This window comes from Pseudorasbora parva, chromosome 25 (assembly GCF_024679245.1).
Source record: "Pseudorasbora parva isolate DD20220531a chromosome 25, ASM2467924v1, whole genome shotgun sequence".
NCBI lineage: Eukaryota > Metazoa > Chordata > Actinopteri > Cypriniformes > Gobionidae > Pseudorasbora > Pseudorasbora parva.
In genome coordinates this window covers 20,189,543-20,250,490 of record NC_090196.1, presented here as the reverse complement: position 1 = coordinate 20,250,490, position 60,948 = coordinate 20,189,543, and the positions used below count along the sequence as shown (strand labels likewise).

Sequence of the window (60,948 nt, the reverse complement as noted above, 5' to 3'; positions counted from 1 at the left end):
GCGAGCAACATCAAATGTCCTTCAAACCAGAACCAACCGCAACAATTCAAACAAAAACATCAGAGAAGCGGTGGAAAACAGCGAACAATGTCCTCTCAGTGGCTGCCAGCAATCAGCAACAGTCCCAATTGTAGCTCTGACTGTTAGACTAGTCAGAAACATAATAAAATAAAATAAAATCTAAATCTAATAAAACAGCTAACATGATTTGTGGGTGGTGAAGCGGCGAACAGACAATGCCAGCGTCCTCTCCCCCACGTTGCCTATATACAGTATATATATATATATATATGTGTGTGTGTGTGTGTGTGTGTGTGTGTGTGTGTGTGTGTGTGTGTATGTGTGTGCACAAAAATGCCTTGTTGATGCTAGAGGTCAGAGGAGAATGGGCCAACTGATTCAAGCTGATAGAAGAGCAACTTTGACTGAAATAACCACTCGTTACAACCGAGGTATGCAGCAAACCATTTGTGAATCCACAACACGCACAACCTTGAGGCAGATGGGCTACAACAGCAGAAGACCCCACCAGGGACCACTCATCTCCACTACAAATAAGAAAAAAAGGCTACAATTTGCACGAGCTCACCAAAATTGGACAGTTGAAGACTGGAAAAATGTTTCCTGGTCTGATGAGTCTCGATTTCTGTTGAGACATTCAGATGGTAGAGTCAGAATTTGGTGTAAACAGAATGAGAACATGGATCCATCATGCCTTGTTACAGTTTTGGGAAAGTAGCAGTTTTGGACATATGGTTTCTGCCTGACATCGACAATATGTTATAATGAAAATTGGTTGGAACTTTTGAGGAAATTTCAGGCACTTTAAAAATCCAGAACGAGCTGAAAATGTACATGGTTGTATGATTCCCATGAAAAATGGGAGCAATTCTGTGGTTAGTGTGGACTCTTATTCTAATGAGCTTAACCGTGGAGCCTGGTCTGAATGTTGCTCACCTCTTGCCTGGAATGTGCCATTCAAACTATATATAAAACCACAATATCAACTTTGACAACATAGTCTATAATTCTATAAAACATAGCTACGGCGCTACAGATGCGTTCCCAGTTCCTGTGACTCAAGTATTGATGGGAGAAATGGGAGGTAGTGGAGCAATTTGAACCTCTGAATGAAGTTTGTGCAGAAAGGTAGATTGTAACAGGACTGATCAGTGATCTGTATTTGAGATTCTTTATCAACCTTCCTCCAGCTCTTTATTCCTCTTTCTTCTTCTGTTCCTAGGGGAAAAAAAACATGATTATAGTTTGAGACAATTAGAAGAAAAAACAGATACTTCATTTTTTTTCCAGCTGATGAATGATAAAAAAACATTACGAGCCAATAAGATTCTTAAATAGCTTGAGTATTTACACCAATTAGGCATAACATTATGGCCACTGACAGGTTAAGTGTTTGGGATATTTTAGGCAGCAAAAACATATTGTCCGCAAAGTTGTGTTAGAAAGCAGGAAAAACGGGCAAGCTTAAGGATTTGAGCGAGTATGACAAGGACCAAATTTTGATGGCAAGATGATTGGGTCAGAAAGAGCATCTCCAAAACTCCAGCTTTTGTGGTTTTGTGATCTTGTTGCTCTGCAGTGGTCAGTATCTATCAAAAGTGCTCCAAGAAAGGAAAAGTGGTGAACCAGCGACAGGGTCATGGTCGGCCAAGGCTCATTGATGAACGTGGGGAACAAATGCTGGCCTGTGTAGTCTGATCAAACAGTTGAGCTACTGTAGCTCAAATTACTCAAGAAGTTAATGCTTGTTCTGATGGAAAGGTATCAGAATATACAGTGGATCGTAGTCTGCTGTGTATGGGGTTGCAAAGACCAGTCAGGGTGTCCATGCTGACCCCTGTACATCATCGAAAGGGCCAACAATGTGCACGTAAGCATCAGAACTGGACCATGGAGCAATGGAAAAAGGTCTTACGAATCATATTTTCTTTTACATCACGTGGAGGACCGGGTACAGGTGCGGGTGCGTTACTTTCCCTGGGGAACACATGGCACCAGGAGGCATTATGGGAAGAATGCAAGCTGGCAGAGGCAGTGTGATGCTTTGGGCAATGTTCTGCTGGGGAACCTTGGGTCCTGCCATCCATGTGGATGTTACTTTGACATGTACCACCTACCTAAGCATTGTTGCAGACCATGTACACCCTTTCATGGAAACGGTATTGGACTTTTCGAAATGTGGACTTTTTCAGCAGGATAATCCTCCTGCCACAAAGCAAAAATGGTTCAGGAATGGTTTGAGGAGCACAATGAGTTTGAGGTGTTGACTTGGCCTCCAAATTCACTAGATCTCAATCCAATCGAGCAACTGTGGGATGTGCTGAACAAACAAGTCCGATCCATGGAGGTCCCACTTCCCAACTTACAGGACTTAAAGGATCTGCTGCTAATATCTTTGTGCCAGATATGACAGCACACCTTCAGGGGTCTAGTGGAGTCCATGCCTCAATGGGTCAGGGCTCATTCTGCAGCAAAAGTGGGACTAACACAATATTAGGATATTATTGTTATGCCTGATCGGTGTAAAGTGCGCATAAGAATGTTATTGTTATGGATTATATGTTATGTTATATAGTTGTAGTTGGTGTGAACGGGCCTTAATATCCATCGAATCTTTCCATTGCACAAAAGCTTTATCACAGGTGAAAAAGATTCTGAAGATTACTAAAATTACCTTTACACTAAACAAGATGGTTCTTTTAAAAAACATTAATTGAAAGGTTCTCTGGGTAACCAAAAATGTTTCTTCTATGACATCACAGCAAAAACCTTTTAGAACCTTTAAAAGTTTTCATTAGCATTTCCTGCTATGTTCACAAATGTATTTTTTGAATAGAATAATAACTTTCATATGGCCTCAGAAGAGTTGAAATGAGCCCGTACAAAGGCGTAACAGGCACGCTTGCTAAACCTTTTGACCATAGCTGCCCCAGCAGATTAACACACCCTACAGTCATGCTTTTTTACAACTTACCTGGTATTGTGTTGTCCAAAACAAATCCAAAGAATCCACCAATGAACATGTGGGTGGTGAACAGAATCATAATGAGCTGATCCAACTCTTTTAAGCCTGTTGATAGATACAAACCATTCAGGTCACAAAGAGCCGGGCAGATAGTGACAGATGCCCAATGCATGTATATATACGCAAGTCAACGTGTGGGCGTAAAAACTCGGTGTAAGTTATTTTGTAAGATCATTACGTCTTAATAAGGTGGATGTTCTAGAACCAATTAGCTTCCATCTGACGAGACCACACCAAGCGTTGGTCAGGAGTTCAGCTTAGTAATAATTCCTGAAAGCCTGTCAATAAACTGATAAAACACTATGGATTTGTGTTGATGCACCTTCTTGTTTTAAGCAGTGTTAACTGAACAGTCAGGACGAGGATTAGGGCAAAGTTCATCGAAAGGGTGCACTGACCCGGACGTCAAAGGGGGTCCGTTGGTTTTTATGTGAAGGGTTCGCGCTGAAGCGAAGGGAGATTACAGCAGAGTCAAACAGAGACTTGTAAAGAGGATTGTCAGATAAGTCGCCCTAACCTCAGGAGTCCAGACAATGCTTCTCACCATGCGGATAAGCTTGGGATGTGCCACTTGCACCGGGTGACCTCACACATAGCTGTAGTTATGACTCTCAAATGAGATCTCAAAAGAACTACTGTGTTTGGTCCTGCTGGTTGCTGAAGCAACATTTGTGCCTAATGTGCAGCAAAGGATTTCAGACAGGAATTGTTCTTTTATTACTTATTTTTAATTAGTTTTATCAGATTTTAGTTTAATAATACAATTATTTTAGATTGAATGCTTTTATTTATTTAAATCTTAATAACAAAACAAAATTTATGTATTTGATAAATTAATGCAATTAATTAATTTCCATATAAATAAATACATTTTATTTACAGCTTAATTGTTCAAATATATTAGTTATTTATTGCATTTATTAAAAATGATAAGTCCTATTTGCTGTTATATATATATTTTTTATAAATATTATATAATATACACACACCACACATATATACGTGTGTGTGTGTGTGTGGGGGCTGGTAATCCCTACGTTAAGGGAACAAAATGTCCCCACACAGATGGCAATATCCGAAATCCTTGTCCTTGTGGGGACATTTTTTGGTCCCCATGAGAAAAACATCTTATAAATCATACAGGTTGAGTTTTTTTGAGAAAGTAAAAATGCAGAATGTTTTCTGTGATGGGTAGGTTTAGGGGCAGGGGCAGTGTAAGGGGATAGAAAATACGGTTTGTACAGTATAAAAACCATTACGCCTATGGAAAGTCCCAATAAAACATGGAAACACTATGTGTTTGTGTGTTTGTGTGTTTGTGTGTGTGTGTGTGTGTTGTGTGTGTGTGTGTGTGTGTGTGTGTGTGTGTGTGTGTGTGTGTGTGTGTGTGTGTGTGTGCGTGTGTGTGTGTGTGTGTGTGTGTGTGTGTGTGTGTGTGTGTGTGTGTGTGTGTGTGTGTGTGTGTGAATAGAATTCTTTGGGTTTCAGGACATAATCAAAAATTGTCCAGTCCTTGGCAGGTCTTAAAACTAGGTAAATACAATCTCAGATGACACAACAACACATGACTTATTATGCCACGTCACGGTTTATTTAACAAAAACTAGCCCAAAATGGAGAAGCCAAGTTTGTGTGAAAAACTAAGTACAACCATTGGATCCAATTGATCATCAGCAAGCATGACTAACTCTATAAAAGCAGAATTTTTGGCAATTTGCTGGTCTTAAATATTTAGGTGTGTGTCTGTTAGTGCAATGCCAAGTAAGAAAAGACACCAACAATTCTTAGAAAAGCATTTGTTGCTGCCCATCAGTCTAGGAAGGGTAGTTTCCAAACAATTTAAAGTCCGTCATTCCACAGTGAGGGAGGTTATTCACAAGCGGAAAACATTCAAGACAACTGCCAATCTTCCCAGGAGAGGACGCCCCAGCAAAGTCACCGCAAGTTCAGGCTGCCCAGAGAACCTGCAAAGAACCCAAGAGCTACATCTCAGACTCTAGGCCTCAATTAACACGTTAAATGTCAAAGTTTATGACTGAACAAGTGTGGCTTGCTTGGAAGGGTTGGAGAAAGCCTTTTGTCACTGAAAAAAACATGGCAGCACAGTTTAGGTTTGTAAATTTCATCTGAACAAACCTCAAGACTTCTGGAACAACGTCCTTTAGGCAGATGAGGCCAAAGTGGAAATGTCTGGCCATAATGCACAGCGCCACATTTGGCAAAAAACAAGCAGAGCATATCTGCACAAACACCTCATACCAACGGTTAAAGTACGGTGGTGGAGGGGTCATGATTTGGGCTTGCACCTTGCAGTCATTAAGTTGACCATGGGCTCCTCTGTATGCCAAAGTATTCTAGAGTCAAATGTGAGGTCATCAGTCTGACAGCTAAAGCTTGGGTCATGCAGCAGGACAATAATCCCAAGCACACCAGCAAATCTACAACATGATGGCTGAAAAAGAAAAGAATGGAGGTGTTGCAATCAACCCGATTGAAATGCTGGGATAGGACCATAAACCCCAATGAACTGAAGCAAAGAAAAGCGGTCAAATGGTTGGAGAGACTGATAAAATCATAAAAAATGTATTGCTTTAAGTTGTTGCTGCAAAATGGCACACATGGCTTCTGCATTTTGGCTGTATTTTTGCATCATGCTATTACCATGCCAATGAATAAAATGTACAATTAATTAAAAGTTTATATTTTGGCAAAATGCAGTAGGTATGGCTCAACTGTTCCGTTTCAGAGAAAACTCCATCAAGATTAAACAAAACAAAATGAAAGTTGTTTTTGTGCAAATACTTCTTGAAACCACAACAGAAGTCATCTGGTTATGTGCTTGAAGTCTTGTCTGTTGTCCAGGTTTCTTTCTTTTGATCTGTCTGGCTAATCTACAAGCTAGTCATGTGTTCAAGGATTATAGTACTAGCAGTCTTTCTAAATAAGAGCAGTCGGATATCATCAGCACCGATAATAAATACTCATATACTGGGTGCCCTATAGTGTGCGCCCTTCCATGTTAGTGATGCCCCTATCAAAAGGGAAAGTGGTTTTGTGTGTAGTTTTGTGCTGTAGTTCAAATTCAGATTGTGGTGTGGAAATGACATGAAAGTCAAAACATGAAGTCTAAATCAGGCTATCAAAAATAACAAAGCAGAGAGAGAGGGAAAGAAAGCTGCAGGAGGGCACATAACCTCTAGTTATTTTTTTATTTTGGAAGAATGGTGAGCCTTGCGAGAAGCATAACGGTTCTTATCCCTTTTCCTGGAGTTTTAATGAAGAGTTTCATTCTAACCTACAAAGTGTAGACATGATGCAAATTATAAAGATTATAATGGGAGTTTTTTGTAAGAGTGCAGAACCGGAAATAAAGTTATTGACAGCTTAAAGGGGGGGTGAAACACTCAGTTTCAGTCAATCTCATGTCAATCTTGTGTAACTATAGAGTAGTATTGCATCCTTCATATCTCCGAAAAGTCTTTAGTTTTATTATATTTATAAAATAAATATAGGCTGTACCGAGTCTTTCCGGAAAAAACCGAGCACCTGGAGGCGTATCGTGTGGGCGGAGCTAAAGAATGACGAGCGCGCAAAGCGGTGACGTCCTCAAGCGTGGAGAAACCCATGGCTATCGATCTCAGCTAATAGATATATGATCCAGAATCATTCCGAGGCGGAAATAAATTGCACAGGAGAAACAGCAACAGCAGGACGTCCGTCTCTGTGGTATGTGCTGTATTTTTGGACTATTGTATGCGACTAAACCTTAGCAGTAGCAAGCAAAGCGGTTTTGCACGTCAGACTAGTGTAACGTTATACATAGAACAACAATGGAGTAACTGTTTGCGCATTTGAATGACGAAGCACGCGATCGTGTCGTTTACTGATGTTTACTCACGCGACGATAGCCGACAGCAGAGACATTTGAAGCAGTTTTACTCACCGGCTGCTTCCAAAGCAGGACCGAACCTTTATCGCTGGGACTGCTCTGTCAAAAACACACTTCTTTGGTATGATTTGGTGAAGTCCTGTGACAGCAGTGACCGTGGAGATCCACTTTGCGACGCGACTGAAGCGATGCCTTGAAGCTTCCCGTCATTTCTGCGTTCAAATCGGTTCAAATGCAGCGCTGCCTTCCCGGAATGCTGTGCTGAAGCGTTGAAGTCGCTTGACGTCACCCATAGGAATAAAGTGGAGTGCGGCGCGCGACATAAGTGTTCACGGACGAGTGGATCTGCACCTGAGAGAGTGTTTATGGGCGTACATTTCCTCTCTCACTCTAGTTACGCGCGCGCACCCTACTGGGAGAAGAGCCCGTACGGCCCATACAAGGACCTTCCGCTCTATTAACGTCAAGCCGACACATACTCGGAAAAAACTTTTCGAAACTTGTGAGAAACCGGAGGATTTTTGACACAGAAATACTCCATCAAACGTCCAACATTAGTTTTTGAAACTTTGTCTATGTTTAGTATGGGAATCCAAGTCTTTAACAGTGTAAAAAGCTCAGTATGCACAAAACAGCATTTCACCCCCCCCTTAAGTGATTAAAGGGATTACATTTTGCGAGGTTTCTGAATAGGCTATTTCCTTTTTGCCATTTCAATAAAAGTTTCAGGAGTAACAAACCGAGATTGAATCTTCTAAATTATTGTTCTTTTACGTCATTGACAGTGATAATTATAACTATGTAGGGAAGAAAAAAATGTCATGTGTTTTTGTCTTGATGTTTGAATTATTGCTTAACTGAAAACTATAGAAAAAAACTACAAAGTAGCCAAAAAGATACTTAAGTACAGTAACTAATTATATTTACTCAAATAATTTACACAATTGACAATTTGTAATTAAAGTTGAGAATTGTAGTAAAAAAAAAGCAGTCTGTGTTTGTTTTTTTGTTGTTGTTTTTTTGGTGTGGTGAGAGGCCTGACGGTGGCCAACATTTAGTGATACAACCCTGGGTAGAAGTTTTAAAGTCTATTAAAATATATTTGCTGATGGGTTAAATGCTGCATATGCTATATGTTTCAGTGTTATATTCACCTGTATTGATCATGCCTGGGTTAGAATGAAACCAGGTTGGGAGCACAAGACCACTGAAGGTCGAGAAGCCAAGAATCAGGAGATTCCTGGAGGAGTTCAAGTCCACATACTGAAATAAAAGAAATTTAATACAAATTAAACTTTGTAAAAAAAAAAAAAAATTTTATTACATGACGTTGCCCTGACAAGCAATGTCATACAATGAAATGAAAATGTACGACAACTCTCAATCATACCTGCAGACTGGAAATACCCACTGCTGCTACCATCCCAAACATGATGAGGAACATTCCACCAATGACCGGGTCTGGAATAGTTATAAATACTGCACTGAATTTACCAAAGAGTCCCAAGATGATCATGAGAAGCCCAGCAGTCTGAAGTACCAATCTGCTGCCAACCTGGCACACAATGTAATGATAAATCATTCGAAATACCGTCATGAAACCCAAACCAAAAAACATTTCTGAACACGCAGGGAATTGTGATAATTGTCATTTCCATCAAATGGAGACATATTAAGAAAAATGGCCTGATAACATTGAAGCCACTTTTTAAAAAAAAATTGAGATATAATCTTTAAAATAAGACCTTTTGTATAGCACTGCCCTGAAGAAGCTGCATAACAGATGTTTAAGCATTACTCAAAAGATTGTCATGTGTTGCCTCCTCGAGCATCAGTGACGGCTTGGAGCTGTTGGTGATAGATGCGGATGAGACCCTTAATTGTCCTGAGAGGGGAATAGCTCCAATGTACAGAGGATGCTCAAAAACCAAAAGAATTTACAGGACCTGGAGGATGTTTGAGAACAGTGGGCACCTTCAATACTCAAGCACGAACACATGCACAGGACCAATCATAAAAAGCTACAAATAGTCACTGATGCTCAAGAAGTTAACAATTAACATTTGAACCATTGAACATCTGATCAGAATCATTCTGTAAATATATATATATATATATATATATATATTTTTTTTTAAATTATTTTGTGAGAGGGAACATGTATGTGAGATGTATCAGTGTGCTGCATATTCTTTCAGTATAGTAAATAATAAGTAACTAATTAATTATTTAAATTGATTTACTTCTCCTACAAAAGTGAAATATTTTAATTATTTTATCTTCTGAAATATGTATAAATATCAGTAATGACAAGTTATGAAAATCTTAACAGATTGTCCAAAGGGGATTTAAACATACTAGTAGAAATGTATGTGCGTATTTTTTTAAAAACATGAAATATTAAACATGTAAATACATGTACCATTATTAATATTAAGAACATGTTAAACCTCATCTGCAATTAGTCTGTTTTTTTAAGTAGGCCTTCATAAAGCTTTATGTTATTGCATGACATCCATCTCAAATGTTTTATTCTCAAATATAGATTAGTATGTGTGTATACAACTTTATCCACATACATACATTACATAAACAATATTTACTATATAGCAAATCCCAACATGGTTGTTAATATAAAGAGCTGTGCGATAACAGTTTATATTTTGATATGATATAAAGTTATAAACATTAACCAATGTGTATATTTAATATAAAACATTATACAGATGACTAATGTGTGACTTCAGGTAACCTAGTCAATGTTTTAGCTGAATAGTGATATAAACGTGTTGAAATATAATAAAGAACTTGCTTTGGTGTTGGTGGTCACAACAATGAAGATAATTATCATTATTACAGTACATATCAATAAACAGACAAATCATACCCTTGTAATTCCCAGAGCGGCGATATTCTGACTGTAGGAGGTGGTTCCATTACCACTACCCCACAGGGCAGCCAAGATGCATCCTACGCCTTCCACCGCAATGCCACGGTTAATAGCATGCGTGGGCGGTGGAGGTGCACCAGAGAGACGAGCGCATGCATAATAGTCTCCTATGGATTCCATTGTTGAGGCCAGTACTCCAGCCATCATGCCCAGTACAGATGACACGCTCACAGTGGGTAAACCCCACTGTCCTGAAAAAGAGTTATGAGATAAGGAAACGCTTAACTGCAAGAAGTTCCTTAGTATTCTTTACGATGCAAATAAAGTTAACATTAAAGAGAGAGGGTTTTACACTGGCATGTTCAGAGTAATACATAATTATAGTATGGTTAGAAGCAGAAAACGTTTAAAGGGGATAGTTCACCCGAAAATTCAAATTTTATGGTTATCTGCTTACCCCCAGGGCATCCAAAATGTAGGTGTGTTTTTTTTTTTCAGTAGAACGCAAATTAAGATTTTTAACTCCAACTCCATTATACCATTATATCCAACTCCATTAACTCCATTATACGTTGCCGTATAATGCATGTCAATGGGATGTTTTCCACTATGAGAATAAAAAATACATAGACATACGAATCCATATCAAACCCTGTGGCTTGTGGCGTCACATTGATGTCTTAAAGACACAAAGCAGTTTGTGTGAGAAACAGTATTTATATAATTTTTTACCTCAAATACAACAAAAGTCGCAAGAGCGCCATCACTACCGGCAAGTGAGGTCAAATGTACAAGATACAGCGTTTCTCAATTGGATTCAAGCGGCGGAAGTGATCTCTTGCACTTATTTTTACACCATATCGTGTAATTTGACCTCACTTTACAGGCAGTGATGGTGCGGGGATTGCTGATGTACATAGTGTTGTATTTGAGGTTAAAAAAAAAAAAACTATATAAATACTGTTGGGTTTCTCACACAAACCGATCGTTTTGTGTCTTAAGACATCAATGTATCGCCACGAGCCACAGGGTTTAATATGGATTCGTATGTCTATATGTTTTTTACTCTCACAATGGCTTTCGTAGAAATACACCCCATTGACATTCATTATATCAGCAACGGTTGGACTTAAATTCTTCATTTGTGTTCTACTGAAGAAACAAACACACCTTCAACTCAGATTCCCTGGGGGTAAGCAGATAAACATCACATTTGCATTTTTGGTGAACTATCCCTTGGTTACTAGGAAAACCACATTTCTTCTTACCTTTTAAAGTGGAATAATATTTTTCAATGCACTTTACCTCGAGAAACCCTTGGGTTGTTTTTTTTTCATTTTGTCTATTGACACAAGGAAGCAACGTTTGAACAGCCTGGTGAAGGTAGTGTTTACTTTGACTCCGGTTCAGATTTGTATCAGGTTTTTAACCAAATAAATACTTAAAGGGTTACTTCAGCGATTAACATATGGCTTTGTATCAGTAGAAACCCTGGAGTATATTCAAATGATCGTGCTCCCCCCTCTTATATCCCCTGAGACGAGAGATTTATGCATTTTATTTCTGGAAAAATTCCTCTCGTGACGCAAATTGACGATATTTGCGTCACGAGAGGAATGATTGCCCAGAGACTAAAGACTACAGCCAGCAGAGGGAGCCATTTCCACATGTTTTCAACTCGTGCATGGGGAATGGAGATCACACTTAAAGCACAGCTCAGCTACAGGCATTAATTTAAACGGATGCTAAGCAATGTAAGTGTTTTAACTTCTCAAATTAATTTCTATGAAAATTAAGCTTCCAAAGGCATGAACTGAAAACGCGTTGTGAATGTATGCCGCAAATGTGGTCGCGATTACCTCAGTTAAATGTAATCTGACTCCTAATCTGAGTCTGCTGTGAAACTCACGCGGCAACTCGATCGTTATATTGAACAAACACGTTCAGTATTTAATTGTAGGAACTCTGTAGTCTCTGTAATCCAGTAGCGGTGGCTTTGGTAATGGCCTCACAGGGCAGCGAAGCATTCTGGGAATTGTAGTCTTTCATCCCCATGAGACAAAAATACATTTTCTGTCTTTTCTCAGTCTAGAAATCCCCAAATTAAAAAATAATTTCACATTTCTACTACATTAATGACCCAGTTTAAATACAGATTCATCTTCCCAGCGCTGAAGTCCCCCTTTAAAATATCAAATACATAAGCGTAGGTTTCTCAAGGTTGTGACTCACTCAGTGACTCAACTCATTTTGCATTTAGGCATGGAGACACAATCAAGACAAAGTTTAGTCTTAGAGTGGGGAAGGAAGGTTACTATGAACATGGCTGTTGATGACAGACGGGCTGGTGTGAGTATTTCTGAAACTGAGATTTTCACACACAACAATCTCTTGGGTTTACAGAGAATGAGGTGAAAAAGAGAACATATCCAGTAAGCTGCCGTTGGGCAGAAATGCCTTGTTGATTCTAAAGGTCAGAGGAGGTCAGACAGGTTTGAGCAGATAGAAAGCAACAGTAACTCAAACCACTCGTTGCAACCGAGGCCTGCAGAAGAGCATCTCTGAACACACAATACGTCCAACTATGAAGCAGATAGGCTACAGTGGCAGAAAACAGTTTTATACAGTTTGTATAAAACTTTTTGTATAAAACTAAGAACAGGAAACTGAGGATACAATTTGCACCCTCACCAAAATTGGATAACTGACAACTGGAAAAACGTTAACATTTCCTGTTATAATGTCATAAAGCTTTAATTCATCTCAAACTGGTTTCTTGAACATGGCAATGAGTTTACTAAACTCAAATGGCCTCCAGTCACCAGATCTCAATCCTTAGGATCTCAATCTTCTGGATTTGGTGGAAAGGGGGATTTGCATCATGGATGTTCATCTGACAAATCAGTAACTGTGTGATGCTCTCATATCAATATGGACCAAAATCTCTGAGTTACGTTTCCAGCAGCTTGTCTTGAGGCTATGCCATGAAGAATTAAAGCAGCTCTGAAGGCAAACATGGATCCAACTTGGTATTAGCAAGGCGTACCTAATAAAGTGGCCAGTATACACACACACACACACACACACACACACACACACACACACACACACACACACACACACACACACACACACACACACACACACACACACACACACACACACACACACACACACACACACACACACACACATTAGAATGATTTCTGAAGGGTGGAGTAATTTCCATCACAGGAGTAAATTCCATTTTAAAATATATAAAATATAAAACTGTAATTGTATTAATTTACAATAAGTAATGCCAATTTTCTATCAAAAAGGATAATACACACATAAGTAGAATACATTAATTAGATACATTAATACATTAATCTCAAAAAATTAGCATATTTTATCCAACCAATAAAAGAAAAGTGTTTTTAATACAAAAAAAGTCAACATTCAAATAATTATGTTCAGTTATGCACTCAATACTTTGTTGGGAATCCTTTTGCAGAAATGACTGCTTCAGTGCGGCGTGGCATGGAGGCAATCAGCCTGTGGCACTGCTGAGGTGTTATGTAGGTCCAGGATGCGTCGATAGCGGCCTTAAGCTCATCCAGAGTGTTGGGTCTTGCGTCTCACAACTTTCTCTTCACAATATCCCACAGATTCTCTATGGGGTTCAGGTCAGGGGAGTTGGCAGGCCAATTGAGCACAGTAATACCATGGTCAGTAAACCATTTACCAGTGGTTTTGGCACTGTGAGCAGGTGCCAGGTCGTGCTGAAAAACCAAATCTTCATCTCCATAAAGCTTTTCAGCAGATGGAAGCATGAAGTGCTCCAAAATCTCCTGATAGCTAGCTGCATTGACCCTGCCCTTGATAAAACACAGTGGACCAACACCAGCAGCTGACATGGCACCTCAGACCATCACTGACTGTGGGTACTTGACACTGGACTTCAGGCATTTTGGCATTTCCTTCTTCCCAGTCTTCCTCCAGACTCTGGCACCTTGATTTCCGAATGACATGCAAAATTTGCTTTCATCCCAAAAAAGTACTTTGGACCACTGAGCAACAGTCCAGTGCTGCTTCTCTGTAGCTCAAAAGTGGCTTGACCTGGGGAATTCGGCACCTGTAGCCCATTTCCTGCACACGCCTGTGCACGGTGGCTCTGGATGTTTCTACTCCAGACTCAGTCCACTGCTTCCGCAGGTCCCCCAAGGTCTAGAATCGGTCCTTCTCCACAATCTTCCTCAGGGTCCGGTCACCTCTTCTCGTTGTGCAGCGATTTTTGCCACACTTTTTCCTTCCCACAGACTTCCCACTGAGGTGCTTTGATACAGCACTCTGGGAACAGCCTATTCGTTCCGAAATTTCTTTCTGTGTCTTATCCTCTCGCTTGAGGGTGTCAATGATGGCCTTCTGGACAGCAGTCAGGTCGGCAGTCTTACCCATGATTGCGGTTTTGAGTAATGAACCAGGCTGGGAGTTTTAAAAGCCTCAGGAATCTTTTGCAGGTGTTTAGAGTTAATTAGTTGATTCAGATGATTAGGTTAATAGCTCATTTAGAGAACCTTTTCATGATATGCTAATTTTTTGAGACATGAATTTTGGGTTTTCATGAGCTGTATGCCAAAATCATCAGTATTAAAACAATAAAAGACCTGAAATATTTCAGTTGGTGTGCAATGAATCTAAAACATATGAAAGTTTAATTTTTATCATTACATTATGGAAAATTATGAACTTTATCACAATTTGCTAATTTTTTGAGAAGGACCTGTACACAGTAGAAATAGACTATAGTCAAAAATTCACACAGTAACATGAGCCCATGGTCCTTTATTCTGGAACATCAGCCCGGAGCACATAAATGTCTAAAGGGATTTAAGTGGGTAAAGCGAAATGACTGATTGTCCTCACTAACATTCAGACACTGATGCAGTCAAACCTGTATTAGCTATTTGAAGTTTAAAATACCACATTCCCGAATATGGAAGCCCCTGGGCGATACAACTAATAGCTTTATCTAAAGAAGTCAAATGGGACGCAGTGAAAAGTAACCCTGAAAACCTTAAAGCTGTTTCAAATAGATATACTTGCTAGCTTATTCACAGCAGAGGACCAATTGGTGTTGAATGCATTTCTTAATACAACAAACCATCTGTTAAGACCTGAGTGGGCAGCACGCTGAAACAGCGATGACAGCTCAAAAGCCGACTGCCGCATGCTTCTTAGACATTAATACAATACATCCATATGAGTGGGAATTGACACTAGCAAAGCAAACTATGGTTCCCATTGACTGACAGTTCGAAATCCTCTTCGGGATGAATTAGAGAAGCCCCATTCATGTCATTTTATCACCAATGCCCTCAGAGCACATGTATCTCTCATCTGTGGATTCTGAAAGAAACACTCATTCAGAATAGCTCATTCTTCTTTAAACAGAAATGGCTTTTTAAAACAGCAGGCAAACAGCATTTGGGAACCAGCTTTGACAATACTGTTGAAATTGCTAACGGTCATGTCAACATTCGTATATTATTCATAACTGTCAGATTGTTGACCTTTTTAATGTGTTCCAGGGAAACCATGCATCTTTGCATCAAACCATTGACATTTTGGTCTAATGAATTGGTATTTTAATTCACGATAAGATTCATTTGATTATTTCTTCTGGAATTTTCACAGTTCAGCAAGAAATAACAGATGTGGGCATTTTTCTAACTATGGGTATTTTTGGTAAACTTTTAATAATTTTTTTTTTTCTAAAATGTAATTTACACCACATCTCAAATTATGTTTTTGTCTGACATCATTCTGTAATGGAAACAACATGCTAAATATTTTTGGAAAATTGCTTTTCATTTTCATTATTCATCTCAACATGTTTTTCAATGGAATGAAAAAAAAACTGCACAGTGTAAAACTTAATATAAAAAAATCTAGGCAATACATATAGATTTTTTAAATGTTAACATTTTCAATTCTTTAGTAACTTTCTAATTTGTGAAGTTCAACAATATTTTGCTGCATATATATACATACACTGGACTTAAGACATTTAAGACTTTAAACATAATTGTAGCTTTAAGAGCAATAAAAAATAAAAATAAAAAAAGAGCAAAAATTATGATGACAATTGCAAAAGAGACTCCAGGGTTGGAAAAAAAAAACTTTAACGGCGGTTTGATGACGGCTCACCTGGATAAGGCACATAAAACCATGCAGCACTTTTTACTGCATTGAGATTGATGTCAGTTCTGGCCATGTATCCGTACTCATTCGGGGATGAGGGCAGGGCATTGAAATATGTCAGCAGGAAGCACACTAGCCAGGCTCCACACATCCCAAATAAAGCCTGTACATTAAATACAACATACATAAATAAGTGGATTTCTACATATCCTTGTCATGTACTTCACAGCTTACATTTTCTTCTTTTTGAACCCTTAAAGGCGGGTTTCATAAGGTCACTCACATGTCAATTAATGTCAATGCTAGGAATCTGTAGCACGTAAAATGTGACAAGGAAAGCATTAGCCCTGGGGAACTTCTTGAGGTTTGCCAACAGTAAAGCTTATTTTCATTTGACCTTTTTTTTAATTATAATTAGATTGTCATTCATCAGAGACTGAGCTGTATTTTAGAAAGATTGGTCAGTAGACCAGCTTGCTCCTCAGAATCACAACCTCTAAGAATGATTCATTATTAATGTATATATTTTCTAACGGGTGTTAAAATAGTTGTTTCATGTTTTATATAGTGTACGTTTCCGGCTAACCCGCATTATTACGGGGGGCCACTATTACTTTAAAGGAAGTGTATGTAAGATTGTGGCCAAAACTGGTACTGCAATCACTTTCAAATGACTGTAGAGCGGTGTTTCCCCTCTCACCACCCCGCCACCCCCACACCCCCGATGCAATGTATAGTATGATTATAAAAGTGTTTTTTGACATTTGATGCGTGTAACCCTGTTGGTGGAGACCTCTTAAACAAAATCAGGAAACTTTAAAATAGCACAATAGGGGCATTTGAATGGTCTGCACTACTTCTAGGTCACTAATTTAATTGAAGGACTCAAAAACATGGTTTACCGGACACAAACTTGTGGAGTTCATGCCAGTTTAAGCATTTGCAGCAACTAAAGCAAAATCAGGACATACCCATTATTAAGAGATTAAATTTTTCACTCAAATTGTTATGCTATTATAGCATTTGTAATGACAATTTGAACAGCAATGCTGAAGAGTTTTCTCTAGTGGCCTCAGACCTTTGTATCCCATGGTAGATATACCTACTTAATTATATTATAACTGTAGACATAATTAAAATTATATAAAATACACTCACAGAAAAGAGTTTGAAGAGAGGGTACTGGAAGACTTTCCACTTCTTGTCCTTATAAGCAATGAGAGGAAGGTTAACTTTGCTCAAATACTGAGAGAAAAGAAGGATCAGGAAAACAGTCCTGTAGAAAGATGACAAGATATCCCCATTAGAAAGATAGTAGCTCATACACACATATTTTTTAAATTCACAAATATTAAACATCTTTATATTTGTTATAAATGTCTTATATTTTTTTATATGTTTCCATATCTTATAAAAACCCTAATAATACTAAAATGATTGTAGTTGTTTTAATCCATTACTTTTATATTTTGTAGGTCCAGCAAAGCAAAATCAAATTCTTTCCAAGTATATGCCACGTGTGAAAACCTGATTGGATTGCTTTAAACGTAATCTTCAAGAACAAAATGTCAATAGTTCATTTGTTTTGAACCAAAACATACTCTACTTCATTTACTCATTGACTCTACTTCAATTGATTCACTTCAACAACATGCTGTAGGGTGTAGGTAAGGTTTAAGATTAAGATAGTGAGGATCAGATTAAGGACTGGACTAGAATGACGAAGAGGTTTATGAAGTAACTCAAAAGTAGCTGAAAAAACAAACATCAAATAAAGCATATCAGCAAAAACACACAAAATTCAACACTTTTTGTCTTGTTCAAACAAAGCAACCAAACAAAAACAGGCATCTTTTGTCCTGTACACTAATTAATGCTGCTAAATCTTATTTACAGGCTTAAGATGAGAAGTTTACTATGTGTCCTAATGAGTCAGGCACACATATGTGGCTCAAACCTGTTTACTTGGCGGCACCTGGACAGGGAGGGTCTGAAGGGGTGGAATCAAACCGATGACTGGATTAATATATTCTCTAAGGAATGCTCTAGGATGAGTAATGAACACTGTTTTTTCATCAAAGGATCTGAGCGATGTTTTATCATTTAAATGAAAACGCTGAAGAGGGTTGATCTCTACAGATAAAGACTGAACCCCGAGGGTGTTTTGTTTTTAAAGGGGCCTTGCATTTTGAGAGCCACAAAGAAGCCCTACATAATTACAAATACAGATTACTGACTCAGCTCTCGAAGATACATGTAATTCTGCAGTAACTCACAAAGCAGCAATTCCCCAGTGAGCTCCCGACTTCTGCCCAGCCTGGATGAAAAGCGACAGTCCGATGAGGTTGATGGTGGGAGCGATGGCCAGCGGTCCGATGAACCTCAGCACTAGCCCCACGAGTCCTGACAGGCCCAGGACAAGCTGAAGCATTGAGGCCACTAGAATAGCACCCTGAATCTACGAAATGAAAAGAAGAGTTACAATTTAAATATGTATTCATGAAAGAAGGGGATCTTCTAACAATAAGAAGAATCACAACTCTGTTTGGTCCACAAACTTAGCCTAGAAATCTAGAGGCACCCTAGCGGCAGCAAATCTAATCTGCTGCAAGTGTCGTCTAGCAACTCTCAATACCCTTCTGAGCTGTAAAAGCCTAACTCTGGTCGGGCCAATCACATCGTGCATAGAGTCAGTGGGCGGGGCTTTACTTAATGACGGCTGAGTTGCGCTTGCGTCCTACTAGTAAACACAGAAACTGGAGAAACGGTGGTCTTTCGAATCAGCTTTGACCGTGACTCTAGAAGACTTGGAGTTAAGCTTTTCTCTGAGAAAAGAACAAAGAACGGCACTGAAGTCATTCTTTAGAAGGGAAGATGTGTTCGGAGTTTTGCCAACCGGATACGGTGAAAGTTGAATCTGTCAACTTGCTCTGCTTCACTTTTGGTGCTCTGGTTGGTTGTAGCTTTATCCAATTGCGTGCACGCCGTGCAGAGGGAGTTTGAAAGACAACCGTTTATCCTGCCCCTCGGATTGAGCCCTGTCAATGGGGAGTTTCCAAACCAAACATCTTGATGTGGGTCTGGCTTGTCGGGCTACCACAAACTATGTTTTACAACCAAACCAAAGTGTTCTCGCACAAGACTGGAATTGTTTTTAAAAATGGTAGTCCGCAAGAAGTTGATTCTCTCAGAACTTGTCTTTCATAATAATCAGATTTGTCTCCGATTTAGGGCAAATGTCGCCGGTTTCACAAGACTCTGCTTTAGTTGCCTCAGTTACGTGTTCCACGTTGTTAACGTTTTAAGTTATACCCTGGTTATCGACTGTGTATTCCTAGACCGGGTTAACCTAGCCTACCGGTGATTTAAAATGTCTGGAAACCTGTACATTAATTTTTACTGCTTCTGTTACACTTGAACCAATCACAGACTGGCTTATCCACCTGCAGCGCTATTGGTGGGTTTAACATAATGACGGATAGAGAAGCAATGGATCGATGTCTGTTGATCACGCCTCTTTTGGTCTGTTTGGTTGAAAGACTATCCAATTGTGTACAAAGTCATTTGAATTATGCTTGCTGAACACAGTTCTTGCGGTCTGAATGGTTGAAGAATTATCCAATTGCGTTGAATACAGAGTTATTTAAATTTTGCTCGTTAATCACGCCTTGTGCACTACAAAATACAGAGCAGACTCCCCAGACCAATGTTCAATCTTAAATTGAGCTGGGTCTGGGGATAGACAAGCATGTTCCATATATTCTATTAAAATAGGTTTTGCCCTCAAGAAATTCTTACATAAATCACAAACTGGCTAACAAACTTCCCCTTTGAATAAATATGAATGAATGAGTCTTGAGTGATTAATTTGAGATCTCGTAGCCTATATACGACCTAGTCATATCTGTTTTCAAAATAATTGCTATGATTAACTCCTTGATTTAATACTGGGTTAGTTATAGATGTAATACTTCCATTCACCATTTATTGTAAATGTACAGATTTGAATTACCCTATACAATTGAATAACTAAATTAAAATAATTACTACAGTAAAATTATTACAGTAAAAATAAAATAACTAATCTTACAGTCAACACCCATTATTTTAACAGTTCAAAATTATCTCATTAGTATTCGTAAGTACACCTTTAGAGAATTCTTACATTTTGTACATTACATTGTATTGACAGATTCTAAATCAAACATTTTTACATTTAAAAATCTTTAAAGGGGTGCAAATGTTTATCAATCCTTTTTATTTTATTGCATTTACTATAAATTAAATTAAACATGTTTAATGACATCAAATGTAACACATATACAATGGTTTCACTCTACTAGGTACACAAATCAACAATGTTTCTCTTATATTTCGTTCTTGGTGAGTTTTTGCCTTGTAAAGTGACTTTAAAAATGAATGAGAGAATCACTAAATGATTGAACACGCTCACAAAGCTTCCAACGATTTCATTTTGGATGAGGTTTCATAAAGATGTGTCTCCAAAACTCACATAAATGTATATGTGCACTTACCATATGCATATGAATGAGATCACCCTGTATAATGAGCACAAAGTAGATCATTACCGTCCATCGGTCATTATTCCTTTTGCTGGTGACTCACATTTATTTTTGACACATGACTCACAGCTAAGAAGAGACACACTTGTTTCAAATTATGCAATTAGGTTCAGGATTGAAATAATTTTCCTACAGTACCTCACGGATGCGGACCTTCCACACCTCGTTGGCATCCACGAGGAGGGCTGCAGGATCCGTAGTGTTCGGTTGAGCGGTGGCAGTCATGTCTGGGCATCTCCACTTGGGGAGGGCAAGGATAGCCAAGGTCGGGGTTATGAAAGTGAACGTCCCCCCTTGGAGGATCGGCAATCTGAGAAGACATAAAGAACGTTTATCTTTTTGCTCAGAGCCTATTTTATATATGATGTCGGTTAAATCATAAAAACATTGGCAGGAGTCATACAAAACATTGTAATATTCCTTTCATTGAATTATGGGGTACATAAAAATCATTGAATACAAATGTTCAGTCTGAAAGGAAGCCAGACTATTTTAAATGCTCTTGTATTGAAATTCTGTCATTATTTACTCACTCTTATGTCATTGCAAAATATTTTCTTTTTTCAACCAGTTAAAACTTTTTCAAATGTTTTCTTTTATGTTGTTTACTAATATGACTCTATACTCTTATCTCTTTCCCAACCATTGACAGAATTTTCCAGTAATCCATGTTTTCACTTAAGCATTAGAGAAGCTAACTTCTGAAATAGTACAGAATCTCTGATCAAAACACAGGTGAAGAAGCAAAAACAAGTGATAGAACATATATCCAGTTAAGATGCGATCTACTGGATTTATGTTTGATCATCGTTCTGAATCTTTCTGGATGTTGACGCCAATTTCTCAGCTTTTTGTTCCAAATGGCACCTTTTTAATGAAACGTAACCACAATCAATTGTTGATTAAAAAATAATACATGAAGTGATGAATACAAGATTTTTTTCAGGATTGTCCTTGAAAACATCAGGATATTTAATAATATAACTCTGATTCATCAGAAAAAAAGTAATTTCATCAGAAAGAAGTAAGTCAAATACACCTAGGTGTGTATATCATGGGATCATTTTCATTTTAAAGTGAACCAATCCTTTAATGAAGAGGATCTGTTCTTACTTTTTATTTTTCTTATATTCAGATATTAATACAACAAAATATTCTTAGGGTTATGATGGCTTTTTGAAAAATGTCATTTGTAACAACTTTTGGTTTCCCAAGAAACTTGTGATACAGTTCTTAAAAGAACCATTATTTTCTTAGTGCAAAGAAGATTTTGATTTTGATTTTAATAATCAAAAGTACCCTTTTCCACTATAAAAAGTACTTTTTTGTGCAATGCAGAGATTCTTCATGGAACCTTTAGCAGCATCCATGGGATTTTAAAGACTGAACAAGACTTTTTTTCCCCCCGGCAGTGTACATAACTTCAGATATCATACATTGTGGAACGTTAATTACAGTACCTGGTCCCGATGGTGGTCTGTAGCAAAGTGCACAGGCCCGAGACAAAGAAGATGGTGGAGATGAGCTGACTTTTGGCAGCGTTGTTCTCTTTGATGCACAACGGCTCGGCTAGGATGAGAGGAATTGCCAGGATGCCACCGAATGCCAGTATGTAATGCTGTGTGACACAAGAAAAAGGAATGAAGAGCTATTAGGATGACACCGACTTGGGTTCATCGCAAACAACTCGTTATGCGGGGCGAGACACGAGCGAAGACAGATGATCACAAAAAATGTAGCAAATCTTAAATCCGGCCTGACTGAGCCAGGGAGACGTGTGAGAAATGGAAGACAGATGTTGGCCTATCTGTTGTGAATTGATAGCACCTCTTTACTCTCACCAGTAAGCTTCATAAATTTGTCAGGTTCATAAAAAGTAAAACTTGGCTGAATGCACAGCAGCTTTGACAGGAGCTTACAGTGCGGATATGGAGAAGGTGCACAGGAGAGATGTTACACAGCAGGAGAGGTATAGAAATTAATGTGTAAATTCATAGATTTGCTGCTTTATGTTGTCTGCACTTAAATTCCTGTTGTTTTATTGTTTTTCAGCTGTTCTAGTTTATGCTTTCACAGCTGCCTTCCCCCAGAAGTCAACTAGAGCAGCTTTTGAATTTAATTTAAAATTTCATAACCCTAGTGGGACGTGCATTAGCGTAAAAACACCGGTAATGAAAGCAGAAACGAGTTGGGCCTCTAAGGGTGTCTGTGCTGACATGAAATACCAGGTCTCTCCCTGCCTTTTCCTCCCCTCCATGACACCGGAGAGATGAAAGTGAGCATGCTGGAGGAGTGAGACTTCTTCTTTGTACTCCTCTTTGGGCTCAGCACATCATCTTACCTCACATGTCGATGTGAGTCCCTTGTGTACCTTGCTGCCCTTTCTCTCCCCCCACCCAGTTGCCTTTGATCTCCATGTGTCATCAGGACAGGAAAGTAAGTGGAATGCTTTGGGTCATGTTTCCCTCACCTTAAACATCACATAACAAGGAATAACATGATCTAGAGTGGCAGTGAAGCCACTCTAAGGTGCCTAGGCTAATGATAATGTTGATAATTAGCAGCGTCAAAGCAATCAGAAGCCATTTGTTTTTAATGATAATTGGCAGTTTGAAATGACAGAGACCATTTACAAAATGGAAACTGTGAAGTCCCGTTCACATCAAGAACGATACAACGTTATTTCACGACTTCTATTAGTGCAAACGGACACTTGTTAGCATTTTAATTATTGTTATAGTTTTCGTTCTTGGTGAAAATGGACCTTAAAGTGATCTAAATTCTGTCATTACTCATATCATGTCATTCCAAACCTGCATGACTTCCGTGTGCAAAACACAAAATATATTTTGAAGAATGCTGGTAAACAGTTTTGGTAACATTGACATCTAATCAATTATTTTCTTAAACTATCTCTTTAAGCAATGCAAGCAAAATGCAAATGGCAATGGAAATATACAAAATTCAAAATTATTTAAATTAAAATAAAATTTGAATTAAGAGCTTTTGAACTGCAAAATTGGATCATAAAATTTGTATCGATTTCCAGCCTTAGCTAGCTTGGATGCCAGCCGAACTGGCCTGGACTTGATCCACAGAGGAGTAATTATGCTCAAACTTCTTTTTCTTCTAATATTACTTATTCCAGTGTGTGTGCAGACAGGGCTGCCAAGTTTTTAACAACCAAACCATGCCAACTACTAACAAGTCCAATCGTTTATCGGGGCGGGTTCTCTGGAAAAAAATGGCATTTGGGGGTTAAAATGTGTGTTATTTTGGCAAGGTTGCCTGCTAAAATTTGCATTCCTGGCTCTATATATCACTAGCCTGGATGCCAGCCGAACTCAGCCCCGCCCACAACATTTGCGCTCGGGGGGTTCGGTCTGAACTCGATTCATAGAGGAGTGATTATCCCCGAACAGAAACTGTTCGGACCAATGAAATCATCAGGGCGGGTTTTAGACGATGACGGACAGATGATCAACAGTAACGTAATCATGCACGTCATCAAAGGGGCTTGGATTATTTGTTTAAATCCTAGAGAGTTTGTTTGTATATGCATTCATCTTCACTATTTCTCTCCGAAATGATGATCATGTTGGTAAGTGCTCTGTGTATCCTTGAATTCTTTTTGTTTTACAACACCGGCAAAAAAGGTTTATTATGCGTGCGTGCAGACAGGGTTGCCAAGTTTTTACAACAAAACGCGCCAACTACAAGCCCTAAACAATAGCTTCTTGGGGGGATTCTCCGGAAAAAAATGGCATTTGGGGGGTAAAATGTGTGTCATTTTGTCATGGTTGCCTGCTAAAATTCGCATTCATGCGAATCTATATATCACATAATAGTCGCTTCAACCTGCGGACATGGAAAACAACCTTGGCAACACAGTGCAGTTGAGTTCTGTTGACATTTGACAACTAACATTATGCATCGCTTCGTTGCTCTGATTGGTTGTAGGTCTATCCAATTGAGATCTTTCCTGGTTCGGTTGAAACGCCCCATAATCACAGCCCAATGGAGCAGTATCAAACTCATATTCTGACTAGAATTGAGTATGACCACGTCAGGCTAATATATCACATAATTGAGGTCGGTTCAACCTGCGGACATGGAAAACACCCTGCGGGAAAACCACAGACTTGGCAGCACAGTGCAGTTGAGTTCTGTTGACATTGGACAACTAACATTATGCGTCGCTCCGTTGCTCTGATTGGTTGTAGCTCTATCCAATTGAGGTCTTTCCTGGTTCGGTTGAAACACGCCCCATAATCACATCCCAATGGAGCAGTATCAGACTCATATTCTGACTAAAATTGAGTAGGATGACGTCAGGCTAAGCCCTAGCAGGAAAAGCTACTAGAAAGTAACAGTACAGTAAATCTGTTTGAAGTTTGTCAGAGTCAACAAGACTTCGAGTGTTGAAACTTTGGTGTGTGATGCAAGAAAACTAAAATAAATTGAGAATTTGAACATTCCTATTTTAAGCACAGAAACACTGCAAACGAGCTAAATGACTAGCAGACTTGTGGACTGGTACCAATTTCCATAATACCAGTTCTAAATAGTACTCCAAATTAAAATTAGTACTACATTTCAATCCGATATGGGAGAATATGGAGGATTTTAACTGAGACTCTGACGATTGATGATGATGATGATGATGATGATGATTGGGCAGTTTAAATGGTGACAGGATGCATGTAACTAATGGAGGTCTGTTAAAGACTCAGTTATGATGAAGTAGCATGTCCTTAAGCTTGCCTATTTTTCTGTAATGTTTTCTTCACAAAAAGAGTTCATACTTTTAGAGCATAGTATAAGTAGGTGAATTGGGACACAGCAGGGGAGTTCGTATTTAGCTCTGCATTGAAATTCTGACCAAAAAAAAACAGAACAAACTAAGAACCAGAGGTCAAGGGGTCAATGAAATTAGGCTTAGTGTGTTCAAACAAATGCTGCCTCTGTAGTATGTACACCCAAAAAAGGCTGGATCCGGATAAAATATGCGGATCTGTGAGATATCAAATGTGACCAGGCTTCAGTGCTGCATTCCTGGGTTTTAAGGAGTTAAACCTTATCTTTAGTCACTCTGATCATACTCTTCAAGGCAACCCGTCCATCTAGACGATTACACACCTTTTCTTGGCATGCAATGAGGAGAACTCCTCAAGCTCAGTTTAACCCTAAAAGGTCATTAAAGGTCCACTGTGTTAGTAGTTCAAATCAGGAGAGACCTGTCCGCTTAGGAGATGTGTTCATGTGTGGTGGGGGTTAAGCCGCCTTTCTCGAAACAAGAATAAATAGAGATTTGTTGCATGTTGTGTCTCACCTGGAAGCCCAGAAGAATGCAGAGGTACCAGGGTGGACGATCATTGATGGAGTAGATAAGGTTGCCGTCAGACCTTGGGTCCAGGCCCTCTTCCAGACTGTTAGCATGTGGTTCAGAGATACTGATCTTCTCAGGGTCATTGCTGGTGTCTGAAATCTGAAGGTAGTAGTAATTAGTCCACCATATTTAAGGAGACTCAACATAGAGGTTAATTGAGAGAGCAAAGGACCATGTAAATCTTATTTAGAAAAAAGATATGGAGACCTTCAATGTTGAGCAAAGATCTGAAAAAAGACAGAACCTAGGGAGCTGCTTTGTTCTCTACATAGGAAGCAGCCTCTTAACAGTTAAGGAACCTCATAAGTGACCATTTTGACCCCCTCCCCCATCCCCCACGGTCCAGGCCGTCCTCCAGACTATTGACAAGGGGTTCCATGATTCTTTGCAGGGTCATTGCTGCTGTCTGAAATCTAAAGGTAGAAGAGATTATGCCACCATATTTAAGGAGACTGAGCATAGAGGTTAATTGAGAGATCAAAGGACAGTGACCACTTAAATCCTTCCTAGAAACAAGATATGGAGACCTTCAATGTCCAAGAAAAGCTCTGAGAAAAGCCAGATACTAGGGAGCTGCTTTGTTCTCTACAAAGGAAGCAGCATTTTAACAGTTATGGAACCTGACAAGTGACCTTTTTTTTTTAACTATAAAGCCCTATTCGGACGGGATTAGATTAACATGGGGACATGGGGGTAAAGTCATTTTACCTCAGGACGTCTGTAATATTAATGGCCAATTCGCACAGGATAAGACATCTCAGGAAAACTAGCAGAAGTGGGAGGAGTAACTCGCTTTACGCACCTCCTTGACGTCATGTGCGTATGACGTTACCGTTATTACGTGAGCAAACACACAACCTGAGCTGAGCGCCAGTCTGAACTCCGTCTCCAATATATGTGTGTTTTAATAAACAGTTAGGTCCAGTCTAACGATTCTGATTGGATTATGTTGGTAATAGACACTTTCCTAGAGCTAAAATGTGTTGTGCGTTTAATAAGTGCTTTTGATCTTCGTTTTGCTTTAAATGATATGCGGAAAATACTGGACATTTTCAACAGATTTGCCCCCACCAACAACGCAAACGAATGCTTCAAGCGCCTCCAGGGAATACTGTTTCCATGAAAGGGTGTACACTCCGTGGTCCAGTTTTGATGCTCATGTTGCCACTTTAGGTGGTGTACAAAGGTCAGCATTGGCACCCTGACACTGGTTTGCGGCTATGCAGCTCCATACGCAACAAACTGTGATGCACTGTGTATTCTGACACCTTTCTATCAAAACCAGCATTAACTTCTTGAGCAATTTTATCTATAGTAGCTCGTCTGTTTGATCGGAGCACACTGGCCAGCCTTCGCTTCCCACGTGCATCAATAAGCCTTGGCCACTCATGACCCTGTCACCAGTTCTATTGACACAGATTTGATTTATAATTTTGCAATTTGATTTCAATCTCAATTCAATATCGATTAATTTGGATATATGTACTTTTTTTCTCAATAGAAACCAAGCCTGCATTTCGTGATACATTTTCTTGACCACCACAGAGTACGTTAAAGCGGACATAAAGCCTTGATATTATAGGTACTTCCCAAACAAAAGCAAATATTATATCTATTAATTCATGCTCATCCACACTCTCATTTCTTCGTAGTACTTATACTTACTTTACTTTATTTGTTCCTTTAAGGGAAAATTATTATGGGCAATACATGTAATCTGCATAACAAGATACCCACACCAATACATGATCACACATTTGTGTACAAACAAAAGAATTATTATAGCGGTTGTATCTGAAACTTGGAGTAGCTATGAAAACGTTGACCCGATAGAAGTTGTTCAAATTCTGGATACAGCACATGAGAAGAGTCTAAAGTTATTTTCTTTGCCTGTTAAAATTTATTGAATATGGACTCTAGATTTAGGTAAACCTCCAGACTAACCACTTTTGCTATATGCACCAACCGGCTCAAAAGAGATCTGTAACTGTTATATTACCAAACCAGAAAGCTATATCATACAGTATGATGGATTCAATACAGGCTTGTTAAAACAGCAACCTGACCCCCTGAGCAACTCCAAACTCCAAAACATTTTTGTTGCACCTGTCAACATGTTAGTCATAAATAAGCAAACCTAAGTATTTGTATGAGGCAACTGTCTAATGGGCTCGTTGTTGTTAATGATTAATGAGTGGTTGCCTATTCATTTGGAATCCAAAACCAGTTTCCAGTTTTTTTATGTTAATTACAAGACTAACAAGACTTGTTTTACTCCGTTACAATGTTGGTAATATCTATGGTATAATGTTCAATGTCCTTATTCTTATACAGAAGACAAAGAATGGCAGAATCATGAGAATTTTGCAACAATATTTCCAGGATGGTGCAAATAAGAGTGGTAATGAACATGCACACCACTGGGGGAACACCAATACTAATGGAGCTACACCCAGAAAGAGTCTGCTTGAGTTTAACTTGTTGAGTCCCACCACTAAGAAATGCATGGAACCATTCTATGTGGATTAACAGCCATATTTTTTTTAGTTTGAAGAGCATGAGGTGTGGCTGCATGGTATTTAAAACAGAGCTCAAATCAAGAAAGAACAACCTGGCATAAGCATTTGGATCCTCCAGATGTTTTAGAACACGATGCACCACAGTGAGGGTCGCATCATCAGTGCCCCTATTGATTTGATAGGCAAACTGATAACAATCAAGACATTCCTTAACCTCTTCTCTAAGCTTTTGCACCATAATCTGCTCCAAACTCGCGTGCGGCCAAGGCTCATTGATGCATGTGGGTAGCGAAGGCTGGCTGTGCGGTCCAGTTAAACCTACCTAAGCATTGTTGCAGGCCATGTTCACCCTTTAATGGAAACGGTATTCCCTGGTGGCTGTGGACTTTTTCAGCAGGATAATGCGCCTGTCACAAAGCAAAAATGATTCAGGAATTGTTTGAGGAACACAATGAGTTTGAGGTGTTGACTAAGCCTCCAAATTCACTAGATCTCAATCTAATCAAACATCTGTGGGATGTGCTGAACAAACAAGTCTGATCCATGGAGGCCCCACCTCGCAACTTACAGGATGTAAAGGATCTGTTTCTAACATCTTGGTGCCAGATACCAGAGCACAACTTTGGTGGTCTAACGGAGTTGATGCCTTGATAGTGCAGGGCTGTTTTGGCAGCAAAAGGGGGATAAATAATGTTAGGAAGATGGTCATAATGTTATTTCTGATCGGTGTATATCTTGCTCCACCCAGTATCAAAGTGTTTCCAAGTCGGTGGTTTTCTCGTGGAATATGGCTACTTTCACAATGATGTCATGAATGGCAATTGAGCTGGATTTGTTACAAAAACTTGGCATCCCTGCAACATCATGTAAATTTATGTTCCATTGGATGTTTCAACATGCAACTAGTACCAATACAACATTTCATTTTTTTCATTAAAATACTGTTTATTAAAATTAAGTCACATTGAAGTCTAATAAAATATAACACTTTATAAACTGGTTTAAATGACAACACAAAATACAGAAAATCATATTTCATGCAGATTTGCAGGCAAGGGTAATTTAACAAATTTGAGGGCTCACTTACAGTCATTCACAGCAATACAGGCATGACTGAGATGTTGGCTCTATAATTAGTCTGTCCAGTTCTACCAGTTTGCCCCTTTCAGGCTGATTTGCTAAGTGGTTGTGAACATGATAGGTCAACATTATCCTGCTAACATTGTAATCATCTAATAACAGCGACGAGGGCGCACTGCCTTCTCTCATGTGACTTTCCACAATTTGTTCTTACCTGCAACCCTGCAAATTTATCCACTAGTGTTATTTTAGAAAATTAATATTAATATTTTTTTTTTAAAAGATGTCATGCTAATTCTTTTGAGGAGCCTCTGTATTTTGTGCCTCCTAGAAAAACACCACTGGTTCATTTTCAGAGGAACATACCAGACATAATGTATTCCTGTCTCATCATCCATGTTATCTTCATAACTCTCTTTCCAAATACCTACATTCTTGCATAACTCAGTCAAGTCAATGAGTTTCCCAATCACCCCTTTTCTTTGGCTTAATGCTCATTGAGAAGTTCATTCAGATCTCATTCTGTGGTTGATCTGCAGTTAAGGAAAACCAGGCCAGAGCACCTCATGGGGATATATGATATAGCAAACAAGTAACTTGATTTAACGTGTTTCGGGCCAGCGCTTATGCATGTATGAATGATTTTAAGGAGATTGCTCTTTTCTTTTCATAAGCATGACCTCAGGTCAAGTTCAATACATAGTTCTTCTTTAAAATAAGGGAATTCTGATTCATCTGTGCGTGAACGAAAAAGTCATTATGAGGTTGTGACATTGATGATGTCTTAAAGGAATAGTTCATCAAAAATGAAACTTCTGTCATCACATACTCGCCCCTGTTGTTCCAAACCTGTCAGACTTTCTTTCTTCTGTGGAACACAAAAGAACATTTTTGGCAGAATGACAATGTCAGTCACCATTCTCTGTTCCTGAATGAGGGGAAAGGTGCAAAGGACAGTAAATGGTGACTGATGATGTCTAAACTACAACCTGTGTGTGTTTTCTATGGAAGACATATGGATTTAAAACAACAAATTATGACAGATTTGTTTTCAGCTTTGAGTGAACTTACAGATAAAGGGCCTAGATAAATTGACAGACAGACAGACAGACAGGCATACAGATATCAGATAGACTGACAGACAATCAAACAAACAGACATCGGATGGATGGATGGATGGATGGATGGATGGATGGATGGATGGATGGATGGATGGATGGATGGATGGATGGATGGATGGATGGATGGATGGATGGATGGATAGATAGATAGATAGATAGATAGATAGATAGATAGATAGATAGATAGATAGATAGATAGATAGATAGATAGATAGATAGATAGATAGATAGATAGGGCAAACAAACCATAGTGACGACAGAATTCTGGGGAAGCACAAAACTCTGATAAATATGTAATTTATATGCTACGTAAACCTTAATTATGTTGTCAAATGAGTTGTTTGAATGTGAAGATAAATTGAGATTTGTGACTTTATGGTTTACGAATTTACGACTATACTCAACCCTACCCGGTGGAAATACACCAATTCCCTTTTGGTTGAGATCCATGGGTTGAACTGGCAAAAATGCTACTGAATTTTTAAAATGAATTGCATATGTTTACCTGAGCAACGCCACTGCCTCAGGCACTCGACTGATGGTCTTTTCTGAATGCATACTGCCACCTTATGGTTCGTTTCGACACCGTGGGTGTTGAAACCTTTCTTTTACCATCTATGGTTAAAAAAAAAAACCCTCCAGTCTACTTCCCAAGAAGATTACACCGGTATATTTCTTTTTACCGTGTGTGTTAAATCCGCCAAAGTCAATGCTTTATTGTTTCAAGCTTATTTTATTTCTAGCACAGCAGCCAGTCACATTTAACATAAATCCGCCATTAAGGGTATGGATAATATATATTTGTTAATGTGGTTAAAGGTTTTGCATAGTGTAAACTAATTTTAGCAGCTGGACAAAAGCTTGTTCATGATCGCTGCTGCCTCGTAGTGGTAGTTGAAGGGGAATTCCTTTTACACTAGGCCTTATCCACCTGGGCAAATTTTGCATGGACTAAAAAACACCGGCTTTAATCTGATCAAAATGTAAGTAATTTTTTTGTTGTTAAATATAATACTACATTTAGTAAATCACTCAGCATTTACAGAGCCTCACAGTCTAGGCTGTGTTGCACTGTTTTACTTCGGTTAGGTTTGTAGATATGATAGTTCATGCAAATGTTTAATCATGTAGTTACTCATGAGGAAATTCCACATGACTGATCCTTCATAAAACCCAGGATATCTGCAAATTATTAAAAGCTGGTTGAGGAAGGTTGGTTGGACTACGGTGGCTATTTTTGCACTTAAGGAAGTAAACAGAGGAAAGAATGAATTTAGAAAATAGAAAGTGTGTTTATCTGAAACAACAAGATGGTGTCCAAATGTTTCCCCTGAAGCCATTTGGCTTTTCAGTCTGTAATTAAATTACTCTGGTTTTTGTCAGCCTTTGACAAGAGCTAATCCTATTCTTGTTCCTATGTTTTATAATATGTAATACAAAAGGATTAACCCAGAGAATGAATTGAGTAAATAAATTATATAGCCTACGTTTAGGCTTTACAATGTTATTTATTTATTTTTAAGTGTATATTCCACAATACTATAAAGGTAAACTTATATCTTATTTTAAGAATGCTTAGAAAAAGTCCTGATTACGACAATATTTTTTCTAGTGTTCAACATTATACTTGCAAATATTGGAATAAGACTTAATCATTTAAAACTGAACTTGACATTTTTCTGATTTTGTGGTTATGCGTGTTTGAAAACTGGCACTGTATAGCAAATTAATAATACATAATGTGTTGGCAACAAGAATTTCACTTTACCTCAACAAGCCCAGCATTCATATGGGGCCTCTCAAGACCACAAATTATGTCTTATTAACTTCTCAGATTACTCATGTTAGTGCTGCATAATTCCATAATGACTAAATGGTTATGATGATTTGAAAATGATTCTTAGAAGTTTGGAATCGAGTTTGAACAGATGCATTCAGTCATGTAAAATTTTTGACCTTGTTATCCAAAAAGCAAAATCACAAACATTATCCTCTGTTAACCCATAATCCACCACATGTTTCCAGAAAACAATGTACACTAGTCTTGTATCACATTCATATAACATGTAGCCTGTTGACTTGCTACAATCTAAAAAAATCCCCTATGTTTTCCATAAAATCACATGTGATGACGAGGAACAAGACCGCAATTGATAAGATTTCCTCAGGATCGAGCTGTTTTTATTTAGAGCATTTTTGGCACTTACTTCGAACGTTGAGTCTTTGGCGCCTTGGTTTCTTAACACAATGTCAAACTTTTCATCCTGTTGAGTGAGATGCATAGCTGACCTGTAGGTTTAGGAGTGAGGCAGCGGCCACACTTCTGATAAATTTAGAGAGAGAGAGAAAGAGAGAGAGAGACTAGTCTTTGCAGTCTGCTGGTCAGGCTAGTCGTCAAGGAAACCAGAGCTGTGTGTTACATGCGCCTTGAACCCTGTATTTATGTAATCGGCAGCTTGACTCAGGGTTTTGTAGTCATGTGCCTGCCTGAGGACCGCTGCTACGGCCACTGATAGGGCCATAAGACCACACGAGTGCTCCCAGTGTTTGTGTTGATTTCAGGCATATCAAATCAACCCTGACTGAGCATGAGAAGGACCAGGGGTCGAGCGGAACACACAAGACATGCTGACTAGATCAGTGAAAATCTAAATCTATGCTCTAGTTTGGGAAATACTAATTTCTTAAATTTTTGAGTACAATCAACTTATATGCATATATTTAAAAGTAATTTCAACTTAAATTACAATAAACTGACTTAAGGGGTACATAACACACACACACACAGTTTCTGCCAATTTCATGTTGATCTTGAGTAACTATAGAGTAGTATTGCATCCTTCATATTTCCGAAGAGTCTTTGGTTTTATCATATTTATAAAAGAGAGATACGCTGTTCCGATTCTTTCCGAAAACAGTTCAACTTGAAGAAGCGTGCAGTGGGCGGAGCTAAAGAGACACAGTACATCATGGCATTATCCCTGGATAACTTTCAATTCACTATATGTTCATATTATTCACATTATATATAGACTTGTGCACCAACTGCCAATACAACTCAGACATTAAATGATGCAGTTTCACTCACCGCCTGCAGAATTCTGTTGCTGCTCTGGAAAAACAAACTGCATCCACTGTTTCCTTAATGCTGGTTTATTTGTGATTCTTTCCCTCACAACCAAAAAAACGCAAGTGACATAGTTGATTTCTTGGGCTAAAAACAAAATGGCTTGCCATAACCCGAACAAAGCAAACAGCAAACAGCTTCCATAACCTGAACAAAGCTTGTTGATGGGCGTGAGAAATTACACCCTTGACATCATACATACAGGGTCACATCTGAGTGTATTTGGCACATAAATACTCTGCCATACATCCAACTCGTTTTTTAATTTTTTTATTTATTTTGGCCATGTTTAGCATGTGAATCCAATCCAACTCTCAATGTAAATAAGTCAGAATGCATGAAATAGCATTAGACCCCCCCCCCCCCCCCCCCCAAAAAAAAAAACATTTAAAAAAAAAATTAGTTGACTCTTGTATAACTTATAAAAAAAGTTTAAAGTGGCTTGACTTTTGATGAGTTAAAGCAACATAAAACCATATGTTGTCATAACATGTTTATATAATTTTACAGTGTTGTAAAGCAGAAACAGATGTAATTCCCTCTGTTTTTGCTCTCTCTCTCTCTCTCTCTCTCTCTCTCTCTCTCTCTCTCTCTCTCTCTCTCTCTCTCTCTCTCTCTCTCTCTCATATTCATATATAAGAGTATACGTGTGTGTTTGTGTGTTTGTGTGTTTGTGTGTGTGTGTGTGTGTGTGTGTGTGTTTAGCAAAGTAGGGTAAATTATTACCATTCTCCCATTCTCTGAAGCCATTCTTATTGCTTCTTATTGAAAATTATTTAAAATATTATTAATAATAATAATAAAATATGCCTTTTATTGAACAGTTACAGCACCTTAAGGTTATCAGGGTTCTTTTTTTAAACTCAAATATAACTCAAAATCAATATAATATAATATAATATAATATAATATAATATAATATAATATATTATATTATATCAGTGTGTTGATAATATCATATGGTATGAGGCATGGAGTGCTGGTGTACGCGTGCCATTTTGCTTTTTGACTTCAACACTTAAACTTCCTGGGTTAACCAACTTGACCAGAAATACCATGCTATTTGACCAGTATCATCAAGATATGCTTGTGAGAAACGTAGCAGTACTAGACACTGAAATGGCACCGAAATAGCACCAAACCAGCATGAATCAGCTTAGACACCATGCAAATTGATGGCAGTTTTGTGGAATCATCATTACATGAACTGTCATTTTCAAGATGATGTCAGCTGTTTTACTTTAAATGCCTTTTCACTGTCACAATTATAATTGATTAGTAGTGTGTCAGAGCAGCTCGTGTCATTATGGATTTCTCTATTGGAATGATATGTGAAAGGATCAATTGATCTCTGTGACCTCTTTTTTTAGACATCATTCTGCATTCTCATCAGCCAAATAAAATACTGCCAATCAACAGATTATATTCAATGAGCCCTTATGAACTCATCACAGCAGGACAAACTTGACAACCACTCTGAGTTTCTCATCATAATCTGGGTAAAAGGTGACACTAGCTCAACTGCCAGGGTCGGAAAGATCCATTATAGACGCTGAGATTGTGTAACTTTTCAACTGGAATTTTACTGTTTGTGTCTTTTTCTTTTTCAAACATGGTCACCGACCCCCTATGTCGAACAGCTGGACAAATGTCTAAATAGGACGTGTAACTTGTGTTCCAATGTTCTTAAAGTTGTGACTCCTCTTTCCTTTCCTTTTTTCCAGAATACCCATTTTTATTAATATAATATAATATATAATGTTCAGAAAGTTGAGGTCAGTAAGTTTAAAGTTATTTATAGTTTAATGTAGTTAATTTCTAAATTATGGTATAAATTATTTCTAAAGAAGCCGCTTGGTCATATCTGCATTTATTTGATTAAAATACAGTAAAAACTGTAATATTTTAAAATAATATTACAAGTAAAAATTTTCAGCATCATTATTCCAGTGTTCAGTGTCACGTGATCTTTCAGAAATTAGTCTAGTATGTTGTTTACTTTATCCCCAAATAATTTTTTAGTTGCAACATGCATATAAAGACCAAACTATACATACAAATTCCCAGAATAAAATTACAATAACAACAAAAAAATTCCCCTACACTCATCATCACTGAGACCCCCCATTTTTTTAAAAACATTGGCATCCTTAGGCCCTGTCCACACGAAGCCAGCGCTTTCCCAATCCTATCTTTTTTTTTCCTCGTTTCAAGAAATATCTGCGTCCACACGAGATTACAAAAACGGACTAAAAAAGATGTAGTTTGCATGCCAGGCCAGTGTGTGGCGCTGTAATTCTGCCACAGAAATACACTAAAAACGGAGAAGAAGAGTTGTGGCTAGCAGGGGTATAGCAGTGGTCGGAGGTGAGGCAAAATCTCACAATAAAATAACAATAAATACATTTGCTACTTAACAGATGTGTTTTATTAATGCCTACACCTACCCCAACCCAAAACATACCCTTACAGGTATGCAGATACGTTAATTAAATGAGGCGATATTGATGTGTGCATGCCCAGTGCCCGTAGTTGTATCCCTTACCTCTTTCACCGTGCTGAACGTAGTGTGATGACATCACCGTTTCAGGAAATATAAGGATTCGCTGTACACACGAAAACGGAAGATGATCGTTTTCAGATTTATCCGTTTTGGGACCCGGTTTCGAAAAATATCGGATGCATGCTTCTAAAACGCCGGATCCGTGTCGACGAAACGCTGATACGGTACAAAATTTATACGTATACAGCTAAACGCGTCTCCGTGTGGACGGGGCCTTAAACTCCAACCTGATGGCAATCTCTCAAACTCTCTAAACAGAGAATGCCCATGGTCTGATATAATTTTCATGGCTTTGCTAAGGCATCTGGTTTGATAAATTCTAGGCCTTTCTGAAACTCTTTTGTTCCAACTGTGACATTTCCAAATCAACAGGTAATGTAAAAGGGCAAACACTTAACATTGATTTAATATTGAATAAATCTCTTAACATTAAGATGCTTACAATGAATGGCACTGTCTTCCTAAGGAAGTAAAATCTTTGCTGTCCTTTTTTGTTTACTGCTTCTTTTGCGGATTTTAGCTGATTTGCTGATAAAAATTTTTTAATCAATGCTGAAAACAGTTGTGCTTCTTAATATATTTGTGTAAACTGTGATACATTTTTTTCTGGACTCTTTGAATAGAAAGTTCCAAAGAATAGCATTTATTTGAAATAGAAATGTAACATTATGAATGTCTTTACTGTCACTTTTAATCAATTTAATAATACATCCTAAAATTAAATCAGCATATAAGTTCAGACACAGTCCTGGGCAAATTGTAAAAAATAAAAATAAAAACACTTCTTAACTTTGAAATGGCTGCCAGTTAAAAAACCCTCTGTAGTCTATACGGTCTCGTGAGGGAATCGTTTGAGCAAAACAGAGTGGGCTTATGCAGAAATGAGTAGACCACATTCATGAGTCCAGACCCTGAAAAAGGGAAATCAATCAATTCAGACTCTGACGTGGCAGCACAGCCTACCACACAACCATGAAAGGTTCAGATCTCTGTCATTTAAGCATATCGTCATGGCTTATCGATTCTCTTCTGCAGGGACGTGCACAGGATTTTTGAGGGGCAGTTGCTCTGACCTAAAAAAGGGAACCCCCCCCCACCCCCAACCGAAACCCCCCACCCCACCCCCACCCCCCATGATCTGTCCAATTACATATTATTGTTATTGCCATTATCATTATTATTTCAATGCCCCCTAGTGGTATTTATGTTCTGCTCAGGAAAAATATTATAGGTGGGGCTATTTTTTTGCAGGGGGGTCTGGGGGTTTCTCCCCCAAGAATTTTTTTTTATTTCGTAGATGTGATTTCCTGCATTTTGGTGCGTTTGAGGCCATTTCCCTTGCCTATACCAATAAAGAACTCAAACCAGTCAATACCAATAGTCTAATAAAAAAAGACAATATTAATTTAACTGCCATCAACAGTTTATGATCGTCCATTTGTTATACCTTTCCGACAACTTTAAGTCTCACTCGACAACCGCGACAATCTCCTTCTAGTGCCGCTCATGCAGGCTCAGCCAAGGCGGTTAGAAGGATTTTGGGGGCCCCAAGCAAAATGGACATGGCTAACTTTCTACAGATAAACGGGTAATGATTAAATTCTTTAAAAAACCATTTTTAAAACATCTATAAACATTACATAGATAGACAGACCAAATATTCCTAACACTTTGTTAAGGGTTACTAGTTGGTTTGTAAACTGTCTATAAACATTATCTGGATGGTTATTATGAAGTTGCAACAGATGACTATAATACCTGTTAAATAGTTAATAAACAGTAACAGTAAAACATGCGGGTTGTCCTGATACTGTACTTCAAAATGCAACAGTGTAAAAAATGCCACACAGAATAAAGTAACTGTTCAAGATCCATTGGTAACTTATAAAAATAATATCATATTTGCATAAACTGTTACTACCATATATCCCGACACTAGCACATTAAGATAAGCTATGAAAAAAATCATGTTCCTCTGCCTCTTTCTGGTTAAATAATGTTTATAATAATAGTTAATGCTATATTAACTATTCCAGGTTATTTATGCATTGCATAAAAATAGTTAGTATAGCATGCTATGCCACTTTCATCAAAACCTATTACAAAGCTAGCAATTTTATGTCATTAAATACGATAAACAGTTATTCTGGAACAGATCTGCGTCTTCCTTATCCCGTTAAAAAAACATATTACAGTAAGTAACCATATTCCATCCGTTCGAAAACAAAGTTGCACTAACTGTTCGTTACAAGCAGCATTTGCCGTCAGGTAACGTTAGCTAACATAAACATATTTTTGCTAGCCTACCTGCTGCAAAATTACACCATTTTTGTACAAATAAAGCTATTTTATATAGTGTAATTTATCACTTACCACTATCTTGTTTTTTCTCTTTTTTCTTTTCTGGCTTCCTAAAGCATAATTCTGCTTCATGATCGCCGAGGAGGTTTTGTATTTTGCCGGCAGCAGAGATTGCGTGGTTGGGTGGCTGTTGTCAGCGACGACTGAGAGGGCCCCCTTGAGGGGGATTCCGATAACAGTGTCAATGCACTTTACTGCATTGACTATCAAAGGGGCGCTCAAGCAGTTTGTCGCTGCATTTTATTCTTAACCTGTCGCTGTCTTGAGGCCCCAGGCCAGCTCGGTGCCCCAAGCAATTGCTTGACTTTCACTTTCGGACGGGTACCCGAATATGGAAGTGAACGAGGCTTTGCGATTTTTTTTTTGTATCTTGGCCTACGTGAAATTCTGCATCCATTGTACGATTTTTTTAATTTATTTTTTTCCACCTCGGAAGGACAACGTGAGTCGAGAAGGGCATGGGCAGTTGCCCGGGCAACCTGAGCAACCCCCCTGTGCACGTCCCTGCTCTTCTGTACATATTTAGAACATGTGAAAGATGTAGATTGCCTCACATGAACACAGTCTGACTAACTGATTATAGATATTTTAATCCTATAGAATATAATGTGACCTATGATATATCCATTGCACAAATGGTTCTTAATTGTGGGAAAGTGTTTCTAAGAAATACTATGGAAAAATACATATCCTAATTAAATTCATAATCAAAGCCTTAATCAATGTTTATATTCCTATATTATTATAATGATTCTTTCCCGTTATGATTTTGCTTTGTTTCTTGTTTTCTAAAGTGTATATTTGGTCTCTGAGGAGTGACTGAGGGTCTGGCCTAGAGATGTGTGATGTGTCACTAAATGCAACAAGGTGTCGTGTGTTTGGATTTTTGAGGCATCACACGCATCCAGAGTGCAGAAACAGTGTTTGCTCGCTCAGCCCGGCTTCCGGATATGAAATGGATTTTTTTCTTTCATTTAACTTATATTCTATTTTATTCCCTTTATATTTCCTTTTACTGAAACACTAAAGAGTCAAGATGAATATTGCCTGTACTACCATCTGTACCTCTCATTGAGAGAAAGCACATGTTATCAGTATGTTTTGGGGAACATTCTAGTTACTGAAGAACTGGAGCTTAATCAGCTCCAACCTTGGAGAGACTGTTTCTGTGTATGTGCGCAGTATTCTGTGTTACAGATCAGTGTTGAAAATGGACATCCTAAGAGATGAGTGGATTTGTGTTTCTGGGCAAGTTGGTGCCTGCTCCAGACCTGGAAGGTCCCTATGGGCCTAATTCCGGGGTGAAACATCTATGGAAACGTTCATTAGATTAACTGATGTGTGGAAATGTACCATGACTGTGCATTGTCTCAGAGCCAGAACCAGAGTCAGAATCAGAATCAGAACCATCCACATTGCAGTAATGATGTGGATAGACCTCGAAAACACTATAGCTGTTGGGACAATTGTATGTACGTTAGGGCGGGGGTGTGATGAGAGAAAATTCTCGTGGTGCCCCCGCGAGCACTTGGTGTCCTACGCGCAGCGCGTAATGCGCGTGGTGGTACAATGAATGAAATTGGTTTACTAAAAAGACACTCAAAATATTATTGTATCTGAACCACATAAAACATTTGATAAATCATGAAAATAGCACAATTTGGCATGTTTCACTGTCTTCAGAAATAAAACACACACAATTACCCAAACTGCTTACAAAATCTTTTAATAATATTTTGATAAAGGTCGTCGATTCTCAAAACTGTTAATTGGAGAGGCAGGCCTTCCGTTGTGTTTACCGTTACATTAATTTGACTGACAGTACAGGTGATTCGGGGGTTGCCTAGAAACATTAAAAAAACCCGCAGCACACTTCTCTTTTCTGAATGAAAAAACGCTTACCAAAAAAGGCAGTGCAGTGCGCCTCGCGTTTTCGAACCTTAAAAACGCGTTCTGTGATCGGGGCCTAAGGCTTGGATGCAGCTGCTCGGCCATGGAAACCCATTCCATGAAGCTTTCTACACACTAGGGATGCAACAATATAGTTTGTCCATGGTTCAATCCATACCTTGGTTTTTAACCACAGTTTTTGGTTCGGTTTTTTGCTATGGGTGACAGGAACAGAAAGAGGTCAAGGAGAGTGTTTTTATTGCAATACTCTTTCTTTATTTTACTTAAAAGACTTGCAAAACCTTACTTAAACTTAAAACTTTACTTAAAACCCTTGTACACATTCATTGTGTATTGTATAATATAAAACAAATATATATATAAAGATTTACAGTTGCAGCTCAGAGATATACCGTAGCATTTAAGTATGAAATTGAATGAATAATTGTAGGCTAAAATTAAAATTCTTGTCTTCAATATACAATATACATTGATTAAAAGCTACTGTATTAAAGTTTTTATTATTTTTTATTATTCAAGAGCAGTGAGTGATTTTCTCTTTGTATTTTGTTGTTTTATAAAATTAATTTTAGAGGTGAACTGTCCCTTTAATGACGTTCACTAGGCTGCACTGCGACTTTACTTTCACTTTAGACATAACCGACTGTGTTTATATATGTTAACCGTGTGTGTATTTGACAGTATTAGCGCAGTAAAAATACTTAGTCCAGTAATTACGTGTGTTTGATAGGATTTTAGTGTGCGCGCTCAGCGGATGTAAAACAAATGAAATGTTTACCCGGCAAGGCTTTAAAACACATGCAAATAATGAACTTTCGTGATTGTGAATAACTGTTCCGTGAGTATAAATCACCAGCTTGACAGCAGCATTTCAAGCATGGCTAAACATATTTGCTCATATCAGTGCGTAGATATGAATATTTAAAACAGAGAAATATAAATAATTAATTAAATGCAATAATTCACAAACGCGTATTGAACCGTGAATGCTGTATTGAAACGGTTTAATATTATATTGAGAATTATGGCATCCATTGTGGAACTATACACTGGTCTTCTTGAGTTAATCTGAAGGCCACATGAATTTGGGAGGTCTGTATTGACTCTGCAGAAAGTTGCCGACTTCTGCGCACTGTGCATCTCAGCATGCACTGACCCCGCTCTGTGATTTTACGTGGCCAACCACTTCATTGCTGAGTTGCTGTTGTTTCCAATTTTTTCCACTTTGTTATAATATCACTAACAGTTGACTGTGGGTAATGAGGAAATTTCACAAATGGACTTTATTGCACAGGTGACAACCTATCACAATACCATGCTTGAATTCACAATATATATATATTGTGATAGACTAATATACTGTTGTGTTTCTCACAGAAACCGATCGGTTTGTATCTTAAGACATCAATGTATCGTCAGGAGCAGCAGGGTTTTTGTGCACATTGCCTAAGCATGTTTTTTGTTTGTATGTTTAGCTCTCATAGAACCTTACCCATTCACATGATTATATGACTGGCACACAGCAACGGTTGGAGTTAAAAATCTTCATTTGTGTTCTACTGAAGAAACAAACACACTTAGGCCTACATGTTGGATGCACTGGGGGTAAGCAGATAAACATCTAGTTTTAATTTTTGGGTGAACTATCCTTTTAAGTGCGCACACAGAGACGAGAGAGGTATGTATCAACTTATTTTAGTTAAGGGAATAACATAGTTTAATATTAAAAAGCGGTGAAGTATCCCTTTAAGGCTGTTGGATATAGTGTATCAGAGGTAAAATATTATATACTGTAAGGTTTCCCACACAAACTGATCATTTCGTGTCTTAAGATGTCAATGTGTCATAGTTCATGTATTACCATTCACATGCATTATACGACTGACAGACTGCAACCTTTGAGTTAAAAATCTTAAAGGTGGGGTAAGTGATATCTGGTAACCATTGCTGATATTTCAAATCACCAAAACAAACACGCCCCTACCCCAAAAAGGGTCTCGGCCTAGCTTGACAAGCCAGACCCACATCAAGATGTTTGGTCTGGAAACTCCCCATAGACAGGGCTCAATCCGAGGGGCGGGATAAACGGTTGTCTTTCAAACTCCCTCTGCACGCGATAGGATAGCGCTACACCAACCAGAGCAACGAAGGTGAAACGGAGCTCATTGATAGATTAAACATTCGCCATATCCGGTCGGCAAAACTCCGAACACATCTTCCCTTGTTAAGAATAACTTCAGTGCCGTTCTTTGTTCTTTTCTCAGAGAAAGTCTTCCAGAATCGCAGTCAAAGCTGATTCGAAAGACCGCTGTTCGCCAGTTTCTGTGTTTACAGTTCTCTTCTCTCTTCTCACCATAGACACGCCCCTTACCTGCTGATTGGCTACAAGTTTGTTATTCCCCTCGGCCCGAGTCCTTTTTCTAAAACAGTTTTGAAATAACACTTACCCCACCTTTAATTTGTGTTCTTCTGAAGAAAGAAAGTCACCTATATCTTCGGGCTGCATGTTTTCAAGTTTTTCATTAACCGTTAACCGAGGCCCTTAGCGGTTAATACTCGGTTAACCATAGTGTGCGTCAGGGTTATTTTTAGCTTATTAATTTGACGACCACCATCTCCGTAGTGAACGCGCCTATAGAGAGAAATGCACATCATGGATTACACAATCAGAGAGTAGCCTATTTCTTTTCGTTTTAAATTGTTAAAAGACATTTCAAGTTTCTTAAGATCTATTTCATGTCTGCGAGGCGTACGCTGAGTTTCGTTAAATTAGGATGAGATGCGCTCCAGTTCACGAGCAATGCGAGTGGCCGCCTGCTCGATTAGAGCATGTAACGTTAGTAAAATATGCAGCCGAGAATGATTCACACAGACTCAGCGTTTGACTCGCGCGGCTGATGAGCCTCTCCCGGCAGAGATCAAGCATCTGTGGACTCGTCCCTTCAGCTCTGGCCATCTTGCTTTCAGTCCGCGATCAGCTTTTTTGTTTTCTTCTTTACAGTTAAAGTAACGTCTGCTTTTCTCTAGTCATTCACAAGTTTCTCACTTCAAACTTTCTTTCTTCTGATCCGTTATGCACAGCGCGCGCGGCTCCCGCTCTGCTTCTGCCCTAATGCGACTTTTAGTCCAGTGCGACGTATGTTATTTTCCTCTTCATGACGCATATTTTGACTGATGCGACTCATACTCCAGAGCAACTTATAGCCTGAAAAATGCGGTAAGCACTGCATTGCAATACTTGCATTTCGCCCCTTCACTCTCATTTTTAAAGTGCTCCCACGCTTTCTTTGCCCGCTTAGAAAGCTGGTCATGACTTCTTCTTGTGGATACTACCCTATGGATACTACAAATGTCTGGGAGCGCTCTGGCGGTCTCTAGGGGTGCAAACATATATTACAACTAAATTCAAGGCACGTCATTGACGCCACTTAACCGAGCAAAATGTTTCACTCGGTTACGCAATTTTTAACGGTTAATCGGTCAATCGGTTAACCATGGACACCCCTACAAGATAAACACCAAATTAAAATTTTGGGTAAACTATTCCTTTAATGAATATCTTGGCAGCTATTTAGCTTTTTCAGCATGATTTAGATAAAAACAAACTTGTGTACTTAATAGCCCTCACCACTTATATTCCCTTTGAAACTAAAATAACTTTTGTGCTGTGCACCCATTCACTTTTTTCATGTATTTGTTTCATCCATTTTCCAAAATTACTAAAAAAGTATGAAACACAAAATGCATAAAGGACCTATAGCTTAAATATTCATCTTCCCAGCGCATTAAAGTACCCCTTTAATGATTTTTATAAAGTAAACATATTGTTAGTAATATTTACAGATGAACCGACGCAGGTTTATTTGATTATCCATGCATATTGAAAAAAGAAAATCATGTTAAAGTATCACTGTATCAAATATGATATGGTTCATCAGACTTTTGAGGAACATTTAGTTTTACATTTCACACTCATTTTGCACTAACAGTAAAAAACTACAGAGCTTTGATAATAAAACGAAGCATTTAATAACACTAATATTTTACATGTATACACAGACGTTTCATTGAAGCTTAGGTCATGAATATTTGTCCAAAAGTCATGGACATTTTTTGGTAAAAATGTGTATGAACCCTATTGATAAGACATTATTGTGAGATGTGACAATATTTATATGCATTTTGTGTAAGTAGTCTGTACTGTTCTGTTACCATAAATATCAGTATCGATACCAAATTGCATGTTTTTGGGCCTCTGAGTCAAATTTGAGTATGAGCTCCATATTCTCACTATATTATACTGAGAGCCATAAAGGCCTGATGTATTCACTATATGATACTCAACAAAAACGTATGCACCCACCCAAGTTTTTATTTTTTAAATAATATTTTGTTTAAAGGTTCAATAAACAGTGCCAATTATACTTTATGACTATATTTCATATACCCGGTTTAGTAGGTTTAAAATGTATTAATAAAAAAATAAAAAATACAACTATGAAACTGTATGTGCCTTTTCAATTTTTACTGTTTTCAGGTGTACATGCTATTTTTAATGGCCTTTTAAAAATGATACTTTTACCCCTCAAATTCCCACATATGAACAAGTCAAAAATGTAAAATTAGTTCTTAAATGAAAGATTTTTTGTTCTAAAAATGAGTAAAACTATATATATATATATATATATATATATATATATATATATATATATATATATATATATATATATATATATATATATATATATATATATATATATATATATATATATAAAATGGCTAACACTGAACAGTAGAATTAGCATTGAATGTTGCGACCTAAAGTATAACCTTAAAGTATAGTCTTACTGTAAAGGTACAGTAACAAAAGGTCATGTAAATGAACATTTTTGAGAAACCTGGATTTATATGAATTGTTGAAATAAATTTGAATGAATAATTTAGATTAGATTGATACTCCAACAAAATAAAATAAAAATTGTAATTATTTTACATCCCTTCATATTTTACTTTTCTATTGTATAACTACATCATATATATTATCATATAACTACGGTATATTAACACATACTGCAGTTTGTCCAGCAGATGGCAGCATGTGTCATCTTATGCACCACAGAAAATTCCTGACATCATCAACCTTGGGGCAGAAATATCCATGGTAACCCATGAATGAATTCACACAGTTTACTGTAATGAACCCAAAGAAAAGACACCGCTCCTATTATCACATGAATGCCTAAATATTAGGAATGGCGAATATTTAACATCATATAGGGCTCAAGATTTTGGCTGGTTCATGGTGCAGTTAGCCTCTGCTGGAAAGTGCTGCAACTACACCATTCTGTCTTTCACCTGGTCACCACAATGGCCTCTGAATGAACACAACATCTGTTCTTAATCTCTAGTACAGTTATATGTCCAACAGGAAGGGACTGATAACATGTCTGTTCAACCGAATCAGGCCGATTAGCTTCCTGTGAACACAGAGTAGACAGTCAATAGTGACACACTAGGGTCACTGGCCACTGGCTTTTAATGACATGCTGAGAGGAAGCAGGATTAGAGCGGGATGATGTCATCCCTGCCACCAGCAACTGTGCCCTGAATCACATTTCTATTACTCTGTGGTGGCTTATTAAGAAAAGCCGTTGCCATTTTAATGTCAAAGAGACGCAGAGAAAGACTGTTTGTATGTGACAAAAAAACGAGGGGATATAGTGTACCGATATCCTCGTTATGAATCATACAGTGGATGGCTGAATTTATATTTTTTCATGCAGCAAGAATGCACAATTCATTCATTCAAGTCTCAGTATAACTTCTCAAAGACACAATAGATTCCAATACATCTGTGTTACATTACATCCGTGTTAGGATCACTTTATGACTCACATTTTTTGTAAAGTTTCATATTGGTTATGAATATATGTCACTTTGACCTGCAACCAAATGGACTTTTTTCTCATCTCATTCTCATCTCAGCATGAATGAAAGCTTGGTTCTGATTGTTCTTTTTTTAATAGGTCTGTATCTGAGTGAACAATCTCAGCTGTTTCTGTACAGCTAGAGTTTATAAAGTAAGGGTTTAGAGAACATATTTTCACTAATATATTATAATAGAATATATCATTCAGCCACTGTATTGCCAGTTTAGGCTCGTTCAAGAACAAAAACAAATACGATAACTATAACAATAACAATAAAGCTCAAAGAAAATCCTTATAGTTCTGAGAATAGCGGAGTCCGCACCACCACAACTATAACATCACAGAGAAGCAATATCCCAGCTAACAATATTTGGTTCCCAGAACGTTCTGGGAATGTTCCTATAACATGTATATATAAAATTGTTTTTGGTTAACCAGGAGAGTTTTTGTTACAGAAATAGAATGTTTTTTTAGGTTTGCAGAACGTTCCTCTATCTACCTAGCCTGACGTGGTCATACTCAATTCTAGTCAGAATATGAGTCTGATACTGCTCCATTGGGCTGTGATTATAGAGCGTGTTTCAACCGAACCAGGAAAGACATCAATTGGACAGGCCTACAACCAATCAGAGCAACGAAGCGACGCATTGTCAAATGTCAACAGACAGAGCGCAATACTGTGTTGCCAAGTCCGCGTTTTTTTCCGCGTTTGTTTTATATGTTCAAGGGTTGAGCGACTATTATGTGATATATAGACCCATGAGTGCGAATTTTAGCAAGCAATCTTGCCAAAATAACACATTTTACCCCCCAAACACCATTTTTCCCCCGTAGAACCCCCCGAGAAGCTATTGTTTAAAGGCTAGTAGTTGGCAGATTTTGTTGTAAAAACTTGGCAACCCTGTCTGCATGCGCGCTGGAGGTGTTTTAAAAAAATAAACATGGTACCATGATACACGGAGTACTTACCCAACATGATCATCATCTTTGTGAGAAATAGTGAAGGTGAATGCATATACAAACAAGCTCTCCGTTTAGGATTCGAGTAAATATAATCCAAGCCCCTTTGATGACGTGCATGATTACTTTACTGTTGATCATCAGGCCGTCATCGTCTAAAGCCCGCCCTAATGATTTCATTGGTCCGAACAGTTTCTGTTCGGGGATAATTACTCCTCTATGGAGCGATGCCAGACCGAATAGCCCGACCTAAAAATGTTGTGGCTAAGTTCGGCTGGCATCCAGGCTACTATCTACCTGAAAAATTCCCAGAATGTCAAAAATAACCTACATGGAACGTTCTGGGAAGGTTCTCTTTAGGTTGCAACAAAAAAAAAAAGATGGAGAGAGAACAGATTGTTCCTAGAATGTTTGTTTTTTTGTCCTCAGCCCCCGACACCCCCTTATCTCTCCTTCCCCCCCAAACCAAAAAAATGGGAACGTTAGGGGAACATTCTGTGTTTGCTGGGATACACTATTTTGCCTGATTTTAAAAGCCTTGGGCATATAAATGAAGCATGCTCTTATAATAAAAAGAACATTATCATCTGTGTGGATGCTGGTTATCATTTATATTTATTATTCTTGTATGTATGAATGGCCCTTTACAGCATATTTTGCTTCCAGTCAATGCCATTGTTCGTCTCACACAATGCAACACAGGAGTGGCGTTTTGTTCCTGAATGAATCAGTGTTTTTGAACAAATCTGTTGAGTGACTGGTTCAATAACTCACTCATAAAGGCAGTTCTATGAAAGAATCAGTTTTGGCATAGTAATATAAATGTCCAAAATCCCCTCCTCTAATGCAAAGCGAATAGTCAATCAAATTTGAAAATAGTTATGTATTAATACAATGGTCATTATTACAATAATCTACTTTTTATAAACTGTAGTCTTGATGGCTGATTCAGTCAGGGATTTAATTCAAATTCTCTCAACTTTATCTTTGTTTCATCCATTAGTTTTCTTTTATTGTCTCTCTGCTTTCATTATCCACAAGCTTTCATTTATCCTTCGTTCCTTTGATTCGTCTGCCACACTCTATGCTAATATCTGTTGAATCCATTAGGTATTATTTTTAGCTCTGCTTTACAAAGGAGGCAAATGCGGTCTAAATCTAGATGCCTTCTTTCACACACACTCTCTTTTCCATTGGCTTTCTCTTTCTCTCTAGGTTTGAGCGAAATGCATACTTTAAGAATTGGCTTCCTTTATGGAAAGTGTTGGAAATTCAATTTACACGTCACACAGGAATATATATATTTTTTTGATGTTTTTCAAAGAAGCTTCTAATGCTCACCAATTTATTTGATCAAAAATAACACTATATAATTAAATATTATTACAATTTAAAGAGGTGATTTCTATGTGAATATATTTACAAATATAATTTATTCCTGGGATAGCCAAGCTGAATTTTCAGTGGCAAATGATCACTCAGAAATCATTCTAATATGATGATTAAGGTACATTTAAACATTATCAATAAGAACAGTTGTGCTGCTTGATATTTTTGTTGAAACTGTGATGCTATGAACACTTTTTTTTCAGCAAGGACACATTACACTGATTAAAAGTGGCAGTAAAGTCATTATATTGCAATTGATTTTCAAACTGTTCTTTCTGTTCATCAAAGAATCCCAAAAAATGTGTTACGTTTTCTATAAAACACTAAGCCAGTCAACCAGATGGATAAGGATTTTGGTCCCACGTTATATTAGATGGCCTTAACTACTAGTACAATGTACTGTATACCGTATGGCTAAACACTGATATTGAAGTGGGATATGGGTAAAGCTAGGGAAAACCAGGAGTGCCACTTTCAAACCGGAAGTACCACCCATAATCTAAAATAGATTTGTTAGGAAAAACGTGGTTAGACTTTTATAGATTCAGTTCTGCATCCTGTTTGCTACCTTAATTCAAATGTGTCTTGTGAATGGCACACAACCATGCCTTTACTCACACCTTTTCATTCACAATGCGACTCTCACACGCATGCTGCGGTATATGAACCTCCCCTTCCCCCCTCCGGCTGACTTTTTCCTGAATGGATGCTGAAGCTCAGGGACCGGCAGCCTCCCCGCTGCGGCTGTGGCTCAGCTCTCTGATGGAGGAGAGAGAGGGATGCTGGAGGTATTAGTGGCTTCTGTCGCCATTACATGTGCAAGCTTGAAACATCCAGCCTCCCATTCGATTGGAAGGGGAGGGTATAAGGGAACTCTGTCATTCACACTCACCCTGCCTGAGGATTACAGCCCATAATCTGCACGGCAACAGCCCTGCTCTCTCTCTCTCACTGAGATGATGGAAGGAAAGAGGGAGGGTGGAAGAGAAGAGATAGAAAGAAGAGATGAGATTAAGAATGGCTGCTGATTCATTCATAATTTCCTTTCTATTCACATTCCCGGCCTGCACTGGGTGGGGTAGGAGGGGGAGGGGGGGTGGCTGGCGGCAAAAACTGAGCATCACATGAAGATGAAGGAGGACGAGCACAGCTTCATCCATCCATACCCCCATCTTCATCAGTGGTGAGGAAGAGGAGGGAGCTAATGACGTCATTGCAAAGGCACCGCAGTACAAAGGCAAAGTTGCAATGGAATACAGACGTGCACTCGTCATCCCACAAATTGACGCTGGTCTGCAAAAATGGATATGAATGTTCTAAAGTTGTGGATTTAAATGGGCTGAAAACGTTTTCAAATCATTCGTAGGACAGTAGGGTGATATTAACTGTGGAAAGTCTTTCCATACGCAAGTGTATTTTATTAGGACCGGTTGTTTCGGGAAAAGGGGGGCAGAGCGCATGCCAGTGCAGTGGCTCGGGCTTAACGTAAGCATGATGATGTCATTGATTCAGGAGCACAGAGGACTAGGTGCAGGATGATTTTTATTTTTTTGGCGCTGTAGTTGTCAGGAAAGACGGTGCTAACAAAGAAAATTCTGGAAGAGGTGCACACACTCCAAAAGACAAACTCTAGCATGATTTTGTCTGACATTGCAATACAAATCTACTTTATGTTGTGCCATTGAGGTAGAGACAACTGCTAAAACTCTTTCAAGAATGGATAGATGCGCCATAGAGGAATCCGTTCCTCAGGAAGGTTCAGTTCAAATGAACAGCATCGATGATGTCATAAAGCTTTTCAAATAGTGGGTCAAGGTTGGACACGTTTGGTAGATGCCGTAACTATACCATATCACATAGTCTTTCTCCATTGACAAATATTCAAAAGTAACTGTGTATTAAGATTTTTTTGTGCAAAAAATAACCTATGGAGAGTACAGTAGTAATGTTAAGGCTTCATTATTATCAGAATCATCAATGGTGCATGAGGACAGATAAACCTCTTCCCAATTTTACAGAACAGGCATTTGACTGGTCTATCCTCCTCTGACCCAGAATAACATCCCTTTGAAAATGAGGTCAGCACCCCCTCCGTCTCATAAAAATAAAAAAATAATAACGAAAGAAGATTTCGAACGGGGGAGTGTAAAGAGAGAGAGAGAGAGAGAGAGAGAGAGAGAGAGAGAGAGAGAGAGAGAGAGAGAGAGAGAGAGAGAGAGAGAGACACAAAATGAATCATGCCAGGATGACTAATGTCTTGCATAACTGCCTGAGAATCCCTCCTAGTGTTTATCAATGGGCGGTGGGCTGGCTGGATTTCATAACCCTCCCACATTCTCTTCAAAAAGATCAAAACCTGTGAATATTCACAGCCGCCAGTCATCACAAGCCACCATAGGTAAACCGCACTGCGCCGTTGAAAGCAAACTTTCTGTTTTTAAAAGAGAAACGCTGGGTGAATGTTGCATTATTGTCGTCTATTGACATAATAATTAGAGGGAACTTTAAACTCTGACCTCTTGTCAATATATTTCAACTTTCATTTGTCCTCTCAAATGTATGCTTATTATTATTAATGAACTCTTTTGTTCACTTGAAAATAGGAACGACGTGGCCTGGCTTCGAAGGGATTCCTCAAGGATGTCATGTCTGACACAATCAAACTGCGTGCCCCTTTTTTTTTGTCCTACTTTGTTTGCGATGGAGAATCCAGCTTTCTTCTGCTTTGACGTCATCAGCCATATCTGGCCTATATTATATTCACTCCCTCTCCTCAGGTTCCCCCCAGAGAGTTTGTTATTCCACTCAACCAAAATAAATTGCCTATGAAACCGGATGAATCAGTCAACCCCCTCTTCCCTCCTCCCTATTCCCATTCCATCCTTTTTTACTCAGTATTACGTATTTGAAGGGAGTCTCAATGCGTCTTTCATATCTCTTCTCCTTTTTTTTTTTCTTTCTCAAAGTGGGGCATTTCTTCCAGCACCCACTCTGTTTGCTCTTTTTAGCATCTTGCTGCTTTCCGGTTGTCACGCCTTATTTTGAGTCATGAGTCGTGTTGTTAGCGAAGTTAGCAGGAGTTTGAGGATGATGTGCTGACAGCAGAAGAGTTGAATCATCTGGAATCATCTTGGGGAGGCTGCTTCCACAAGGACTGCATTTTAAGAATAAAATGACCATAAAAGTGGCATATAAAAACATCAGGAAGCATTTTTGAAGTGGTATAATAGTCCAGTTGCATTATTTGCATATGCAGAAAGTGCTTACTAGACCAAACAAAACTTGACTGAAGTGAACCAGAAACAGCTGAGTCCCAGTTCAGAGGCTGAATTCTTTCAAAGGCTGCATTCATAGGCCGATTGTGTCACAGTGGCACGATGAAGGCTGTTCCAATTCGAATGCTTCTTCAAATACTGCCTCAAAACGCATCCTTTGTTTCCAGGGCTATGAAAGAGACAACAGAATGATCTTTCGGGGCCTAGTCGTTGAAGTCCACGTCCTTCGATGTAGCCTCTAAATTAGGACACAGCTAATGTGGTATCCTCATGGAGAATCCTCTCCACCTTCTGTCAGTTCTTGTTAGCGCTATGCTAAGCTAATAGGCTAAGCTATTCATGGGCTAACCAAAGGCTAACTGAAAATATCTATATATATTTTTTCATCGAAGGTGCTAGTGTCATAGAAGATCTCTCTTTCTAGATGGTTGATTATTGTGATATCTTGTTCTAATTTAGCCTGACAAGCCAGACCGACATCAAGATGTTTGGTCTGGAAACTCACCATTGACAGGGCTCAATCCGAGGGGCAGATAAACGGTTGTCTTTCAAACTCCCTCTACACTTCGTGCACGCAATTGGATAAAGCTACAACCAACCAGAGCAGCAAAAGGTGAAACAGAGCTCATTGACAGATTAAACATTCGCCATATACAGTTGGCAAAACTCAGAACACATCTTCCCTTCTTAAGAACAACTTCAGTGCCGTTCTTTGTTATTTTCTCAGAGAAAAGTTTAACTGCAAGTCTTCCAGAGTCGCAGTCAAAGCTGATTCGAAAGACCGCCGTTCCCAGTTTCTGTGTTTATTAGAAGAACTCGGCCTTCATTATATTAAGCCCCGCCCACTGACTCTATACACAATGTGATTGGCCCGACCAGAGTTTGGCGTTTACAGCTCAGAAATAAATCGAGAGTTGCTAGACGACACTCGCGGCAAATTAGATTTGCTGCCGCTAGGGTGCGTCTAGATTTCTAGGCTAGTTCTAATTAATAGAAAGTGCTTTTCTTAACCAGTTAGCGTTATACAGCAACATGAAAACAAAAAAAGGAAATGTTTCATTTTGACCAATGTAGCTTCACGGTACCTGTAACTTCTATAATTTTTTATAATACACTCAACAGAAAGATAAATCCATCCACTCCTAAATGTTTACAACAACCCAGAGGTCCAGTCTGTAGAGGTGTGGGAACCGATGGGATGAGAGAAGAACCTAGGTGTTTACGGAGCCAGCAGGTCAATAGCGGATGGAAGGAATGCCTTTGATGCAAGCTTTACTGGAGGAGTGTAATATTTCCCTCACAAATCCTAAACAAAGACAAGGAGCTGACGCCACCCACTTCATTTTATCTGTCCATCATTTCCAGAAAAGGAAAAAAGGGTCATCTAGTCAGATAAAGTTCAGGATTGTTCTTGATTCTGTGACGATGACGGTAAGATGGTTGGCATGGTTTCTGTTTCTCTAGCAGAATTCACACATGAAAGTGAAGTTGTAGGCGGTTTGAGGTGGCTGAGGCCTTAAAATCCTTCAGGGCAGCCAGTGACAGGAACACTGAGCCCAGACTAAGAATAAAACCTCACACTCTCTTCCTAATCTCACATGTTTCAGAATGTGGGAATGTGTGTCATCTGAAAGTGTAAGGAACAAACAATAAAACAAAACTTACACCTGAGTTTGTTGTGTTAGAGGCTAATGCAAAAGTCTGCGTATGCAACTACATAGCAATGTAGTTCAATAGTTAAAATCTAAAAAATTGATAGGGTTCAGCATATGTGCCTCTTATTTGAAAAATTGTAAATGTGTGAATTATTATTATTTATTTTTTTAAACTCAGACTCTGTAGTCAAGGCATGATTCATTTTCAAAAGTGTTTAATCCCATTTTCCTGTTAATAAACTAGCTAGTGAAATATAAGACAGCAAACTTTGAAATTAATTGTTTTAAAAAAGGTTTTAAAAAAACACTCCTCGGCTTCCATTGGTCAAACAACCAGATAGCCCCGCCCCAGACCTACCATTGGTTGAATTAATGTTGTTGTCTGACAAACAGATTGCACAGTTCCAAATAGGTTCTTCTAATGGTGCAGAAATTACACTTAAAACTGTTTTTGTTGTGAATCACCTTAGCTAGTCTGAGTAGAAAGAGCCAATGTGGAAGCATGCAATCACTGGTGCTTTAAAATGCAAAAAAGATTTACATTATTAATGTGCATTTGGTAAGTGGTGCGAGCTTAGTGTGCATTATCCAGTATGATGTCATGACACGTGTAGTGAAGCTCTCACAAGGGGGCTCATAAAATCTTTCGGTATGAAATCATCTTATCAAAAATGAAGCAGACGAGGGGAATATTGGAGAAACAGATTTAAATGCAGCTCCTTTGCCTATGATGTCAGAATTTTCTAAGGCTTTAGAGAGCGAGAGAGAGAGCGAATAAACACAGGTTATAACCTGAAGTATTCATTAGAATATTACAATTTTAATGTGCAGTGTGGCTACACTATATTTTATTCATTCTCAGTGTGTTGTGTTTACTCATTTTTCATGCTGATGTAAACGCAAATGAGATAGTCAAGTATATTTGGCCATTTTGTTCATGCTTTGGCTGAATGACTAAGTCTTGTGTTCAGTAGCTTATCTTCTTCCCACTGCCTCAGTATCCGGGAGAAGCCTGTTTGATTAAATTATGATGTGTTCATGCTCCAGTTTAAGTCCCAATCAGTGGAAAGCATTTAATGATTCAGGAAGGATGTTTTCTATTTGGTTTTAACCTGGTGATTCCAGCGGCCGGGTTACACAAGAACGTATTGATTGGCTCTCTGTCCGGGATAACACAAGTGCTGATTCTGCTGAAAATTTTTTTTTTTTATATGACATATACATAATACATACAATATACACAACACACTTTAATACTGTTGTATTTATAAAGTTAGGGAATTCGACAGTGTTAGAAAAGCACGGCTGTGGATGAGCTCATGCAAGTTAAAATTTTAAATACATTTTATTTAAATGGATAAAAATAAACTTAAAAATATAGAGCAACATAGTGAAATATACAGTCATTGTAATATACATCGATCAGGCATAACATTATGACAGGTGAAGTGTATAACACTGATTATCTCTTCATCACAGCACTTGTTAGTGGGTGGGATACATTAGACAGGAAGTGAACATTTTGTCCTTAAAGTTGATGTTTAAGGATTTGAGCGAGTTTGACAAGCCAAATTGTGAAGGCTATAGACGACTGGGAATTATTAAAACTGCAGCTCTTGTGGGGTGTTCCCGGTCTGCAGTGGTCAGTATCTATCAAAAGTGGTCCAAGGAAGGAACAGAGGTAAACCGGCGACAGGGTCATGGGTGGCCAAGGCTCATTGATGCACGTGGGGAGCGAAGGCTGGCCCGTGTGCTCCGATCAAACAGACGAGCTACTGTTGCTCAAATTGATCAAGAAGTTAATACTGGTTCTGATAGAAAGCTGTCGGAATACACTGTGCATCGCGGTTTGTGCCATATTAGGCTGCATAGCCATAGACAGGGTGTCCATGTTGACCCATCCACCTCCGAAAGCTTCAACAGTGGGCACGTGAGCATTAGAACTGGACCCAAAGCAATGGAAGAAGGTGACCTGGTCTGATGTGGTCTCCGTGTGCATTGCTTACCTGGGGAACACATGGGACCAGCATGAACTTTAGGAAGAGGCAGTGTGGTGCTTTGGGCAATGTTCTGCTGGGAAACCTTGGGACCTGCCATCCATGTGGATGTTACTTTGACACGTACCAACTATAAGCATTGTTGCAGAACATCCACAGCCTTTCATGGAAATGGTATTCCCTGGTGGCTGAGGCTCTTTCAGTAGGATAATGCTAAAACATGTAAGGTGTTGAGGTGTTGAATTCAAAGATATCCATAATAAAGGCTAGATGTCTCGTGCGCGCTGTTGGGCATCGGAGGTCCCTTTAGACTCCGGCTAAAATATTGTTTTTTTTTACACAAGCTGCACGATTAAGTCGTTTATCGAAACGAAAAGCTGCAATTTCAACGTGTTAAAGCATCCAGATTTGTAGCCATGTTAATAACGTTTGTAAGAAACCAAACCATGTGTAAATCCGTCAAGATTTCAGCGAGATAAGAGTATTTATGTTCGTACAGATCACTCACCTTACATCAGGTTCCACAGAGCCCAACAGAAAGCTTGCCTGTGACAAGATGGCCGCCGGTGATGACGATGGTGACTCCGCCGTAAGACATCTAGCCTTTATTATGGATATGTATGGTTGAATTGACCTCCAAATTCCCCACATCTCAATCGAAATGAGCATCTGTGGGATATGCTGAACAAACAAGATCCATGCCCCACCTTGCAGCTTACAGGACTTAAAAGATCTGCTGCTAACATCTTGGTGCCAGATACCACACCACAATTTCAGGGGTCAATGGTTCAGGGCTGTTTTGGCAGAAAAAGGGGGACCAGCACAATATCGTATACGGTATGAAAAACAAAGTGCAAGAATATGAAATAATGTTGCAACGTTGCAAATGTGAGATATAAAGTTGAAGTAACCTTATTTAATTTTTTTATTTTAAAATCTGGTTCGGGCAAGGGCTTCCATAAAATTCTGCTTGGATAATCTGTGATTAACCAGATTCCACAATCTGAGTTTGTCTGATAGGGTCAATAAGGAAAGATTCAGCTGTACTTGTTTTGAGCTCCCAGACAGGATGAAACTTGAGGCTTTAGCACACACCTCTCTAGATCACTGCCACAAACGTGGAGCTCATCTGCAAGTCTTACCACGGCATATCTCATCTTAGATGTGCGACATGAGACTGGCACGTCACCTCCTGCCTGCTTAGGTGCACCCGATGCTGTTTCACGCCCCGTTGCGTACTAAAGACAAACAACCATGGATCCTTGAGTCAGTGAAGACAAAACACATCAGCCTCCCCAAATACAGTCACCACCACAGTACTCTTGTTAAAGATTCAAGTGTTTTCACTGTGTACTGGGCCAAACCTTCAAAGGGAGTAAATAATGCATGCCACTCAATGCATGTGCTCCTAGAGAAACTCTTAGCATGTGTGCAGAAGTCACATTGATCCTTCTTGGCTTTTTGTAGTTTCTATCTCGCACTACTTGATCAGAAAGTGAGGTGAACATCTTTCCAATTCCATATTTATTGCAAGTCTGCCACTCTTGTTAAGTGAAACATGATATTCCAGTGACTCTCGTGTGAGGGAACAGGATGTTCTGCTTTACGGTGACAAATGTTCTATTTCTGCACTCAACCATTAAACTTTCTCTGGTGGCCTTTTAGTAAACTTTAATTTTTTTGCCAATATGGATGTAGAAGCTGGTGGGTAATGGGAAATTATTGCTGGATCAGAGCTGAGGGCGATTTAGCATGAAAGGGAGTAAACGGCTCCCAGTGGAGCAATGACTGGCAGTAGCCACATGGTGTCATAAGTTTTGTTATGGTGTCATCTGAGCATAAGTTCCTTCCTCTTTGTCAAACAGTCCAACCCCAGCCCTCCCTTTGTCACCAACAGCCGCAGACCACATCCTGAACTCTGGTTTAGCACTCTTCCTACTCATATGACTGCTATTCCACTTTAGACACTCGTGTACGAAGCGCTGTGACCTTTGCTATATCAAAACCGAGTCAGCGGACTGTACAACTGCGTTACACGCCAAAAGTAACACATTAACCAGACCAGTCTCACAATTTCAGGGTCATATTTAGCCGATAAATTGAAATAAATTTGGCACATTTCCACTTACATGATTATTACTGTTACTGATATATTTGCATTTACAGTAATAATAGTTTAACAGGGAATGTTCTCAAATTGTCATGAACAAATTAAATGCAGCAAAAAGATAAATAACAATAACATTTGATAAAAATAAACAAATGTAATACAGATGTATTGTGATTAGTGAATGTTTTGATTAACGTTAACTAAGATTAAGAAATGCTGTAGAAGTATTGTTAATTCTTAGTTAATGTTAACTAAAGTAGTTAGCTAATATTGTGACGTGTTACCATTATTGTTTTATATATGAATAAATAAATAAAAACTAAGTGTATGATTTGGGCAGTGTTTTATCCGAGTTTTATCTTGTGCAGGGGGCACGATGGATTATTTGACACCCTTTGTGCAACACTGAAAGGAAAAGACCTGAACAGTTTACTGAGCACGGCACGGCTGTTTTAAACTCATCAATATTTAAGCAGGTCGGCTTTCTGCTTCTCTCTCTCTCTCTCTCTCTCTCTCTCTCTCTCTCTCTCTCTCTCTCTCTCTCTCTCTCTCTCTCTCTCTCTCTCTCTCTCTCTCTCTCTCTCTCTCTCTCTCTCTCTCTCTCCCTCAGTTGAGTGAAGGTAATTCTTGCATAATTTGACTTTAATGCATTCTTAGCTCAGCAACAAGAACACAGAACAGCCAACGCGAAAAAGAAGTATTCACTTCAACATCAACTATGCGATAAAAACATTCAGTTGTGTATGGCTATGAGTGTATTGTCACCAATTAGACTGGAACTGACTGAACGAATGCGCTACTGTCACTTCCTGTTTAGAGCTTGTGTGGTCGTCAAGTGCAAACCTCTTTACCTCCTACCCAGATCAAAAGGTTCAAAGCGACACATGTGCCCTGCATCTATTCCTTATCATGTGCGACGCTTCCCCCTCCTCAGGAGCAACCTTTTGAACTGCCTCTTCAAAACTCCTGTCTTGAGTGTCAGTCATCAAGGCACGACCAGAACACAGTGGAATTTTTACAACAGGATATAATTATGCTGAAGGAGAAGTGTGTGTCTGTCGGTTTGTGGGAGGAGACAGAGGTTTGACCCTCGATTGAAAGGTCAAATGGCACCCCGACAGGAAGATTAGGTGTGCCATTTGTTTTGTTATTTAGAAGGGAATTGCCTCAGTCATTGTTGAATTCTTCCATTCTCTCTGTTCTGACTCTCTTCATTCGTAACTTGTTGACAAATGACTTAATGTGTAAGATGTTCACGGTAATTCATTAATAATGTCTAAACCAATGAATCACCTTACAAAAGATCACTTCACCGTTAAGCATTGATGTAACACAATGAAACCTAAATAGAGGTCATACAAGACCAAACCCTGTCAGGCAGTACAACCCAGTCTGCAGTTGTAAAGTAGGTTCTTCCCTCTCTGTGAAAGCTAATGAATAGCGGCATTTATCTGGTGGTCATGTGGACCTCAGCATAAAACAGTTGCAGTTATATCTGGCCTCCCCTTTATATCTCATGATACCATTTGTACAGAGGATGAGGAAGCAGGGAGAAGCGTGAGAGAGAAACATTCTCTGGGATGATTTATTTTTAGTTCATGTCAAACTGTTTATGCTCTCAGTTTGTTGCCTGAAACGATTGCTCTCACAAGGACGAACGAGATGTTGGAAAATGCAGCATGACTATGGGTTTGTGTTCTAACCGATACACAAAAACCATTGATCAGTCCACAATAAATGCAAAACTGTTCTGTGGTTTGTGTCATGCGGTTCTGTTGACGGTTCTTGCAGTTGCAGTGGTGTGGACGGAACATTGTGCAAAAGTACAAGAGAGATTCTCAAAGGAATGACTCTTATCTGGTTAAAAATCATGCAGTGCAACCGGTGTAGTCCACCTTAGATCGAATGACGTTGGTTATTTGAGTAAAGCAAAAACAAATAGAGCAACCAGAGTACTGACTCCCAATCGAAAGACTCTTATGAGTCGGTCCTTTTAGTGAATCAAAAACATAAAGCAAAACTGCTGCAGTTGGTTGACTCCTGATCGAATGATTCTGATGAGTCAGTTCTTTTTAGTTAATCAAAAATATAAGCGAAACTGGTGAAGTCGGATGACTCCTGAATGAATGACTCTTATGAGCAAGTTTGGTTTAGTGAATCAAAAACATTTAGCAAACCGGTGTAGCTGATTGACTTTTATGAGTTGGTTGTTTTAGTGAATACTGGTGTAGTCAGTTGACTTCTGATTGAATGACTCTTATTCAAGCAAGGGTAGTCAGAGTCATTGAATCAGGAGTCAACAGACAACACTGGTTGCACTATTTGTTTTTCAGTTGACTCCCGATCGAATAGCTCTTATGAGCTGGCTCTTTTTAGTGAATCAAAAACATAAATCGAAAACAGTGTAGTCGGTTGACTCCCTATCGAATGACTCTGATGAGTCAGTTATTTTTAGTAAATCAAAAACATTTAGCAAACCGGTGTAGCCAAATTGACTCCTGAACGAATGACTCTTAGGAGTCAGTTCTATTAATGAAGCAAAAACATAACGGTGTAGTCAGTTGACTCCTGATCGAATGACTCTTATTCAAGCAATTGTAGTCAGATTCATTCGACCAGGAGTCAACAGTCAACACTGGTTGCTCTATTTGTTTTTCAGTTGACTCATGATCGAATGACTTTTATGAGCCGGCTCTTTTTAGTGAATCAAAAACATAAATCGAAAACGGTGTAGTCCACCTCCCGAATAAACGACTTTTATGAACTGTTTCTTTTTAGTGAATGAAAAATACAACGCAACCACAGTAGTGTGATTCCTGAATGAATGTCTGTTATAATAAGTCCGTTTTTTTGTTTTTTTTTGTGAATCAAAAACCTAAAACTAACCATGAGACTTAAAATAGTTACTGTCTGGCTTCATATCACAACGAAACATGCGTTTTGTCCATATTTTATATATATTACTGA

General features: G+C 38.6%; 1 protein-coding gene across 1 annotated transcript; it reads right to left on the bottom strand.

The window, feature by feature from the left end:
- Positions 1-335: 335 nt before the first annotated feature.
- Positions 336-33,068, bottom strand: si:dkey-106n21.1 (solute carrier family 23 member 2). Its single transcript, XM_067436121.1, has 12 exons — positions 32,911-33,068; positions 25,927-26,082; positions 22,055-22,212; positions 20,733-20,904; positions 18,288-18,469; positions 17,170-17,287; positions 16,018-16,174; positions 9,823-10,076; positions 8,326-8,490; positions 8,090-8,198; positions 2,996-3,091; positions 336-1,239 (listed from the first exon to the last, which is right to left on the bottom strand). Exons 1-12 carry the CDS (start codon positions 32,983-32,985, stop codon positions 1,052-1,054), a joined length of 1,830 nt encoding a protein of 609 aa, XP_067292222.1. The 5' UTR covers positions 32,986-33,068; the 3' UTR covers positions 336-1,051.
- Positions 33,069-60,948: the final 27,880 nt, after the last annotated feature.

Coding starts and splice junctions, on each gene's coding strand:
- si:dkey-106n21.1 (XM_067436121.1), bottom strand. CDS start 32,985: ATGCATCTCACTCAACAGGATGAAAAGTTTGACATTGTGTTAAGAAAC. Junction 16,175..17,169: donor CTCTCTTCAAACTCTTTTCT/GTGAGTGTATTT, acceptor TTTAATGTACAG/GCTTTATTTGGGATGTGTGG. Junction 8,199..8,325: donor TGGGTATTTCCAGTCTGCAG/GTATGATTGAGA, acceptor CTTTTATTTCAG/TATGTGGACTTGAACTCCTC.